The sequence below is a fragment of the Sus scrofa genome, chromosome 6, assembly GCF_000003025.6.
Source record: "Sus scrofa isolate TJ Tabasco breed Duroc chromosome 6, Sscrofa11.1, whole genome shotgun sequence".
Taxonomy (NCBI): Eukaryota; Metazoa; Chordata; class Mammalia; order Artiodactyla; family Suidae; genus Sus; species Sus scrofa.
In genome coordinates, this window is record NC_010448.4 from 139,267,651 (window position 1) to 139,339,739 (window position 72,089).

Genomic DNA, 72,089 nt, shown 5'->3' on the forward strand with positions numbered 1-72,089 from the left:
ACCCTTTCCTGTCCTTGTGAATGGCACCATCCTTCATCCAGTTTCCCAATCTATTTCTTCCCGCCATCATTCTTCTCACAGAGTGAACTATTGAACCAATTTTACTACTAAACATTCATGGTTTCAATTCATACACAGTCTTATAAAAGAGAGTTTATCAAAGATACTGTGTGCAATAGAAGTATATTATAGGGAAATCTAGTTTACATTCTAGTGTTTAAAGAGAATTTAACATGGGTAACTAATGAGTGATTTAACCAGTGACTAAGAGTTAACCAGATGTGGAGAGTGAGAATGGCAATGGGATAGAGAGGCCTTTAGGAGGAAGGGCTAGCAAATGAAAAGAACTTGGAGTCTAGTCACAGCTGAAAAATAGGATAAAGGAGAGAATGGAAAAGATGAAGCTGATATGGAAAGTCAAGGCTAATTAATAGGGGACTTTGTTTCTGTCAAGAACTTTGAACTTTAAGAGCAAAGGAATGTTGAGTTCTAAGCTGGAGGAATAACATGACTTGGTAATGTTTAATTTAATAACAATAGGGAGTGGTTGATTTTATAGTAGAGTTTTCATACACAAACGTGTGTGTGTGAACTTGCCTTTCCTTTCACTTTATTCTCATAGTCTCCCTATATGTTCCAGTAGGTTATCCTAAATAGCTTGCCTGCCTCCCCAAAGAGAAGGCCCTTAATGAAGGAATGTTTTTAATAGCCCAGTCAGTTCTTTCTGGGAAAAATAATTTTGATTTATGTAATAAGACACATTCTTAAATTTATTATCTACCTCTGTGTTTTTCACATAAATTTGGTAATTTCTTTCTATTAGACCTTTTTTTTTTTTTTTTTTTTTTTTTTTCCCTACAGTTCACATGATATGGTGCAAGTAGGTGGCTATTTTAAGGTCTGTTCACCTCTAATTAAAAAGTTGTAGATAAATACTGTTAGTGGTTTGGAGATTTTATTCTGATTTGACAAGTAATGAATCGTTTTCTTTGATAGCACTTTTTTAGATGCAGCTGGATGAAAATTCAACCACAAAGAGAGCTCGATTTTATCATTAATTTTGACATGTTTCCACAGATGTTTTCTGAGAATCTTTGTAACCTGCTTAATTTGTCTCTGTGTAATGGGAAGCAGATAGCCTCAATTAACGTACTGATTAGTAAGTTCTTTAATGAGTTTCAGTACTTTACTCATTATTGCTGATACAGTACACTGAGTCCTGGAAGCTGGGATCTGAGCATTATTAGAACATAAAACCTGAACCATTGCAGAATTGCTTTTCTATGGCATATTTGTTATTTATTGGTTACTTCTCTCTTGTGTGTATGTATAAGCAGGGAAGACACTGAAACCACAAAGAAATTAATCCAAAATCTTTTGAAGTTTGCAAATTTGTTGGTGAGTCCATGCAAGCCACATAGAATGGGGAACAGGTTGTGGCAACTCTTGGTGACTACCAAATTTTAACTCATTCTAAAGACATGGCTGAGGAGTTCCCTGGTGGCAACAGTAGGTTAAGGATCTGGCACTGTCATTACAACAGCTTGGGTTGCTGCTGTGGTGAGGGTTCAATCCCTGGCCCTAGAACTTTCACATAACATGGGTATGGCCAAAAAAAAAAAAAAAAAAAAGCAAACAAAAACAAGGCAGATACCAAAAACCAAAGCAGACTGTAGCCTCACTTCCTGATTTTGATGAACCATTTGGGTGCTCCTTTCTATAAGTAAGAAGTAAAATAGCTCATCCTTGAGAACTGGAGTAACTCACTCAAGAAGACAGTATAAGCACAGCAGCAGGGTTATGGAAAAACATTAGAAAGTTACTTCTGCCCTGAACAGGGAGTAGTAAACATCTACTGTTTATACATTACCAAGAAAATGGATGAACCTTCTTCTCTGGCTTAAATCCACTAAAGAAGAGGATTTAAGACCTGTGGGATCTTCTAAATAGCATAGGTACTTGGACAGTAATGACCTTTTTTTTTGTTGGGACAGGACTATTGAAATCATGGTCAAAATATCAGTCTTTCTCCTGTGAAAGTTTACAGCCAATTTTTCTTCTGTTTCTATTAGGGACATTTATTGTTATAGCTGTGATGTGCCAGATCAAGCAAGGACTGCAGTAGCCTGAAAATGCCTGTTAGAGAACTTCCCTTCCACAGAAAGGTGCTTCCTTGTTGCCACATTTTATGGCAACATAAAGTTCTGTGACATTTATGAAAGTGTGTGTCATGAAGCAGATGGCTTGTTAGCCTGTTTTAGTAATCTCATTCATATCCATACAATATTAAAACTTTTCCAAGTTCATGAATTATAAAAGAACGCTAGATGCTGTGTGTAGTCCAAAGATTCCTTTAATTATTAAAATTAGATATGCCAAAGGATTCTAACCTGAGTGGAAATTAAAGATGAGCTTTGAATCAAGATAAGGATGCTGAATTTGATTCGTGCGAAATTACTTCTCTTCAGGAGGTACTGAATTTCTACTAGTATTACAAGTACTAATTCAACTTTATCTCTTATTACTTCCTGACATAAAGCCTTTGTGAGAACTAAACTTGTATTACAAGGACTGCTCACTTCCCTAGGAGCATGAAACCTACTCTCTTAATTCAGTGATTTTGCTCATCCTGTCTTTATGTCAGAAAAACATTTCCATAGCTTTCGCTTATCCAACTTTGAAAAATGTACCTCAATGTCAAAGCTCATCTCAAAAAAAACTTTGTTTCCAGGGGAGTTCCCTGGTGGCTCAGTGGGGTTAAGGATCTAGGGTTGTCACCACTGTGGCTCTGGTTACTTCTGTGGCTTGGGTTTGAACTCTGGCCCAGGAATTTCTGCATGCCAAGGTTGTCGCCAAAAGAAAAAAAAGAATGACTTCATGGTCTCTGCAGTCATGATTCCTCCCTAATCTGAGTCACATCATATTTCTGTACGGTATATTACATCTTTTCCAATTTTATACTCATGTATGTGTTTGTTCTGTCATCCATTAGAGAAACCTTTTAAATCAGTTGACTCTTTACCTGTGTATGGCCCCACATCGCCTGATGGAATGTTGTAAAAATAGTAGGTGCTCAAATATATTTATTGAATTTTATTTCTAAAGATTCTTTAAGAATACTATAAAATATTCTTTTAATAGATGTTATTTTTCTCTCTTCAAATGTGAAGATCATATGATCTTTTAACTTTGACTCTCTGGAACTTCTGAGCTGGATTCTATTCACTTGCCACACCTCTCTTAGCCCCTGCTGATAGGATTTGTCTCTTCCCTCTCCTTTAGCACCTGGCCCTGTCTTTTTACTCTTCTTTCTGGAGTTATGGATTTTATTACAACCGCTAGCTACACCAGATTCTCAATCATTCACTTATGAGCCATTTATTGTCTTTTACGTAGTAGGCATTAGGCTAGATGCTAAAGATAGAAAGATTAATAAGACACAGCTGACACTCTTACAAAGCTCACAGCCTAATAAAAGTGTAGTTGAAGTACTGAAACAATTACAACAAAGTAAATAAAAATTAATAGCTTTCAGTTCTTTGCTCTTTCCCCAAAGGTGATAAGAGGAAAGCATTTTTGCCTCAGGACAAACTAGTGCTTTTTCTTGCTTTTTCTTAAAATTTCTGTGTAATCCTAGAAACTCCTTTCCCCTCTTTTTCAACCATCCCTTTTTGAAGTAAATGTTAGTAGTTATAGGCCTCTCTTTATCCAGAGAGAATGCCAAAGGAAAATCCCAGATCACTGAAGACCTATTACCCTCTTTAGTATTGCAAATGTTTTTCTTCTTTTGGTAGAAATGAGTAATTTATTTAAGCCTACTTCCAGGGCAATTGGATTGCCAGAGAATGCTGCTTGAGTGTCAGCCTCAAAGGACAACTGTTAGGTTTAACAATGAGCACCCTGATCTTGACTTTTTCTTCCTTGAAGCTTATCTACAGTAGATTCAGAGCATGACGTTTACAGGTATGTGATCCAAAGACGGCATTTTTCATCACATTTTACTACAAGCTCTTGCCTTTCTACAGGTTTAAGATGTGTTTCTGGAGTTCCCGTCGTGGCGCAGTGGTTAACGAATCCGACTAGGAACCATGAGGTTGCGGGTTCGATCCCTGCCCTTGCTCAGTGGGTTAACGATCTGGCGTTGCCGTGAGCTGTGGTGTAGGTTGCAGACGCGGCGCGGATCCCGCGTTGCTGTGGCTCTGGCCTAGGCCGGTGGCTACAGCTCCGATTCAACCCCTAGCCTGGGAACCTCCATATACCACGGGAGTGGCCCAAGAAATAGCAACAACAACAACAAAAAGACAAAAAAAAAAAAAAAAAAAAAGGAAAAAAAGAAAAGAGGGAAGAGAGAAACCCCATTGAAATAAAGATGATAAAACACCGGCAACTATTGGCTGGAGGTGGGGTTGGGTATGTTGGGGTTCATGACAGGATTCTCAAAAAAAAAAAAAAAAAGATGTGTTTCTGAAATAGTTTAACATACAGTTTTATATCTCTTATTAGTGTTCTAGAAAGAACATTAACAAATGGGACACCTGAGTTCAAATTCTGCATCCTAAATTCTTAGCTCCACCAAATCATTGATGGCATGGAACCTCTCTCAGCCTGGATTATTTTATGTACAAAATGAAAAGATTAGATTAGTATAGTCACTAAGCTCTTTTTTTAGCTGAAAAATTTTATATCGTTGTATGTTTGATTTAAGGGGTTTTGCAAATACAGTTAATTAACGATTATTTTATTTCTTTAGATCCTATAAGTTCTTTCTTTTATGCCAGTTAAAATGAGATCTTAATTTCATTAAGTTTGCTGAATTTAAAAGAAAGTATAGGTATAAATTTATAAGTGTTCTGTTCCTACAAACATTTGGACTCTTAAAAAAGAGTAAACTATGTTTGATCTCTGCATCTTGGGAGATAGTAATTGGACTGATCACTTTGCAAATTCACTGTTGGCCAATTAGTTATAGCTTGAAATATGCATTCTGGGTGACTAATCTTACGTAAAATTATGTACAAAGAGTCACATAATTATAATCAGATCCCCATTTGTTTGTAAAGAGATGATTTTTTCCCAATTAAAAGCAAGCAAAATGAAGTATAAGTTTTGTTTTTGTTATTGTTGTTTTTCCTAACTTAAGTCTTTACTAAAACCAGTTTCTGATGATATATCAGCAATGTAGGTAGTTTAAAAGCAAACTGACCACAAAAGCAGTGCTGTATATACCTGTATAGTACTTGTGGTTCATCCTGGGTTCTGCTCATTTTCATTATTACCAAACCTCCATCTCTGTCGAAATTGTAGCCAGTTCCTAGGTGGTCTTTCCTAATTAGAAGTCTTGCAGATTATCATGGTATATTTATGAAATTAAAAAACATCTCTCTGAAATGTGGGTGGGATAACCACATTGTTCTCTACTCTAAAATCAAAAGGTTGTGCAATCCCCTGCACATTTGACCTTTCTGTGTCAAACCAATTACCAGCCATTTCTCAATAATGAGCAATCATATAATCATAAGATTGGAAGAGACCTTGAGAAGGCATATAATTCACCCTTGCATTCCAGTTTGGGCTGCCCTGAAATCTTCTTGGAAAGTAATTCTCTACTCTTTTGACATTTAAAAGCAAAGGATCCACAGTCTCCGAGCTTGAGCTTCAGTTACCCACTGTAGTGACTTGTTTGATCACTCACCTTTTATTGGCTTTCTTTTCTTCCCTGTCTCATTCCCCACTCCCTTGTTGATGTTTCCAGGATTCAGCTCCTAAATAAATTACTTGTACTCAAATCCTCATCTCAGAGTCCACTTTAGGGGAGTTCAGTTAAGACACTCTGATCATAGCCCTTAATAAAGAAAGAAGTCAGAGTTCCCGTCGTGGCTAAGTGGTTAACAAATCCGACTAGGAACCATGACGATGTGGGTTCGATCCCTGGCCTTGCTCAGTGGGTTAAGGATCCAGTGTTGCCATGAGCTGTGGTGTAGGTTGCAGACGTGGCTTGGATCCCATACTGTGGCTGTGGCATAGGCCAGCAGCTACAGCTTCTATTTGACCCTTAGCCTGGGAACCTCCATATGCCACAGGTGCATCCCTAGAAAAACCAAAAAATAAAAAGTCATCACTTAAATAAAGAAAACATTAGATTGGATTACACAGATGTTAACCTAAATGGAATCTCCTGATCTGAATGTTACTAAAAACCAGGTGCCAAGGCATCCTTCACATAAGATAGATTTTATTTTGTATTATTAATTATGCTGTTTCTAAATTCTGATCTGTATAGTTTTAACTTTCATAAAGATAATAAAGATACCCAAATCAATAAGAATACATTTTGATCCACAATGCAGCCAGTTCACCCAAGAATAGCTAGAACCAAATTCTTATAATATTTGGGGATGCAGAAAAGCTTTTAAGGGAGTATTTCAGCATGTCTGTCAAAAAAGAGTTGAGAGCCTCATCCTATTTTTATATTTCATAGATATAAATAAATATGGATTGGAAAGAATCAGCTAGATCTGTTAGAACTATATTTAAATAAAGTAATATGTACAGAGGTCTAAAAAGTCAGGTTTAGCTTATTTGATTAGAATTAACATAGCTTGTGCTATTGATAGCTCAAAATGTCACTTAGAAATAGTTTGAATACATGGCATAGCTGGAAGCCACACATACTCTGCTTCTACCCACTCTTCACCCTGTATTCCAAGAGTTATACAGAAAATGTTAAAGGCTAACTGGAGACCAACCAGTAGGTCACCATAATAATATTCTGTCACCAACTTCCTGAGAACCAGGAAGTGATTCATAACTAGGTACTAGCTTAAAAAGTAGCCTTTAGTTCTGATAGTCCTGTTTTCACTGGAGTAAAGGCAAAGCAAACCCTCGAAGGCTACTCTCTCTAGTCCATTTCTAAGCAAGTCATCAGGAGGCTCATGATGTCCAGAGAATTGTATCTTCCATTCCCCTTCTTGACCTTGTTATCTTAAACCTTCCATATAATGCAGCCTTCCTTTTAAACCCCCACTGTGATTACCAGTCGGTTGGATCTAGTTTTCTGATCACGTTCTCCTCCAATAGGAAAGGATACCTGTTCTTTATTCAATCTTTCTCAGTATGGTAGATATTTTATCTGCCTTTTCTCCACCCATTGGTGAAGGGGGATTCTCATCTTGAGATTATGGAGATGGCCAAATACACAATATCTAATCCTGGAAATGAGATAGACAGAAGCTTATTATTGCATATGCAGCCTGAGGGAGGAGGACACTGAATGCAATGCGAGGACTATATAGGGCTTGCACTTGGGAATAAGGTAAACAAGCAGGGGCTATGGGAGAGAGGCTTTGTAGTGACAAGAGGGTGTGGTGACCCCTGGTTCCTGTGGAAAGATACTGTTGGCTTGCTTGAACAATCTTATAGACTGGCAGAGAAATGAGACTCTTTAGGTTGACTAGGAGGTATAGAGTTGGTCTGGCTGATGGGGAACTAGCTTTTTGGGAGACTTTCATTCTCAATGTGCGAAGGCATATCTGATGAGAGTGGAGGAACCCCCAATTAGGTCTTTAGGACCTCATGATGTTCAAAGATGTCAAGGCAGCACAGGAAACTTTTGTCCTTATAATACATTGTTTGCTTTTTACTTGGGGTTGGAGGACCAGTTAGGCATTATACCTATTATCTTGGTTACTGCCTGAGGCTCTGAATAGGTTTATCTTTGTTACCTAGAGAGCTTTCTATCTATTTAAAGTCCACCCGGTTTGGTTAGTTTATCCATCGTTATTGTTATCATTATTATTACCACCAGTTTGTACTGAACTTGGATTCTTCCTTTCTTTCTTGTATTTTTAGGGCTGCACCCTTGGCATATGGAAGTTCACATTCACAGCAATGTGGGATCAGATCCCCATCTGCCACCTACACCACAGCTCGCTGCAACACCAGATCCATAACCCACTGAGCAAGGCCAGGAATCAAACCCTCCATCTTCACAGATACTGGTTGGTTCATTACTGCTGAGCTATATGACAGGAACTCCCCAACGCATTTGTTATAACATTGTAGGTTTCATAATTCTTCTCCAGACAGGTTGAGGCTCCAAATCTAAAATTTCTCCAAATTTGTTCTTGCATGTTACTATCCTTCTGAAGCTCACCATACATTAGGACTATTCTGAAATCTCTTATGCCACATATATCATATCAGTGATCCCTAAGAATAATTTTAAAATCAGGCTCTTCACACCATCCCTCTTCAATTTCTAATAAAAAAGAAAATGACACTGGTGATGATAAAAGACACTATTATTTATTCATTATTTTGTGCCAGTTGCTTTGCTGAGTTTGTTGTACATATGTTCTCAATTAATTCTCACAATCCTGATTTTAGAAGTGATGAAAGTTAGGTTCAGTGCTCTTAGGCAACTTTTCCATGATCAGGCAGCTGGTTAATGGCAAAGTCAGAATTTAAATATGAGTCTATCTTGGACTCCAAGGCTTTGCTACATGACTTAAAAAACTCATAAAAATGTAAGTGATGTAATTAAGCATTTAAGAATTTCCAAATGAAGACAATGAGTTTCTGGAGACTTGGGAAACCTTGACACTTATTTAGAACCCCCTGGGCCTGACCAGGATAAGTGCCCAGCACACTGGTCCTGAGTGTCCTGCCAGCATTAGATCTATGTTGCCAAACATTACCTCATTGAATGATCCCTACAGGGGGAGGCAAAGGGCAGAGATCCTTGGGGAGACAGATATTAGTGTGGGAAGGAGGCTTTTAATGTAAGAATCCCATCTTTGTGTGACCAGGGCAGCAGACCTTAAAATAAAGCCTTTAGAGTTGCACATAGGAACAATGCCATGGGTTGGAGAGTAGAAGTAGCTGTGTTTGCAGTAGCAATGAAATGTTTTATGTCCTTTGGGAGATTTTACTAATGATGCATAGGATACAATGATAGTATCTCCCTCCTTCCCTGCTTTACTTTTGTGGGTAGGTCAGTTAAATAAAGATCAGTTCAATACTCCTAGTAAGTAAGTAGTATAATATTTATCCCGCCTACCCACTGCATTACAACCTCAAGGGAAGAAAAAGAAGACAGAATGGCATCCTGCAGGATCTAGAGCTTTGGCGTCACCATCTGGGAGGGACCCTGGTACCCCATAGGAACAGAGTAATGGAAATTTTCCATGCTCAGGGTTGATTTGAGTTTGCCTATCTGGTCAATGCCAACTTATTCCATGGGCAGCATGTGTGAATCCCAAGATATTTTAGTTTTGTTAATCTGATCAGTGCCAGTCCATTTCTGGCTTTCCTGTCCACCTGCTGACTCCCTGGTGTTGGCTTCCTGCTGCTCTGTCCATCTGTTAAGAATTTATTTACAAAATACACTAAAACGCAAACTGCACCAGAGTGGGATTTAACATCCCCCTGCTCAGGAAATAGCATCACGCCAGGGCACAATTTCCAATTGTTACTAAGCTTGAGTACAAGAAATTGGAAGATTCAAGGGACTCTTACTTCCAGTTGAAATCCCCCTGGCAAAATGGCAATGAAAATAATCTTTATTTCCATCCAGGGTAGGTAATGCTTATACTACATAGAGAAGTAGAGTCTTAATTCCAGAGTGGTTTGTAGAAATAGCATTGGCTTGGCAAACAGAAATCTGTGATTATAATCTTGTATCTCTCATTACTTGCTTATAGAACTTTAGTCAGAATTTCACTTCTGGAAAAAAACTGCACTAGATAATATCTGAAGTATACTCCAATAGAAAGCCAGGCTTTTTCTCATTTTCATGTGCATACACATGCATGCACATGAAACATATAGATGTAACATATATGAAAGTAGATATAAAACTAGAGGTTATTCTGGCTTGACTGATGACACATGCTGAAAGTAGAATGCTCTTGCAAGACACAGGTTACCTTAGAGGTCAGGGAGGGGCAAGCTCTGGACTGATGAGGTAGAAAGTCCTCCAAAGGGACAAAAATTAGCAGTTAAGTCCAAATAGTTCAAAAATTATTAAAAGAGCGAGAAAGATATCCATGGATGCAAAAAGAAAATAACAGAGAAAAATAATCTGCAGTTTTTCAATTTGTCTCTGTTTATAGCTATGTGTTTTTGAATGCAAGATTTGTGATATTATTCATACCTAAGCACAGAATATGTGATTTAAACAAAAGTGTGAAGTAAAGATTTAGAGGAATTTTTTTTGTTTGTTTTTTGTTTTAGGGACACACCTGAAGCATATGGAAGTTCCCAGACTTTGGGTAGAATCAGAGCTGTAGCTGCTGGCCACAGCCACAGCAATATCAGATCTGAGCCACATCTGCAACCTATACCACAGCTCATGGCAATGCCAGATCTTAACCCACTGAGCACAGAGCCCAGCAGGAAGCTGGATTAAGAAGGCTCCCCCTCTTTCTAGCCATCACAAAGAAGATGAACAAAATTGGGGCTCAGTGATTTATAAAATTTTCGCTTTCAATATGCTATATACTGACTTAATGATCATTACCTATATTCTTCTGCTAAATGTCTTTATTGATTACCTTGATGTAAGACTTAGCAAATGGTTTGGCAAGGTTTGTCTATATGCCAGGTATTTCCAAGAGGGCTCAGAAATCGTAAAATTGAACATCTCAATGAAGGTGATATTTTGCGATCTCTTATTTGGTATTTCCTGGATGAGATAAATGATAGTTGTTACATTTGGGATTTTTATTCATTTATTCAGAAGATATTTATTCAGCTACTATTATGCTCTGATCCTTATGGTGATTGTAGTATAGAATGGGAGAGAGGATAAATAATATAATTTAAATTAAAATTATAAAATTTAATGTGTATATTTAATGTAATTTTTAAATAGCTTTTAGTTTTTAGGTATAGTTTGAAGCTTACAGAGAAATTGTGCATAATGTTCTCATATATACCCTTCCTCCCCACCAGAGTTTCCACTATTATTATCTTGCATTAGTGTGGTGCATTTGTTACAATATGATATGTATTTGAAACAATAGAAACAATTCTGATATATTGTTATTAACTGAATTTCTTAGTTTTGAGTTCACTCATTTGTTGTACAGTTCTATGGGTTTTGGCAGATATATGTCATGTTTTCAATATTATAGTATCATATAGAATAATTTCATTGCCATAAAAATAGCTCATGCCTCACCTATTTATTGTTTCCTCCCTATCCTAAAACCTCTAACACCAATCTTATTTTCTCTGTAATTTTTTCTTTTCCAGAATGTCTTATAGTTGGAATTAAATAGCTATAGGTTATACAATATGTAGCCTATTCAGACTGGCTTCTTTCACTTAGCAATAGGTATTTAAGCTCCCTCAATGTAATTTTATGACTTGATAGCTCATTTTTTATCACTTAATATTCCATTGTATTGATATACTACTTTTATACCATTCACTTATTGAAGGACATCTTGGTTGCTTCTAATATTTGGAAATTATGAATAAAGCTAATGTAAATGTTCATGTCAAATTGGTGTGTGGTCATAAATTTTCAATTTATTTGGATATATACCTAGGAGCACTATTGCTAGATCATATGCTAAGCATATGTTTAGCTTTGTAAGAAACTTATAAACTCTCTTCCAATGTTGCTGTATTGTTTTGCATTCTCACCAGCAATGAATTAGAATTCCTGTTGCTCTACATTCTTGCCAGCATTTAATGTTGTCAGTTTTCTGAATTTTGGGTATGCTGTTAAGCATGTAGTGCTATCTCATTGTTCTTTTAATTTGCAATTCTCTAATGACATACGAGGTGGAACATCTTTTCATATCTTTGTCATTTATTATCTTTTTGGTGAGATATCTGTTCATATATTTTGCTCAATTTTTATTTCATTGTTTTCTGATTGTTGAATTTTCAGAATACTTGGAATAGTTTGGATACAAGTCTCTTTTTTAGATATGTGTTTCAAAGTGAATTTCTTATAGACAACATATACTTGGGTCATGCTTTTGAAATCTGCTTTGATAGTCTCTGCCTATAATTGGTATATTTCAATCATTCACATTTAAATTGATTATTAATACAGTTGATTATATTATTGGTAATAATTTTTATTTTGTTGTCTTTTTAAATGCTAATTTCATTTAATTTGCTTTTATTTTTTATCTTTTTTTAAAAAATTTCCCCAATACATTATTTTTTTTTGTACTTCACAGCATGGTAACCCAGTTACACATACATGTCTACATTCTTTTTTCTCACATTATCATGCTCCACCATAAGTGACTAGACATAGTTCCCAGTGCTGCACAGCAGGATCTCATTGCTAATCCATTCCAAAGCAACAGTCTGCATCTATTAACCCAAAGCTCCCAATCCATCCCACTTCCTCCCACTCCCCTTTGGCAACCACAAGTCTATTCTCCAAGTCCATGATTTTCTTGAGAAATGCAAATCAAAACTACCATGAGATACCACCTCACACCAGTTCAGAATGGCCATCATTTAACAAGTCCACAAATAACAAATGCTGGAGGGGTTGTGGAGAAAAGGGAACCCTCCTGCACTATTGGTGGGAATGTAAGCTGGAGCAACCATTATGGATAACAGTATGGAGGTACCTTAGAAAACTATTCATAGAACTACCACATGACCCAGCAACCCCACTCTTGGGCATATATCCAGACAAAACTTTCCTTGAAAAAACACACGCACCCGCATGTTCATTGCAGCTCTATTCACAATAGCCAAGACACGGAAACAACCCAAATGTCCATTGACAGATGATTGCCTTAGGAAGATGTGGTATAGATACACAATGGAATACTACTCAGCCATAAAAAAGAACAAAATAATGCCCTTTGCAGCAACATGGATGGAACTAGAGACTCATCCTGAGTGAAATAAGTCAGAAAGAGAAAGACAAATACCATATGATATCACTTATATCTGGAATCTAATATATAGCACAAATGAACCTTTCCACAGAAAAGAAAATCATGGACTTTTTTTTTTTTTTTTTTTGGTCTTCATTCTTTTTCTGCCTTCTTGGTTTGAATTGAGCAGCATTTTATGATTCTATTTTCTCTCCTCTAAGTATATCCATCATACTTCTTTTAAAAATACTTTTAATGGTTTCTCCAAAGTTTGGTATATATATTTACAAGTAATCTAAGTACTTTAAAATAACACTATACTAATTCTTGTGCAGTACAGGTACCTTATATTTATTTAATTATGACTTTGGTAAGTGTTAAGTTAGAACACCTACTTACACTCTAAAATTAGCATGACATAGAATCCCTCATACATTTTTATGTTATTAATTGTATCGATTTAAGCTTAATAGAAATATTAGGCAGAGTGTAGAATATGGAATTATTAGTCCCTATTTACTCTCCTGTAATGGTATTATTACACTGCATTTATTTGTGGGGATAGGTGTTGAGAGGAAATTCTCCATTGGTTGCTCATGTTTCTTCACAGCCTGGGCTTTCTCATCTGTTTGAATATCAAGGAGCCCTGGAAACTAGAGGTTACATCTTTCCAGAGCGAGATAGTGGGACCTATTTCCCCAGAGACATCTCAGGGTAGTAAAAATAAGGCCTAAATGCAGCAGGCATGAATGACTTAGAGTTAATAATTTTTTAAGACTATATATTAAAACATGGTGTTCCTGTTGTGGCCCAGTGGATTAAGAACATATTTCCATGAGGATGTGGGTTCAATCCCAGGCCTTGCTCAATGGGTTAGGGAATCCAGTTTTGCTGTGAGCTGTGGTGTAGGTCACAGACGTGTCTTGGATCTGGCGTTGCTGTGGCTATGGTATAGGCCAGCAGCTGCAACTCTGATTCAACCCCTAGCCTGGGAACTTCCATATGCTACAGGTGCAGCCCTAAAAAGACAATAAAAAGTTTAAAAAAGAATATATATTAAACCAAATGAATCTAGTTGGTGCAATTTTAGGCCATACAGAAATAAAAAAACATTCAGGCAAAGCAGGTTCAAGGCCTTTGCTGGCACACGAAATACCTCTGGACATCAAAAACACCCATTCCTCAAGACACTTTACTTCTATCTGTTGGAAAATTGTTGTGATATACTGATTTTGCTTGAACAAAACACTGCCATCTGCCAGTAAATTGTTGTCATAAATAAACAAATGAATAAGATCTGTCCTGTGAATGGGTCTTCAGGGCACAAACTGTACAACCATATGGGGCAGCCCTGAGTGGAAGAAAACTGTTCCCAGAAAATTCACCCTGTAGAAAGGGATCCTAACCTGGAAGTCTGCACTGAGCTTCCAATCTCTTAGGACTTTCTGGTTTTGTACAGACTGCTAAAATATCAAGTGATTTTCATGAAAGGGAAATGAGGCAAGGAAAGGAACTCACACTTATTGAATACCAACTTGCTACCTACTAGAGGTAGCACTAGACTCATTTAATCTTCCCACTAACATTTTCGATTAGACTAAATTATGTGTGTTACAAGACCAGGAGACTAAGTCTTGAGAGTACAAATTAGGTTCCCAGCTAGTAAGTAGTAGACCCAGGGGATATAAGCATAAGGCTGTCTATCCTAAAGCTAGAGATTTCAGAGAAAAAATTCTGCCACCACAATAGAATTCTTATTATGATATTGGTGCTGGAAGGCTGAGAGGGAATTGTTCTATACAAGTATGAATCATATGCCCATGTTTCACTACCTAGCAAGCAGTACAGAGTAACATTTTTTAGTATTGCCAAATCTTTCATTGACTAATAGGCCAACATTTTCCTCCCCTTATTCACAATCCACTATCACCCCAAGGGACCTCCTGGAAGGTAGTGTCCTTAGCCAGGACTCACAAAGCGATGGCTTATATTCCAGTTACATAGGCCAGCGATTTGGGGGATGTAGGAAACTTGTCTGGAATTGTGATAGAAATCAAAACTGCCGTTTCTTTCAGAATGTTGGACACGTGGCCCTAATATCGTTTCCTATTTTCTTGTTTGTTGAGTGTTTAAGAAGTAGAAATGTGTATGCTGCCTTCCAGAAGTAAAGATACTTAATGTTAAATCATCATTCAGTTGTGGGATCTTCAGAAAGATGTTTTCAGATTTTCTCAAGTATAAATGAAGGCTCTAAACATGGCACGAGTATAGGAAGATTAAATATATATATCAAGGAATGTTAGGTTCCTTGTCTTTATTGTACTAAAAGCAGTGGCAGCAGAATCTATATCTTTAAAAAATTTTTTATTGAAGTATATTGATTTATGATGGTGTGTTAATTTCTGCTAAATAGCAAAATGACTCAGTTATACATATATATTTGTTCATATTTTTATCCATTATAGTTTATCACAGGATATTGAATATTTTTCCCTGTGCTATACAGTAGGACCTTGTTGTTTACCCATCGTATGTATAATAGTTTCCCTCTGCTAATCCCAAACTCCCAGTCTTTCTCTCCCCTACTTCCCTTCCCCTTGGCAACCACAAGCCTGTTTTCTATATCTATGTATATATTTTTATTTCATAGATATGTTGATTTGTGTCATATTTTAATTCCACATGTAAGTGATATCATATGGTATTTGTATTTTTCTTTCTGACTTACTTCACTTAATATGACAGTCTCTAGTTTTATCCATGTTGCTGCAAATGGCATTATTTCATTCTTTTTAGTGGTTGAATAGTATTCCATTTGTATATATACCACATCTCCTTTCTACATTCATCTGTTGATGGACATTTAGGTTGTTCCCATGTCTTGGCTATTGTAAATAGTGCTGCTATGAACATGAGTGCATGTATCTTTTTGAATTATGCTTTTCTCTGGATAGATGCCCAGGAGTGGGGTTGTTGAATCATTTAGTAGCTCTATTTTTAGTTTCTTGAGGAACCTCCATACTGTTTTCCACAGTGGCTGCACTTACTAATTTACATTTCCTCCAACACTGTAAGAGGTTCCCTTTTCTCCAAACCCTTTTCAGCATTTATTATTTAGAACCTAGGTCTTGAATATGCGATCTTAAACTTAATTGATTAATTAGAATTTATTTCTAAACCTTATGTGATTTTTCACTTGTTCATCAGTCTCAGCCTTTTTCCAGCCATTCTCTGCTGGTGCCACTCAAGCTTTCTACCTGCACCTCAAGCTTCCCTCAGTTACTAACCAACACTGATCTTGGTAGGACACCTGTTAAAAATCACTGGAACCTCAACCTCGGGACATGTAACGAACTTCATTGACTTTGATCTGATTTTATCTCAGGCACCTCTGGGCTCTTCAGATTTCAGCCTGCCCATTTACCCTCTCTGCACTGGGAAAAGTCCACTTTGCCAAAGTCCTTTAACCTTACACCTGTTGGCTTACTGGTCAGTTGCTTAATGAGCACTTTACTTAAAATTTAACCCACTCTGCCAGTTCTCTCTTTTGCCTTTTCCTGTCTTTCACCTCTTCTTTGTTGAAACAGCATCATTGGGCTTCCAAGTTGGTTCTAGAATGTGGTTCCTAAGCTTTCCACTGGTACTGAAGTCCCTTCTCACCCTCAGTTCACTTTCTGGGGTTGGATATCCTCCATAGCTTTTCCTAGCTGGATCCTATCTACTGTGATCTCTCCAGCTCTTTCCTGGTGTTCTTCTCTGAGTGGACTAAGAACTTGAAATCTGTCCAGCACTGCACATTTGTGTTAATATTAACCATTCATATTATCCACTACTTGGACTTTCCCAGACCCAGCTCACTTACTGTCATTAACCTACTGAATTAGACTTTCCCAAACTAAGGCTGCATTCACACCCTCTGTTATGACTGCACCATATATCTTAGGCATCTGTTACCCTCCAGAGACAGGCCTATTGGCAGATGCCTTCTTCAGAATGTGCCCCTTCTTCCTAAGATGCTCAAGTTTTATCATAACTCTTGTTTAAACTCACATCCAGTGCTGATACTATGGGTTTAGTCCCTGAAAATCCAGTTTAAAAAAAACAAAACAGTTTTCCTATGTTTGCACACACCTTATATCATTCTCATCACTATTTTGGTCTCTCCTAACAACAAAGCAGGTTGAATAGAGACTCTTTAAAATCAGGTTTGCGTAGGGAGGCAAGAGTCTGTGACTTACAGAAGCCAGCTTTCCCCACCGAGCACAGACTGTTAAATAGTGCTGGGCAGCCATGCATTTCTGCCAGAGTTCAACAAAACAATTTTTCAGAAATCCCTGTCAGTAAAGAGGTGTGCAAGCACACAAATAGAAATGGACTTAAGGCAAGGCAGTGCAATTGTAAAGAGGAAAATGGGAAATCTAACTGTGGGCCTTTTCACTCCTCAATATGTGCAGCTGTATCTAAACAAAAAGCCTCTAAGCATCTTCCACTGAAGTAGTATTAAACATTGTATTTGGAATTAGATCTGATTGAATCACACTTTAAGGGTTTGTTCAGTGTGATCTGTGGAGACACATTATTAAAGTGCTCTGTTCCAGAATAAAAAGTCAGATCCTCATTAGCTGGGACAAAGAATGTTAGCATCCAAGCTCAAGAACAGAAGGAAAATCCCTATTTCTGAGTGACAGATGTGGGTGTTAGTAGCATTGTTGCATAACCCTGGGAATTCATTAAAAGTGTCAGGCTGTGTCACAGGGGCACTTTGCAGTGACAGCCCTAGTGAAAAAAACTGTGATAATTGCTTTCATTCCTTGCTTACCTTTCACCTCAGCAAGAAATACGATTGTAAATAAATAACCTGAGGCTGGCACATCACAAGCTTTGTGCAGAAAACTGCTCTGTGAAATTTAAATCTCAGGACTGCAGGACACTTTTCATAAGAAAATTAATAGAATTTATCCTGCTAGTTTTACTTATATGACCACTGAATTCCCCCATCCTTAACTAAAACCAAGTTATTTAGTAACTCTTGACTTCTTCAGATAAAAGACAAAGTAGTCAGTGGTAAAGAGAAAAAATAGTTAAAATAGGAGGAAAAAAGGGAAGAAAGCAGTTGGTAAAAAAGGAAGAAGTAAGGGAGAGAGAAAGGCAAAGAAATAAGAAAAAAGAAAAGGAAGGCAGATTGAAAGAACAAATGAATGGATCATGTATTAGAGGCAGGTATGCATGGACTGAAAATCTCCTACTAATACTCTCACTGGTAGAAAGGAGTAATTATACTATTTATTATTAAAACGTTTATTGTTACCTGGCAAAGCACACACGAGAAATCCAGAAGAGTGTACACAATAGTCCTTTCTCTGGTTTGGGGCGCATCTTTCTATAAGGAGTCCTCAGGGAACTTCCTGTCATTTCTCTTCCATTAAACTTTTCATCTCAGCTCCTGAGTCCTTCAATCTCCAGACAGATCATAACTCCTGTTGCATCCATAGCAGCTCAATGCACTTGACCTTCTCTGTCTTTAATTCCTCTGCTCTGCTATTCTAGAGTACCACTGCTATTTGCCTCAACCTCTAGCTTCAGTTCCTTTCCAGCTACATCCAGTCTTTTTGGGTCCTAAATTGAAAATATAGATGAGACTATTTAGAACACTTTTAGCTTTTGTAGCTCGTTCATTTGCAGGATAATTTGACTTTGACTCTTTCAGCCTTTTGCCTGTGTACTATTCTAAAAAGTCTTTGATAATTATTACAGTGACAGTGATTTGATCTCTTCTACCATGAGTCTTGGTGCCTAGTGCCCCTTTGTTAGTCTTAGCTTTGTTTTCAACAGATCTTAGTAAGAGGGAATGTGTTCCTATTAGGTTTTGAAAAGGGTGGGAAGAGAAAAGAGTCCTTCGCTCTTTCAATTTTATAAAAAGTACATATTCATGCCTATTTTTACAAATGAAGATAAAGTAGAAAATGCTCCAAAAATGTTTGGAATTTAGTACACATTTAATAAATGGCAGCTACTCATGAAACCATACACCTTAGTTTAAGACTCGAACCCATGTGCTGGGACTCTAACCCAGCCAAGACTCAGACTGGGACTTGAACCCACTGGTTTTTAATTAAAATCACACACCTGGTCCTAGGACTTAACTGAAGTTCAAGTTCTTTATGTCTCCACGTGGAAGGAATTCAGAGAGAGGCAAAGTCATAGGTAAGAAGTAGAATTATTGAGAGATGGGCAAAGTGTGGGTCATCTCAAAAAGCAAGAGAGCTGCTCTGGGCGAAACACACTCCATGGTGTAGGCCATCTCAGATGGTGAGAGGCCCCAAAGTATGAGGTGGATTTTTTTGAGCTGAGCACTTTTATAGGCTAATGAGTGGGAGAATTATTGCAACCATTTCAGGGAAGTGGAAGGGATTTCCAGGAATTCAGCCACCACCTATTTTTTGGCCTTTTATGGTTGGAATTGTCATGGCACCTGTGGGCATGTCATTCAGCCAATGTATTATAAGGAGTGTATAATGAAGCTCAAGGTCCACTGGAGGTCAAATCATCCACTATCTTGGACCTAGTTGGTTCTAATCTGTTTTTATTATATCCTCAAGGACTAGGTCATTTTTTAAGCATTATGCCCTGCCCCCTTTCTTCCTGTTTCATAAATATTAAGGACTAACTGCTGAAGAAGATCTGATAACTAGTCTGGTACATTGGACAAATGGACACTTCTTTGCCATTATTATATTTGAAGAAGAAGACATATTCATGGTAGTATTACACAGAAAGTTCTAGAACAAAAAAACAAACAAAAAACCCCACCAAAAAACCTCCCAACCTGTTGCTGTGGCTCTGGCGTAGACTGGTGGCTACAGCTCCGTTTAGATTAGACCCCTACCCTGGGATCCTCCCTACACCGTGGGAGGGGCTGAAGAAAATGCAAAAAGACAAAAAAACAAAAAAAAAAACAAAAAACCATTTGAGGTGGCATTTTTTATATCTGATACCTCAGAATCATGTTAACAGCAAAAAGAACTGGATGTTGACTTTGGCCTTTTCACCAAACGTCATACACAATGTACTGAACAATTAAGGTGATGATTTAATTCAGGCTGTCACTATAGGTACAGTATTCATCAACAAGGAACATCTCAGAGAAAAGGAAAGGAGCCTTAATTATAGAGGCAAATAAGCAAACGAATTTTGAGGGAAGGAGGAGTCAGGTCTTATCTGAGCTACTGAGGAGGAATGGAGGTGGACCTTATCTGGAAATGTTCCAGAGCAAGGCAATCCTTGCAGTTAGCTGGTTAGCTGATGAGCCTATTAACATCTGGAATAGAAAAAAGGTGTGTGTAGGGGGAGATGGGGAGAATTCTCAACAATATGGTTTTTTAGACTACCGAGTTCCTATAAAATTCAAGTTAGTCTCCTCTTCTACTCAAGGCAAATATCATTTGTTACTAATCAATTTAGAGATGATCAGAAACCTCCTGAGTGGGTCAAAACAGGGTCTGAAAAGTTGTGTCTGGAAGACTCTTGTAAAACCAATTGAGAGGTGGTAGTAAAAATCAGCTGTTTTAAGGAGTTCAGGCATCTTAGAATAGAGGGATACCTAAAATGAAAAAGAGATACATTAAGTACTATGTTAAAGTAAAGATCTAGGAATTGAATCATGGGGATAACTAGCCCATTGAATTCCAAGATGGTACAGGAAAATCTTTTGGTTATGCAGCTTGGATTACTGAGTTTCTTTAACATCTCAAGCCAGGATGTTAATGCATTTGTTGAAGTTGTCCACAGTCTTTTTTACCTCTTATATAAGGACATTCATGATCTGAGAATTTCATCAAACTTTGTTAGTATCCCAGGTAGCAATTTTTCCAGGGGAAACTCCCATCCACGTAAAGTCTGCTCCAGTGGTAAGGGCTGCAAAATCATCAGGCTTCAGCTCACAAGGCTTCTTGATATCCTGAGAAAAAGAGCCAGCTGGAAGGCAATGCGAGGTCCTAGTGGAATTTTTAGAAACTTTGGTATATCACTTATATTGCATTAAAATATTTAAATCACAATGTTCTGTCACTATATAATATTAGTTGGATGCGTGGATTAAATTTTTAGGGACATCATCATAAGCACCAAAAATTGTTAAAGTCATGTATTTGCCTAATTTTCTCATTAAATGTTATAGAAATGAAGCTTTTAAGAAGAGAAAATGATAGCATGCAGAGTTCAATCTTACTTTGCCATGAATCCATACATATATATTAATCTATATTAAGATCCATATACATACACGTTTACAGATATAAACACATATGGAATATATTTATATAATATTAACAGTGGTTTTTGAGGGGTGTTAGTATTATCAATAATTTATATTTTTTCTATATTTGTACTATTACATTAGTACAAATATAGAAATACATTAGGAAAGAAAAAAATTTAAATGAGGTATAATTAAATACCTACAGCAAAATAGATCTCATTATTACTGGCAGTTAACTAAACCTGAAGAGTCACAGGAAGACTATAATAACAAAGAGAAATAGATCAAATCTTAAGAAGTAGGATACAGCTGCATGTTAAGTCCTTTGGACTGATACTTAGTTAATGATGGTTGAGAATTTCATTCATGTCTAGAGTAAGAGAGCTGTGATAAATTTCCTAAAAAAGAAATATTTAACTACATAGTATTATTTTCAATTCTTATACATTAAAAATGGATGCATATCATTTTTAGAGCTTTTTACCTTTAAAAAATTTCATGCTAATCTAATGGCAAATTGTCACACACTTTGATACTGACTTCTGATTTGCTGAAATCAGTTTTTCACTCTTTCAATTAAATCCAGGTCTCTATGTTGTTTTAGGAATGACATGTGAAAAATAAGTTATTTGAAATTGCTTTTATTATATCAGTAAATTTCATGTTCTTATAATAAAACCAAATTTACCAGGGGAAAATAAATCCTCTTTTAATAAAAGGAGACTAATGGAAATTCTGTAGAATTTAAAATAAACTATTCCCAGAAAACACCATAGTAACTAGTAGACTATAGTTTTAATATTGAAATGTCAGGGTGAAGCAAAATTAGATTGTGTGTAATGAGAATTACCTTAAAAATCATCAGGAACATTTAACAGCACTGCCAGTATGGCATATGACACAAAATATTTGGCTTAACAATGGAAAACATATTCAAACATATTCATATTATTTGGCATTGGGAATGGCTTTTGAGTGAAGATTCAAAATACAGTTCTGTCTTTGAATTAGGATCCAAAAGGTAAATCCAACTCAACGTATGAATTATTATGGTACCTTGAAAATCACAGTAGTAAAAATTTAATATGATTAGAGGGGTGAGAAGTATTGCAAGAATACCAGTGAGGTCTCACCCAAGGTCCTGGGGGCTTTCTCTGTCTCATCTTGCCTTGCCAGTTCTTTTTTCCCACCCTTCATTTTGGGGTGCTTAGGGATGTTTTGGACCATGCGGGAAGTATTTTCATGGGGCTCAGTTCATCACTTTGGGCATAGAAAGCTCAGACATTGTCAATGTCATCTCTTCTGGATGACTCATGGACAACACTAGATGTTGATGGTTGCACTTCCCTGCAAAAGCAAGGACAGCCCTTTGACAAAGTATAAGAGTGGTGGTGAAGGTAGAAACTTGGGAAGTTTGGGCATAAAATTTAGTTTGATTCCCAACCTAATTTATTGCTTTACTATGGTGTAAACTCCATTCTTGACTTCCCACTGGCCCACTCACCCTTATTTTTTCCCTTGAGCCTCATTTGGAAGCCTATTAAAAAAAAAAAAAAAAAAAGGTGAATATTGACCTACTGACTCACTGGTGCTTTTTTTTTTTTTTTTTCTTCCTTCTGCAGTCCTTCTGTGACAATCCTAATCTCCCTTAAATGCATTCCTGACTAGAAAAAAGGGTCAAGGCTAATAAAGGCAAAAAACAAACAAAAACTCATGTTTTAAGGGACTATTAAGGACTGGTCCTACCATAGGGTCTTAACCAATAGATACACTTCTACCTTCAACCTGATTCTACGCTCTCATATCTTTTATTCAGGTTAGTAAAGATCGCCAACCCACAAATTTATCCGTGCTGTTCTTTTTGGTACAAGTCAATTTTTCAGAATCATCTAAAAAATGTATGTAAGGTCAAATAATAAGGAACTACACTATTTATTATTAGGTATCTATCTATCTATCCATATAATTTTCACTTTCCTTTTCTACAGAAAATGTGATGTCTTTGACAGCCTCAAAATAACAAGATACTTTCAGGGCTTCCTCCAATGACAGAGAACAAACCTACTCTCATACCCATTATAAGAGTTTACATCTTATACAAGTTGATGTAGAACTGTGAATTAAAGAAGAAAGTAAATTTTAAATATTTTAGTTGGGTTCTACTTTGCAGATAGCATGTGGAAAATCATGCAGTGTATAATGGTGCTATCAAAAGCTGGGTTTCTTTAAAATATTTCAATACATGTCATTTATTTGTGAGGTCATCCAGGAAAAACTATTGGGGAGTATGGCACTAAGATTGGAAAGGGAAGAAATTCAAATAAGTATGTTATTGAGCAGGTTGACAATAGATGCTCAATTCTGCTGGAGAACTCAGACACTATAGAATACCCTTCAGTGGCATCACATTCAGTGGGTAGAGGAAGTTTGTCCCCATCTTAGTCCTGTTCCCAGGGACTTTAGCTCTTCCACACTCCCAGCCTACCCTGTTCATAGGAAAGAGAAACAATTGCTTGTAATAGGATACTGTTGATGTGTATCCATATCATTTACTACTGCCAATGATTAATGAAAGTAAATTGATTTCATCTGTAGAAACACATTTGATGGTGGATTTTCAAAAGTGAAACACATAAAAATCATCATTAATAATAAGTTAAATATCAAGGCTATGATATTTTGAAATTTATCTGAATCACATGCAAAGAAAAAAGTACGGCTTGGTCTTCCACATTCTTATTTATTTATTTATTTATTTATTTATTTATATCACTCTTGCCAGTGTGTTGAATACTCCACGGAACTGAAATCTGCATGATTCACTGAGCTTGAGTATTGTTTATTTTTTCTCAAAATAAATAATTTACTAGTTGGCATTACTCTTAAAGAGTAAAACCTGAAGATATCTAAAAGAGAAATATAAAAACACAAATTATGCATCATGTATTGTTATTTTATAAATGTACAGAAATTATGGAAAACTGCATAGGTGACATCCTTTGAAATGCAGTATGACATCTTTTTGTTAATGAGTTTACCACTTTAAGTGATTATATCAGATGAAAAGTTGCCACTTCAGTTTGAATGATAATGAAGTAATGAAAACACAGCCTCAGTTTTATAACCTTCTTCCTACTTGAATTATACTATTTTCTCATAATTATGTACATTTTTAACTCTATGCATAGAGTTAAAATTTTTTGATCATTTCTGTAAAATAGTAATAGAATTATCTTATAAATAAGGTTCATAGATTGTTTTTACATGAATATTTATACTATATGATGGAGAATGATCTTCTCTACTGCAGTTGCAGAAATGTTGGTCATTTTAGTTTCTGTAAAGGTTGGATACTTTTCTTACACTTCCGTGTTGTTTTCCTATTTCCTCTTTCAAAATGAAGTTGAAAATTAATGGTCTTGTAGTTTATCTTGAGCACAGTGATAGTGATATAATACTAGGTTCTTAAAATAACTTGATTCCCATTATCATGCTCCATCATAAGGGACAAGACATAGTTCTCAGTGCTACACAGCAGGATCTCATTGCTAATCCATTCCAAAAGCAATAGTTTGCATCTATTAACTGCAAGCTCCCAATCCATAATGGGAAAAAAGGAATGTATACATGTATGTGTAACTGGGTCACCATGCTGTACCGTAGAAAAAAAATTGTATTGGGAAAATAACAATTAAAAAAAATTAAAAAAAAGAGAATAGGGCAGACACTAAGGAACAATAAAATCTCTTTACCAAAAAAAAAAAAAAAACTTGATTGATAGATTCATTAGTATTTTAATAGGATATTAAAATTAATATATTTTTGGGTTTTTTTTGTCTGAAACCTTAAAAAGTTGAGGATAAGAAAATAATGACAAGTATTTTTATATTCTTTGGGGAGGTGCAAGTCTATTTTTTCAGACTTGCATTAGGAGGTCAAACTCCAAAGGTTCCAGAGATTGTGTTTGAATAGAAGTAGGGTTAAGAATATGCCTTTTCTGATGACATCTTACTAGTCTCACTCAGTCTGCCTTGCAATTACAGTGTGAAATCTCTTCTCTTAGTTGCATGTTATTACTTTCATTTCATAGACATGAAAACTAAGGGTTTAAAAGGTTAAATAACTTGTGATTTTTTAAAATACTGATCATAAATATGATAGCAATAAGGTTCCTCTGTGTATATTACAATTTAGACATGACATTTTTATAATCTTATTTTTTTTCTTATAATGAATTTATTAAAAAAAAGATAAGTGTTTAAAAGTGTTTAGTAACTGAATGATGCTACTCTAACCTAAGAGCTAAGGCTAAATGGATTATTTTGTGGTATATTCACTGAACCTGAAACTAAGTGCCCTCAGACATAGACAAAAAGAAGTTTAAGTTTCATATAATAGATAACATACATAGGATGCATATAACTGCTTATAATAAATTTGTAGAATTTATTACAGGGACACCCCAGCCTGTTAGGACCTACTAAATATAAATTTAAAGTAATGCTAATTCAAGGTGGGGTGGGGGAAGTATATATCATCTGTCGACAATTTGGACAATTTGATAGCCTGTGATATGTGTAACCAATTGTTCTTATTTACATTCATTTGCATTGTGAAAAGCAATTTTACAGTTTCAGTCAGACTTAATAGGCAATTTGCAGCTGAGTTCCTAATGGCATAGTTACTTAAGTCTGCCCCAGGGGGGCTTTCTAGAACTGATATGAGACTAAACCTTTTAAATGTTCAAATGAACATCTTAAAAAGTCAAAAAGTCTTTAGCTATTAGACCCAGTTTGCATTTGCTTTGTCTTATTGAACGCTCTGAAGACTACCTTGTTGCATTCAAACACTATTTCTCCCTGTAGGCAAGAGATTAGATTCTATAAAATATTGTAGCATAAACCAGATGAGATTTTCTTTAAGACAATAATTGAAACAATATAGACACCAGGTAGGTCACAAATATAATAAACGTCTTTGATTCACAAGACTTGAGACATTTTGAGACTTGAGACTAATATATATCTTAAATAGGTATATATTAGTATGCCTAAAATTATATTTTCCTTTCAGCTTTATGAAAATAAAATTTTTGCCTAGGAGTTCCCGTCGTGGCGCAGTGGTTAAGGAATCCAACTAGGAACCATGAGGTTGCGGATTCGGTCCCTGCCCTTGCTCAGTGGGTTAACAATCCGGCGTTGCCATGAGCTATGGTGTAGGTTGCAGAGGTGGCTCAGATCCCTCACTGCTACGTGAGCTGTGGTGTAGGTTGCAGACGAGGCTTGTATCCCGCGTTGCTATGGTTCTGGCTTAGGCCGGAGGCTACAGCTCCGATTCGACCCCTAGCCTGGGAACCTCCATAAGCCGCGGGAGCGGCCCTAGAAATGGCAAAAAGACAAAAAAAAAAAAAAAAAAAAAAAAAAAAAAAAATTTTGCCTAAATAACTTGTTTTCAGATTTTTGTCTTTTACAAAATATTTTCATTACTCTATTTCATCGGGTCATGTTTATGTCTTCTTTTATGGTGTTATTGCTTCCTTTGTTCTTATTGAGCCAATCAAATTTACTGACACATAGTAGGAATTCAATAAATATTTTTTTGGAATTTTTTAATTACTGAGAGAGCAGATGGTATGCCAAGGTAACGTCTTGAAGAGTAGAAAATTCAGTTAAATATTGACTGTGTTTGCATACCATAATACTAAATCAACTTAATTAGTGATTTATACTCACTGGGGAAGGTCATTTTCATTTAAAGAAAGTACATCCCACCCCCCTTGCAGCTGACTGTTCCAAGATAATGCACACAATCAAGGTCTCTGGGCTCATGTGTAGATATCTTTCTGTGTTCAGCTTTTCTGTGGAGACAAAAGGAAGAGAACTTGATTGATAAAGCTAGTATCTCATTTTCGAAAGCTATAATAATGCTCTCTCCAGAAATCTACATACTTATAGAGAATCTCAAAGTGGACTAGAAATGTGTAATGGTTTGCTCTATTTTACACTGTTTAATACATAACACTCATATGAGAGAGAAAAGAATCACAGGCTTGAGTAGGAGTCACTAGAAAAAAATACTATGTTCCAAAGAGTAGATACTGCCTTAGCTGAAATGTGTTCCCATATGTTTCATGAATGGAGAGAATACAAAGCTCTGGCACACAAGTCCAAAAAAAGTGACCTGCTTCAGACAGTTAGTAATACATGCTGTTTGGAGTTCTCAGACACTTCTCAGACCTGTGCACCTCCAGGAGTAACACTGAAAATGTTTTTGCAAAAGGTGACATGGATGCAGTGATTTTCCTAGATCAGGAAACTGAGTGTGGGAAATAGAAAGAAAGTGAACAAAGGTTTAAGAGTAAAGGTTTAAGATCTGCTTTAGAAGATCTAGGTAAGAGCACACATCCTGCCACTATGGAGATAGTCACTTTCCTGGAGAAGCTGTACCTCATCTGCCAAATGAGGTTATCAGTATCCTTCCCATGAGGACATTTGAGATTTAAAGGAGATTTATGCCATGCCCTTGGTGAACAATAAAAATCAAGACACATACCTTTTTCTGGCACCTAGCACATTGGCTGGTATAAAATCAGGGCTTTTATTTTGTGTTTGATAAATGAGTAAATGAAAGGACAGAAAAAGGAGTTTTCTCATTCTGTGCTTATAAATACACACAGATCACTGCAGCCTCAGAAGGTCAGTGAGATGTTAATTTTGGGAATAAATCTGATAGCAATAAGCATGGAATGAGAACTAGATAAGTGTTGCTTCTAGAATAGTGTGGAAATTGTTCTGGAGTTACAGGTAGGATGGCAGTTTTGCTACTAAAACAGACTTGTATTTTTTTTTTAAGTTTTATTGAAGTGTAGTTAATTTATAAGTTTGTGATTATTTCTGCTGTGCAGCAAAGTGACTCAGTCATACATATACACACATCCATTCTTTGTCAGATTCTTTCTTCACACAGATTATCACAGAATACTGGGTAGATTTCTCTGTGCTGTATAGCAGGTCCCTGTTGGCCAATTATTCCATATACCCACTGTGCATATGCCAATCCCAAACCCCCAGTCCATCCCTCCCACCTCCCTACCTGTTCTCTTTGGTAACCAAAACTTTTTCAAAGTGTGTATACATATATATGTATGTGTGTGTGTGTGTGTGTAAATTTAAATTGGTATCTGTTAATTCATCAAGAGAACTATGAATAAAGAGCTCCACTTTTTTCCAAATAATACTTAGAGAAATAAGTTGTGATGGCACATAGAAGAAGTGGTATTGTGGTCACTTAAAATGGGTCAAAGTTAAACATGTAAGTACACTAGAAACTTGGCCTCAAATCAGCTCCTAAAATGAATATCTAGTGCCCATAGGAGTCCAGATCTGCATCTTTAATTACCAGCATTATTGATGGAGAGGGCATTTCTTCTAAGTCATATATATCCCTAGCTCACTAGAGTATTTCAACTTCCCTGTGTTTCTTGATGTATTTTTTAAATGCTTTGTTTCTGAATAAGATGATTATTCTAGTTCTTCAGAACATAGCAATAACACAACTGGAATTTGGATGAAAACAGCTTTGTTGAAGTTCCCTGGTGCATTCTTTTGGGCAGAGGTCCTAAGAGATATATATCACTGTTAGAAGGCTTGGGTTTGACACAGCTTGTCATGTGACTGCAGTGATATCAGTTTTATCATTCCCAGGATATACCAGAAGTCAACACATAGAGCACATGTTTGGTACACATTAGTTTTATTCTTTTTTGAGGGCAAAGATATGTTAGAGAGAAAGAAATAGTTTTAAACTAAGTTCAATTAAATATAACCTAAAAACACAACAAATGATAAGGTGAATTTCAGTATAAGTATCTGAAGTTCTTTCATTTATTTACATAAGTTACCTTTCAATTAGTCAAATGAAGTCAAAGAATTTTTGTGATTCTCTCCCTAACTCTTCAAATGTAGTCCCTAGATCAGTAATATCAGCATCACTCACCCCAAAAGACTGTTTGAAATTCAGAATATTGGATCCCATCCCAGATCTTTTGAATTAGGTACTGCATTTTAATAAGATCACTAGGAAAATTAAATGCACATTAAAGTTTGCTGACCTCGACAGCAGACAAACCTCTCTGACTTTATGGATAAGGACACAGAGAAGTAAAACCACAGTCTGAAGGTCATTGCCAGTTAGTGTTAGAAGCAGAATGAGCTAGGGCCCAGATATTCTTTCCTTTACAGCTGTTCACAATCCAGTTGGATGTGTCGGTTCCACCTGCTATGTTTCATGGGCCTGTGTCAAAAGTCATTCTATAGGACAGTGACTGGGATAACAATACAGAGACAACTTAATTCTTTGAAACAGGACAGAGGATTTTGCTATTCCAATCAACCAAGACACTTGCTCCAGAGGGAATAAGCAGCAAGTGCAAAGAGTATGCAACAGAAAGATTTAAGGCAGGAAGGCTTGTAGCCAGGTAAAACCACCATGGACGTGGAGTTCAATACAGCACTCCCTTCACTGCATGAAGAACAAGCAAATCTTTCAAAGAGACTTGCAGTGGTTGGCAATGCTTGGCCTGACCAATATTTCTCTTTGCAGTGCCATTCATTGAGAGAAACAAGGGATTTCAGTCTGTGCCTGCATAGCTAAGCCCTCTTCTCTGCTGAGTGATTAGAGAGCAGTGTGGGACTGCTTACTTTAAATGCCTTAATAGAATGAAATCAGGGATGTCATTCCTCTTTTTAAAATGCTGATTTCCATAGAGAGATGTAAATCTAATATTTTGACATATTGAAATTAACAGCTACAATGGTTATTCACTGGTTATTTGCATATTACTATTTCATGTCCTGGGACCTTTTTAAAAGCTTAAAGTATTTCCTGATGAAAATTAGAAACCTGAGGAAATGGAATTTGGGAGCTAGATGGAGTTTGCCCCTGTATTTTTGTGCTTTTTACTACAGAATGGAGAATTTACTTACAAAAAATTTATTTTGGATTTCATTCATTCATTCATTTATTCATTTTCATTTCACATTTTTTTCTCCAAAGATTTTTAAAGTGGTTTTTAGAGACAAATTCATTAGTAGATAACAAATGAAACAAAGAACTAGGATCTAAAGAAAAATGAAGCTGAAAGTTCCCTTGTGGCACAGTGAGTTAAGGATCTGGCTTGCCACAGCTCATGGTGTAAGTCACAACTCTGGTGCCCATTATACCCCTGGCCCTGGGAAACTTCCACATGCCACTCGTGTGGTGAAAGGGAGGAAGGAAGGAAGGAAAATGAAGCTGGTAATAAAAAGCAGGCACAGAGAAATCCACAAAAATACTTATTATCAAGCATTGTACCTTAAATAAAATTGAGATCTAAATGCATTGTTTAACTCCTTATAATCATGAAAAAAATTGTATATGCTCAGTAGAAGTTTTATGGTGTCTGTAGCAAACAAGATGCACTAAACTCAAAAGAGCCTTTCCTGGTCCTCTGGCAGAATGTTCTGCGATTTGTTTTCTGTAAAGGAAGCACTTTGAGATCAAATGTTCTGTCCCATATCATACAGCTCTCTGAATAGGCAGGTGTCATATAATTAATCTGCACTTTAAAATTTGCCGTAAAATAAAATTTAGACATGAAATTGATGTGCAGAATGAATACTAGTAATTTCTGAAGTGCTAGGAATTTTGATTGGTGTTGGTAGGACTTTCACCACTAAACATAGAAAATATATGTTAATTTACAAATTAGCTATGAGGGGCTACTGTTATGTGGTTAGCAGACTACATAAAAGGAAAAGATATACTAAAGACACATGGCAATGAAAAAAACAAGTATAAACTAATACATCAGACCTAACTACCTAAGCAATGTGAACATATATTCTTCAGGCACTTAGGTGACTTGCAGCCATTAATTGGCTAGTTGGCTTTCACATGCTGTCAAGTAATCTTTAAAACCATTAAGGTCTGGCATGGCACTGGAGGAAAGCAATCACAGTAAACTTTCAAACTGGGAAACAAAGATTATTCTACTAATTAATATCTTCTCTTTGCTGAAAGCAATTGCAATCTATGTTGGTATAAGCATGCAACTTTTCTCAATTCCCCAAGGGGAATTATTTTTTCCTTTTCCTTCTTACATTTTCCTCTTCTTTGATCTTTTCTTAAACATATTTTGTTTTGTTCCTGGTGCAACTCGTGGTACCCTTTGTCAGCTGATGAGGAACTGAATGATTACTAGAGATTCTTATTGAAAAGTATATAGATACTAGAAATTCTGTTACATTTGCCACAATTTTATGTAAAATTCTTTAGTGTATGTACATGTACTACTTCATTCTGTAAATATTAATTACATGACTATTATATGCAAAGCATGACAGTAAATATAGGCATGCGGCCACTGCCTTTGGCTTAGTTCCTATCTAAGGAGGTTACCATGAACCAAGTGATCATTTAACTACAAGATACTCCATAAAATGAAGGTGAAGGCCAGTGCTATGGGAAAACATAGCTAAGGGCAAGGAGGGAAATGTTTCCCTAGGAAGTGCTTTTTGAACTGGGATCTGATGGTTGAGTAGGGGTTAACTTTGTGAAGGGCTGTGAGGAGCAGGTGGAAGAGTTTGGGGCCACCTCACTCAGATGAAGCAGTATTGCTGAAGGCTCTGAGAAGGAGAATTTCATAGTCAAGGGTCTGCAGGAAGGCCTAGCAGGCTGTAGGTAGTCTCAAGAAAAGGAGAAGAAAGAAATCATCCCACTGACCCTAGCCTCATTCACTTCAGATTTTTGTTAAAGAAAGCAAAATCTGCTAATCATTGCTTTCCTTGACCTCATGTAGCTACATACTGTAGCCGAAACTGGCCTCTGTACACTGACACCAGTTAAGTCCTGGAGTCAAAGTTTGGGGTGAAGCAAAAAGAACAGCATTATTGCTTTGCCAGGGAAAGGAGGCCACAGCAGGCTAATGCCTCAAAACTATATCCTACCTTGAGAGGGGATAGCAAGGATTTTTATACGTTTAGCTTGGAAGACAGAGTTATTGATTAAGGTGTCTATATTATTCTCCCTCCATAGATCATTTCAGAATCATTGAGTCTGGCATCAGTCCAGCAATGGTTTCTGGTTGTGTTTAGAGTTCTCATTCCTTGACGTTTTCTCTGGAAAGAAGACTGCTTACAGGGGAGGGGTGTTAGGGAGTGTTTCAATTACAGAAGAAAAGCTAGGTGCAATATAACTCCAAAAAGTAAACATTAGTTAAAAAAAGCAATTAAGCAAGGAAGAAATCATTTGGGAAAAGCCAGTTAGAGTAAGTTAGTGGGCCAAGGCAGAACATAATATCATGGAGACTGCTTTAACTAGTTTCTAGCTGTAAAAATATTTCATAATCATTAACTCTTGAGTCAGCCTTTTGAGACTGAGGGGAGGCTTGGGAGACTAAAAGAAGAGGCTTTTCCTTCAAAACACAAGGATTTAGGGGCTGGTACATGATTTCAATACTGCTGACAAGACAATAGCACAGAATTTTCAACTCCTTGGCTGTATGTCCTTGCCCTATTCCATACAATCTACCCAGAACCAATCCTTGAATTTCCCCAAACTTCTTTATTCCCCACTCCACACTCTATACAAAACAACATCAGTGTAAAATTATCATTAGAGAAATAGTCCCTGTCCTCAAGATTGTGAAACACACTTGGCCCAATAAGAATATGAGAACAGGGACATTTACTTACTGCAGCATGTTATTTCTGTAAATATACTAATTTGGAGGGAAGGAAAGGAGAGGAAGAGCTAAGGCTGGTTCTGCTTTATAGAATAATGGCCGGTAGGATAGCCTGTAAAATCTCAGTTAACAAGAGAAGGCAGAGAGAAATGCTAATCAATTTTCTTAAAAGGCCTGGTGGGACCTGTTTTGTATCCAAGATTAGCAAGATTAGCTCTCCAATCACAGCAAGCTCTCCAGTAGTAGAGGCTGGGATCCTGTGTATTTAGACCACTATGTCACACTGCCCACTGGCACCTGGGATAATCTGGAACAGGGCCTGCCCTGGCAGGAGGTTGAGGCAGCTTTTTAATGCCTGTCATTTCAGAAACAGCAGCTCATAGTTGTATACTCCTAAATACCAGTGCCCACAACCTATTAGGCTTTCATAGAGTGGGGCTCCACTAGAAAAAAAAAAAAGACCTCATTATTTAAGCTTGAAACCATATTTCAGGAAGTAGAGATTGTAAAGTAACTGTTTTTCCCACTAACAAAAGACAACCTAATATGAAAATCATTGAATTGCTTAAAAATTTGTTTTGCCTCTTTTTATTGTTTTTGTCATTGTAATGAGAAGGAGACACAGCCTTCTTTCCACCTGAGCTTTTTGTGTGAATATTTTTATGAAGAGTAAGGCCATCAGTCACGCCCACATAATTGTTGAGCGACTAAAGTAATGTTTGGTTAAAAGACCCTATCCAAGAACGTGCTTCACATTGAAATACTGAAGTTACTAAAGGTAACTTAATGGTGATTTTAGGAGTAACAAAGCAATGATCTTAATGATGATTTTAGGGGTAATAAGAAATTATGAAAGTAAAATGAAATCACGCACTGGAATATTATACAACAGTTCGAAATGAATGAATTCCAGTGGCATGCAACTATATGGATGGACATTAGTAGTATAGCAGTAAGTGAAAAAAGTTGTGAAAATTAAATACTGTATGCTAAAGCTAAAAAATTAAAAACAAAGATTAATTTTATATATGAAATAAAAATATGTAAAAATAGATGCCAGGTAAAGATGAACGTGTGATTCGGGATGATGGTTACTTTGGGTTAGAGAAAAGAATGATGATGGGGAAACCATACTGTTAGACACAAACTGTTGCCAAATACTAGTTGTTCTTTGGGGCGGTGGATTCTCAGGTATTTATTCAAAGAATTCCCACTGCAGCTCAGAGATAACAAACCCGACTAGTATCCATGAGGATGAGGGTTTGACCCCTGGCCTAGCTCAATGGTTAAAGATCCAGTCTTACTATGAACTGTGGTATAGGTCACAGACACAGCTCAGATACCGTGTTGCTGTGGCTGTGGCTGGCAGCTGCAGCTCTGATTTGGCTCCTAGCCTGGGAACTTCCATGTGCTGCACCTACCCTAAAAAGAAAAAAAAAAAATCAAATAACTATAATAGATTACTTTCCAAAATGTCCCCCCCCCGCCCCCCGCTTTTTATCCTCTGTCTCTCTATTCCTGACTCTTGCAATGTGAAGTTGAAGTTGTATTCTGCAGAAGCCAAGGGTAAAGATCCCAGAGAAGTAACAGAGGGACATTCCTGACTTGTCCCTGTAATTGTGCCTTTTGAGGGAGAAGAGATAAAAAAAAAAAGTGTGGCCTGTCTGACATGCTGAACTGCAAGGGCAACATATATCATGTGGGGAGGGCTTATAGGGCTTCAGAATACCCATTAACTTCCAGTTGAGAAAAGCCTCTGTGGGAATGAGTAAAGCACAGACATTCTAAATTATGATGTTTTCTCAGGTGATTTGTTTTAACTTTCAAAGCAGTGCTGATGTTTTATGTTTTATTATAAATCAACTATAGTTTAATAAGAAAATAATTTTTAAAAATCAGGATTTATTGGGTGAAACTGATGTATAACCACAATAGAGGGAATGAACCAGAATGGCATGGTGTTGGGAGATGCTTTTTAACAAAGGCTTTTTAAGATTATTTTTTCCTATTATAGTTGATTGACAATGTTCTGTCAATTTCTGCTGTAGAGCAAAGTGACTCAGTCATACATATATACTTTTTCTTACATTATCCTGCATCATTTTCCATCACAAGGAACTAGATATTTCCTGTGTTTTACAGCAGGATTTCATTGCTCATCCACTCCAAATGCAATAGTTTGAATCTACTAACCCCAAACTCCCAGTCCATCCCTCCCCTCCCCTTGGCAACCACAAGTCTCTTCTCCAAGTCTATGAATTTGTTTCTTTTCTGTAGACAGGTTCATTTGTGCTATATATTAGTTTCCAGATATAAATGGTATTGCATGCTATTTGTCTATCTTTCTGGCTTCGCTTAGTATGAGGGTCTCTAGTTCCATCCACATTGCTGCAAATGGCATTATTTTTGTCATTTTTATGGCTGAGTAGTATTCCATTGTATATATATACCACATCTTCTTAATACATTTATCCATCAATGGACATGTAAATTGTTTTCATATCTTGGCAATTGCAAATAGTGCTGCAATGAACATACAGGCGCATGTATATTTTTCAATGAAAGGTTTGTCCAGATATATGCCCAGGAATGGGATTTCTGTGTTATATGGTAGTTCTATATTTAATTTTCTGAGGTATCTCCATATGGTTCTCCATAGTGGTTGTACCAGTTTACATTCCCACCAACAGTGCAGGAGGGTTCCGTTTCACCACACCCTCTCCAGCGTTTGTGATTTGTGGACTTGTTAATGATGACCATTCTGATGGGTCTGAGGTGGTTCTTCATAGTAGTTTTGATTTGCATTTTTCTAATAGTGATGTTGAGCATTTTTTCATGTCCCTGTTGGCCATCTATATGTCTTCTTTGGGGAAATGTCTATTCAGGTCTTCTTCCGTTTTTCAATTGGGTTGTTGAGTTTTTTTGCTGTTGTTAAGTGTTGTTTGTATATTTTGGAGATTAAACCTTGTCAGTTGCATCATTTGAAACTATTTTCTTCCATTCGGTAGGTTTTTTTTTTTTTTTTTTTTTTTATGGTTTCCTTTGCTCTGCAAAATCTTGTCAGTTTGATTAGGCCCCATTGGTTTATTTTTGTTTTTTTATCTGTTGTCTTGGGAGACTGACCTAAGACAACATTTGTACTGTTGATGTCAGAGAATGTTTTGCCTATGTTCTCTTCCAGGAGTTTTATGGTATCTTGTCTTATGTTTAAGTTTTTAAGGCATTTTGAGATTATTTTTGTGCATGGTATGAGGGTGCGTTCTAGTTTCATTGATTTACATGCAGCTGTCCAGGATTCCCAGCACTGCTTGCTGAAGAGTCTTTTTCCCATTTTGTATTCTTGCGTCCTTGGTTGAAGATTAATTGACCATAGGTGTCCAGGTTTATTTCTGGGTTCTGTATTCTGTTCCATTGGTTTGTATGTCTGTTTTGGTACCTGTACCACACTGTCTTGATTACTGTGGCTTTGTAATATTGCCGAAGTCTGGGAGAGTTATGCCTCCTGCCCCCGCCCCCCATTAGGATTGCTTTGGCAATTCTGGGTCTTTATAGTTCCACGTAAATTTTTGGATTGTTTGTTCTAGTTTTATCAAAAATGTCATGGGTAATCCATATCAATTTTTGGATTGTTTGTTCTACTTCTGTGAAAAATGGGTAGTTTGGTGTCACTGAATCTATAGATTGCTTTGGGTAGTATGGCAATTTAACAATATTAATTCTTCCAATCTGAGAGCATGGAAAATTTTCCATTTCTATGAATCCTCTTTAATATCCTGATTAATGTTTTATAGTTTCAGCATAGAAGTCTTTTACCTCCTTAGGCTTATTTATAGGTATTTAATTTTGGGGGGTGTTTTTTTAAAAGGTACCCTATTTTATATTTCTTTTCTAATATTTCATTGTTAGTAAATAGAAATGCAACTGATTTCTGAATGTTAATCTTGTGTCTTGCTACTTTGCTAAATTCATTGATTAGTTTGAGTAGTTTTTGTGTGGATCCTTAGGGTTCTCTATATATAGTATCATGTCATCTGCATATAGTGACAATTTTACCTCTTCTCTTCCAATTTGGATACCTTTTATTTCTTTTGCTTGTCATTGCTGTGGCAAGGACTTCAAATACTTTAACAAATAGTGATAATGAATAAAAGTGGTGAGAGTGGGCATCCTTGTTCCAGATTTTAGTGGGAAGGCTTTCAGCTTTTCTCTGTTGAGTATTATATTGGCTGTGAGTTTGCCATAAATGGATTTTATATATTAAGACATATTCATTCTTCATTCTATACCCATGTTGGTAAGAGTTTTTATGATGAATTGATGTTGGACTTTGTCAAATGCTTTTTCTGCATCTATTGAGATGATCATGTGGTTTTTGACTTTTCTTGTGTTAATGTGGTGTATGACATTGATTAAATTGCATATGTTGAACCATCCTTGTGAATCTGAAATGAATCCCACCTGGTTGTGGTATACAATCCTTTTTGTATGTTGTTGGATTTGGTTGGCTAAAATTTTGTTGAGAATTTTTGCGTCTATATTCATCAAGGATATTGGCCTATAATTTTCTTTTTTGGTAGTATCTTTGTGTGCTAGGGTGATGATGGCTTCATAGAATGTCTTTGGGAGTGTTTCTTCTTCTTCAGCCTTTTGAAAAGTTTTAAGGAGGAAAAGTATAAGTTCTTCCTTATATGTTTGGTTGAATTCACCTGTGAAGCGATCTGGTCCTGAACTTTGTTTGTAGGGAGTGTTTTTATTACATATTCAATTTCATTTCTAGCGATCTGTCTGTTCAGTTGATCTATTTCGTCTTGATTCAGTTTTGGTGGGTTTTAAGCCCCTAGAAATTTGCCCATTTTTTTCTAGGTTGTTCACTTTGTTGCCTGTATCTGTTGAGATTTCCTCTTTTCATTTTTTATTTTGTTTATTTGAGTTCTTTCTCTCCTCTTCTTGGTAAGTCTGACTGGATGTTTGTCAATTTGGTTTACCCTTTAAAAGAACCAGATCTTGGTTTTATTGGTTTTTTTTTTCTATTGTTTATTGAATCTCTATTTTACTAATTTCCTCTCTGATCTTTATGATTTCCTTCCTTCTGATAAGTTTAGGTTTTGTTTGTTTTTCTTTTTCTAATTCATTTAGGTGGTGGATTGTCAATTTGAGATTTTTCTTCTTTGTTGAGGGAGGCCTGTACTGCTATGGTCTTCCCTCTAAGAACCACTTTTGTATTGAGGTATTTTTTAATTTCCCTATTGACCCATTGGTTTTTCATTAGCATGTTTTCAGTCTCCATGTAGTCAGTTTTTTTCTCATTTCTTTTCCTGTCATTGATTTTTAGTTTCCTACCACTGTGATCAGAGAAGATACTTCAAATAATTTCTATACTCTTAAATTCATTGAAGTTTGTTTTCTGTGCTGGTATGTGGTCAATCCTTGAGAATGTTCCATGTACACTTGAGAAGAATGTATATTCTGATTTTTTTGGGGATGTAATGTCCTTAAAATGTCATTGACGTTTAACTTTTCTATCGTGTCATTTAGGATCTCTGTTGCCTTGTTGATTTTCTGTCTAGAGGGTCTGTCCATTGATGTGAGCACGGTGTTAAAGTCTCCTACTATGATTGTATTCCCATCAATTTATCCTCTTAGGTCTGTTAGTATTTACTGCATGTAATTGGGTGCTCCTATATAGGGGCATATATAATGATGATTATAATATCCCCTTCTTGAATGGATCCTTTTATCTTTAAATAGTGTCCTTCTTTGCCTTTCCTTATGGCCTTCATTTTGAAGTCTATTTTGTCTGATATGAGTATTGCAACTCCTGCTTTCCTGTCTTTTCCATTGGCATGAAATATCTTTTTCCATCCCCTTTCAATTTATATATGTCCTTTGCCCTAATGTGAGTCTCTTGTAGACAGAATATTGTAGGTTCTCTCTTTTTTTTAAATTCAATCTGCCACTCTGTATCTTTTGATTGGAGCATTCAATCCATTGACATTTAAGGTAATTATAGATAAATATGCATTTATTGCCATTTTAAACCTTATTTTACAGTTGATTTTATGTTGTTTCTTTGTTCCTTTCTTTTTTTTTGCCTGCATGATTTCCTTCATTTTATGCTTGTGTCCTCTTCCTTTTAGTTTTTGTGGATGTAATGTTTGGTTTTGATTTGTGGTTGCCCTGTTTTTCAAGTATGTTAACTGCTTCCTATATCTGCTTGCTTTAGCCTGATAGTTCTATAAGCTCAAACACATTAACAAAAAAGGGTCCAGATTTTCTTACTTTCCTTCCCCACATCCATGATTTTGAAGTCCTTTTTTGATATTTTCATGTTTGTCCTTTTGTTGTTCCTTGCATTTATTGTTGCTTTCATGATAGGTTTTTTTTTTTTTTTTTTTTTTTTTTTTTTCCTTTTGGATGTGTATACTGGCTTATTTAAGTGATTGCCTTCCAACTGTGATTTCCTCCATCCTATTTCTTACTTTTTTATTTAGAGGAGTGCTTTCAGTATTCCTTTTAGATTGGGTTTAATGTTGCTGGAATCTTTTAATTTTTGTTTGTTGGAAAAATTCTTTATTTCTTTTGTTTTAAATGATCACTTTTGCTGGGTAGAGTATTATTATGGGCTGCAAATTTTTCTCTTTTAGAACTTTGAGTATAAATGACACTATCTTCTGGTCTGTAGTGTTTATGGAGAGAAATCACCTGATAGCCTAATAAAGGTTCCTTTTGTAATTAACTATTTGTTTTTATCTTGCTACCTTTAGAATTCTTTCTTTAACTTTTGCCATTTTTATTATATGTCTTGGTGTGGGCCTGTTTGGGTTCAACTTGTTTGGGGCCTTCTATGCTTCTTGTATCTTAATATATGTTTCCTTTATTTATTATTATTACTATTTTTGATATCTGTTTCCTTTAGATTTGGAAAGTTTTCAGCCATAACTTTTTCAAATATATTTTCGATCCCCTTTTTCTTTTTCTTCTCCTTCTGGAATTGCTATTATATATAGATTGGCCTGCTTTATATTATCCCATAGATCTCGTATATTGCTTTCATGTTTTTTCATTTGGTTTTCTGTCTGCTGTCCTGATTGGGTGATTTCCATTATTCTATCTTCCAAGTCACTAATTCATTCCTCTGCATTATCCGTTCTTATCATCAGTGCCAACTGCATGGTTTTAATGTGCATGTTTGAATTATATCTCAGTTCTTCAGTTGACCCTGTTCTTCTGGTTCATAATGTGTCCTTTTCTTCACATTAACAACAGAGGAACTTTTGTGGGGAGGAAATATCATGCCCATATTGAAAATCTACCTAGTTAGAATACAAAGTGTGGTGTTGCTTGGTTATTTGTAATTTTGGAACTCTCTGTTCCCCATATATTTCTAATTACAGTGAGTTCAACATCCTTCTTCCATTGTACCAGGCATTGCTTTTACCATCAGTGCCTTCTTTCTTCATCAGTGATCATATAATTTTGATGCTTGGGGATCCCTGCCTTAAAGTATTATGCTTTCCAGGGATATATACATGTTACTAAGAAATCTTTGAACAGAAACCCTGGCCAACATATCTTTTGCTAATGAAATGTTGATATATTGGTATCTATATGCAGTTTGTGTCTGAAGTCAGCCTATAAACAGACCTGGGTTGTAATGTTCTAGCTGGAGAGCTTAAAAGTCATGTTGTCACTATTTGTTCTAAAAGAGTGTTAGAGGTGTCGCTTCTGAAATGAAATGTGGAATTTTTATTTCATTATCCAAACTGGCCTCAGAGCCACACTGTTCAATAGGAAGACAGGGAATCAGCACATTGCTCTGGCAAGTATACAGAAAGATAATAACTCATTCTGTTAGATCCCTACTGCTGGTTCAACCAAACATGAAGTCAGCTCAATTATCTATGCTGATGGAGGGGAAAAGAGACTTAAGTGTTCAAAAACCAGGGGGAAAATGAGAGGGGGTTGCCTTGATAATACAGAGACCATCCTTTTGAAACAAAAGTTAAAAATTATGCTACTTAGGTGGGGGAAAAATGTAATTATAATGTATACATGTAAGGATAACCTGACCCCCTTGCTATACAGTGGGAAAATAAAAAAAATTATTAAAAAAATTATGCTACTTAGTTCTTTCAGAATTCAACACTTTTTTTTCTTTCCCTTTGAGCCAGTTGGATGGGGAGCTAAGCATCACTTTTTGTAAGGCAAAAATAGTAATATTATCGGCAAAAACACTAAAAATAATATCTATTGAACACTTAATTTTGTCATATGTATAGCTATAAGAATATCTGATTATTTCTACTTCATTTCCTCAGTGTGTGTGTATGTGGATTTCTTACTGAGCTAAGAGCTAACAAAATGTACCCATACTAGATGGTTAAACAAATTTGTTTTATTGAACTACTACATTTTCTGTAGTAAATGAACTTATCTATTTACTGTTATACCACATATTTTTTTAAGAAATCAAATAATATTATAATATATATTATAATAAGATTATAATAAGGGTGATTTAAAAATTATAAAAAATCATAATCATCTGCCTTTCTCCTTCCACAAATCTAGAGTCCTACTCTACAGATAAAACTCCTTTGTAATCTTTTAGGAATTTAGTTGTGTGTTTAATACTAACTAAAGAATTTTAAAAATTAAACTTCTTTTTGACTTTCTCTTTTGGAAGATTTAGATTTGCATTGTTACATTATATGTTAGTTATCTATTACTTTATAACAAACTATCCCAAAATTTAGTAGCTGAAAATAACAAATGTATTGTTTCACAGTTGCTAAGGGTCAGGAATCCTGGAGTCCATGTAGCTGGTTGGTTTTGGCTCAGGGTCCTTTATGAAGATGCAGTTGAGATGTTGACTGGGCTGCATCATTTGAAGCTTAGAACAGGGATGGACAATATGATTCTAAGTCTCATTCATGGTGCTGTTGGAGAGAAGCTTCAGTTCTTTGCCACATGAGCCACCTCCCAGGGCATTCAAAGCATGGCAGCCAGTTACCCCCAGAGCATGCACATGGGGCACAGGTGTTCTTAGTTAGGAAGATATTGTAACTTATTACTACTTAATCTTGGGCATGACAGACTGTAATTTCTGCCACATTCTATTGGTCACACAGACAAACATTAGTGCAATGCAATATGGAGTGACTGAGAGAGTCAACACTAGGAGGCCAAGCCATTGTGCTCTTCAAAGGGGCTGCATATCATAGTATGCAGTGCCGTATCCCTCTGTGCCTCCTGCTGCACCCAATTTCTCTTACTTACTCAGACTATCCAATATGATTATATTACAATTTTATTTATATCAGTGCTCAATTTATATCATATGGCTATGGGAGGTAATATTTTGAGACTTCGCATTTCTGAGAATATATATCCTAACTCAATTTGTCAGGGCATAAAATTTCTAGGATGAAAATAGTTTTTTCCACATAATTTCAAGCACATGGCTCAATTTTTGTTTATCTCTTACGGTTGCTTTTGGAAAGTCAGACACCATTCCTATTCCCAATTCTTATATATTTCTTTCTGGATGATTTTAAGGTCTTCTCTTCCATTTTTGGTATTTTGAAAATTTTCAGTGGTGTACCTCACCAGGTTTCAGATAAAATTCAGAACACCCAGTTAAATTTGAATTTTGGATAAAACAACAAATGCTTTTTTTCCATAAAGGTATGTCCCAAATATTGCATGTAATATTGTACTTAAGAAAATCATTGTTTATTTACAATTAAATTTTTATTGGACATCTTGCATTTTTATTTTCTGGATCTGCCAAACCTAGTACCTAAGAGTGATCCATTCTTCCTTCTTTCCTTCCTTTTCTCCCTCCCTCCCATCCTGTCTCCCTCCTTATATGTCCCCCCCTTCCCATACATCTGTCTCTCATTCAACTATGTGGGAAATCCTGTTATTCAACTTGGGGAGATTAAATACAGATCATTTCTAAAATATCTTGTCTTCATTCGTAGTTCAGTACCTCACACACACGTTCTCTTCTGGGGAGAAGGAGGGGCATTCTTCTGGTTGCAAGTAGTGGAGATAGAACTTGGCTCTACAAAGTTCTCTTATTTAGATTTTTGACCAATGGTCTTGCTTCAGTCACATCCCAAATACTATCTTTTCTGATATTTCATGGCAACTTGTGCACATTTCAGTGGTTGTCACCTTGTCATTCTTAGGTTGGCTTTTAGATTTTAGAACTTAGTTTGATTTTGCTGGGTGAGTTAAGACTGTATTCCTCTTTTCCTGATGTTTTCTGTTCTTTCTTGCTGCTTATATTAGTTTGAGGGCATCTAAGCAACAGACACCAAGGTGGTTTAGACATATGAGAAATATAGGACTCCTCCCAGGAAATACTTATGAGGAAAAATGAAGAGGAAGCTGGAGGAGGCTGAGAGATCTGTCAGACCATTTTGCAGGTCTGATGCTTTTGAAGGAAAGAGGATAGGAAGGAAAATCGAACAGTCTTAGGTAGTAATGCAATTCTGAGAGAATTCAGTAAAGTTTATGTGATTGATTAAGCCAAAGTCACCTCTCAGAGAAGTCCACATCTCCCAGGAGTTAGTATTGCTGTGTAGTATTCATAAAAAGCTCACTCCTTGGCTAGGAGCAACTTATGGGAGATGTGGCCTCAGGTAAATGCAGTGGTAGATTTTGGAGTGCAGCAACTGAGCTGTTGGTTGTCGATGTTCCCCACAGTAGAAGATCTGAGAGGTGCACTTTCATGGCTACTATATTCTGACTCTTCCATTCATTCTGTCCTCATGGTTTATGTATATAACTCCTTCACCCATACACATATATGTATTAGTACAGGACACACCACAAACACATGTACATACCAGTATATGTGTATATTTATATATGCATGCACACATGTATGCTAATACACAGGAAAATAATTATATATGTCTTAAATGACACACGTCTTCTATACATAAGCCTTCCCAAGTTACAAAGTTTTCTCAGATTATTTGTTTTACCTTCCAAAGCTGTGTGGCACTTTAAAAATTAGAATTTATTAGGTGGAAGTGATTTATGACTATGATAGAAGTGAACTATTGTAATAATTTTAGTTATTATTATTCCCACTTTATTGACAAGGAAATTAGATGCATAGAAGTGAAGCCAGTTTCTCCAGGTCACACAGCCAATTAGTGATGGAGCTAGAATTTGATCTCGGTGGTCTGACCAAATAGCCCATCTATTTCCCACTGTAATATGTTATCCCCATTCCCACAGTATAGTTTTGTTATACAATAAGCTTTGTTTATTCAGGTTCAAAGGTATGTTTGGTTAATGTATCTAGATATATTATAAGAGCATCTGAACACCTAATATTTTCATGACCAGATTTGTGGGAAATCATACTTAATGAGAAATTTGATTTTCCTTCTATACTTTTATATAACAAATCACTCCCCAAGTCTTAGTGGTTTAAAATAACAATAATCACTTATTATTTCATTGGTTTTTGTAAATCAAAAATTCAAATAGAGGTAACTTCTCTCTCATCTATGAAATTTAGAGTATCAGCTAGAAGAATCAAAGGCTAGGGGCTGGAATAATCTGAAGGGACGTGCTTCTATCAGTCTGATTATTGATGTTTGTTGTTGGCTGGAAGCTTGGGTGAAAATATTGATTAGCATACCCACATGGGCTTCACCATGTGGCTGCTTTTTTTGGTTTGTTTTTGTTTTTTAATAGTAGGAGGATACTCTCTAGGGCAAACATCCTGAGAAAGTGAGAAGCAGGACATATTGCCATTTTAATCTACCCTTCAAGTTTGTATACTGTTAATTTCTGCCACACTCTACTGGTAGAGGAAGTTACAAATTTCCACCCATGTTTAAGGTTTAAGAGGAGAAAAATAGACTTTACCTCTTGATGGAGATATGTCAACATCACATGGTTGGAAGAGCAAGTTGGATGGGATAGCCCTCTCTCTCTATCTCTCTATCATCTATCTAGTTATCTCCTTTTGCATGGGTGCATTGGGAAAATAGATTCTGCCACATATTCTCAAAATTTATTTTTTCACTTTTTAAGCCACATCTGTGCTCAAATTTTAAAAAATTGAAAAACTGGATAAGATCTAATTTGTATTTGCTAGACTGCAATGTAAATTTCTTAATAATACTCACCAATTTTAGAAACACTTTTATAAATACAGTAAACATACTGCTGCTTTAATATAGAAAAGACATCAAGAAAAACTAATTACTAATATTGGATCCCTTAGTAGGTATCTACTAAAGATAGTTTCTCTTGATTTAAAGTGGCTTTGTTTTGTCTCATAAGATGCTATCTCTATAGTGAGCTGTAATGATCAAAGAGCATATGTTTTGGAGTCATACACACTGTTTAAAGCTTAATAGTCACATTTACTGGTTTTTTACCTTGGGCAAGTTATCTAACTTCTGTAAGCCTCAGTTCCCTTCTCTATGAAATGGATAATTATAATAATGTTTATAGAAAAATGTATGGTTAAATGAAATACATACATACAAAATACATGGCATGGAATAAGTCATTGTTATATTTCCCTCCATTTAGAAGCAGGTCTTAGGAAGAACACCCCCCCCCACCCCCGCTGTACAGCATGGGGATCAAGTTATCCTTACATATATACATTTTTCCCCCACCCTTTGTTCTGTTGCAATATGAGTATCGACATAGTTCTCAATGCTACTCAGCAGGATCTCCTTGTAAATCTATTCTAAGTTGTTATCTGATAACCCCAAGCTCCTGATCCCTTCCACTCCCTCCCTCTCCCATCGGGCAGCCACAAGTCTATTCTCCAAGTCCATAATTTTCTTTTCTGTGGAGATGTTCATTTGTGCTGGATATTAGGTTCCAGTTATAAGTGATATCATATGGTATTTGTCTTTGTCTTTCTGACTCATTTCACTCAGTATGAGAGTCTCTAGTTCCATCCATGTTGCTGCAAATGGCATTACGTCATTCTTTTTCATGGCTGAGTAGTATTCCATTGTGTATATTACCATAAGGAAGAACACTTTTTGAACAGTTCTTAAAAAAATTTTTCAAGCTATTATTTTCTTGTCATGTACATTCCAAATAGGTTATGATAAAATTTTTCACTTGAAAAAAGCCCATAAAAATATATTGGCTTGTATTTTATTTATATAACTTGAGGTATGAAAATTTTAGAACAGCCTAGAAATAATGCCCAGAATTCTGGATTGTGGCACATCACTTACTAATTCATTAAAAAAAAAAATCTTTATTGAGTACCCATTATATGCCAGAATCAGGCTAAGGGCAAAAACAGTGAACAGGGTAGGCATGCCCTAATAAACAAAACACAACAAAACCATGTGTTTATTGTATATATTCGTTGTATTAGATATTATTCTTCTGCCCCTTTCCCAACACTGATAATACTTTATCTTCCATATTTCTTCCTTTAATAGCTTTATTGTTTCACATGTCCATTCCAGGTGACAATTGCTGAGGTCTTCCTTTTCCTTTACTTTAGAACTTTTGAAGAAGTCAGAGAACATCTGTCTTACTGGAAGCCACAGATACTTTGACTCCTCATAGATTGAATAATAAATAATAGCTGCCTGTCTAGTCTCCATTACATTTAAAACACATTGAGTTTTGAGGGATATATGGAGTAAGTTTGAAGCATAAAGACTCAACTCTTAACTTTTTAAGCAAGCTTCCTGCTTTTTTGTATCAAGAGGTGTACAATTACCCCAGGTAAAAACTCAGAAAACAATTTCATCTCTGGTGAGCCAAGCTGTGCCTGAAGGATGCTTAGTCCTGTGTTCTTAATTCCCAGTGCTTGGTGTCGTGAAGGAGAATGTTTGTATCCGATATTTTTTGAGCTCTAACTGTGCATCATTTGCTCTAAACTAATGCATTTTCCCTAGGTGTTAACGTTTTACATGCCTTTTTCTCTGTACCTATTCTTTGCACTTTCTTTATCTCAAATTTGCCTTTATCAATATTCTGTAATCATCAAATGAGCATATAATGCTCTTCCATGCAGTAAATATTTCTGAAGGAGCTGCAGAGAAGAGTTTCTAGAAATCATGCCACTTAAGAAAAAGGACTAAGTGCTTTTCTTTTTCTGTTACTGTCACTGTGCATGTATTGTACTATTTAGGTGTTTTGAGGAAAGGGGGATAAAAGTGCGTTTTACATTCTCAAGTATAACATTGCTCTAAGTGTACTTTCTAATGGCTTTTTTTTTGTGCTGGTAAATCAGATTATGTTCAGTATTATTTCCTCTTTGTTCTTTACTTCGGTAAAATTTATTTGATTGGGATAACAAAAGAAGAGATATTCATGGGCTAACATTAGATAAATCAATAGTCACTTCAGCAAAAATATTTGCTTTCCACATCCATATATTTCCCAGTTGTAAGTGTATTGTGTCAAATGCAGTAGACTTGAAAATGATGGTTCCACTTAATTAAAATAAAACAGATTTTAAGTGAAGAATTACCAACAATGTTCACTAATTTCTATCTTTTAGAGTGATTCCTAAATGATCTGATAATTTTCTCTACTTCATATTGGTTCAAGTATCCACATCAACATTTTTCAAAGCAGGCCTTATGTTGAAGAAGGAGAAAGAGAAGCAGGAAACAAAACAAAGAAACAAACGAACAACCCAGAGCACATGAGCTTCGAATCAGATAGACCTGGTTGTCATTTACTACCTTATATACTTACTAGCTATGTGATTTGAGGCAGGTTACTTCACCTCTCTTTTACGTATTTTATCCATGAAACAAATTATTCAGAGTAAAATGTAAAATAATATGGCTGGCATATAGTAGATGCTGTAGTAAGCTTACTTCTCTATTATTATCCCACATTTCTCCTCATTTTGGTAGCTATACATGGATAGAATCCAACCTATATTAGGAGATCAAATGATAGTATATAAAATTAATTTATTTTGCTATAACTAGTTTTCACCAAGTTGACTGATAGATTTGATGAACATGTCCAAAAAGTCACTCTAAAGAGAAAATCCAACTTAGTTATTTAAATAAAACACAAAGAAATAAGGCCAAATAGGGAGAAACCACAGGGAAACAAATTGCCATGATGCAAGTCAGCATAAATTAAGTGGTACCAGAAAGATGTACAGTGCTACATGGAGTTGAGTGAAGGGAGAGAATATGTTAAATCAGGAGATGAAATTACAAGTTGCATTTTATTCAGGCATTAGGGATTTAAATTGTCTAGGAATAGAATGGTATTAAAGGCGTAAGAGGACACCATGAACAGTGCTCAGAAAGAGCATTATGTGGGGAGATTTAGGCAGAAGTTGATAGTTTTATCCATGAGACTGGTGTAATGTAAGTTTGCAAACAATTGTTCCCTCTAGTTTGCTTACCTTTCATTCCAAGCAAACTGTAGGCTGTGAAGATTTCTGAGCAGAGAAGACTGGGAACCTCTTAGATCTTTTCATCTTTGAATCAGTAGTACTGTGAACAGTGATAGAGCTTCAGTGGATGTTGCTGAATGAATTTTCAAAATATTTCATTAATTCACTTAAGACTATAAGTGAGCATTGTGCTCTATTGTTCTTTGTATTATCAAAATAGCTAATACTTTTAGGTATGTGCCAAAACACCATTCTAAGCAATTTGTAGGTACGACCCTGTGAGATAGGAACTGTTATGTCTTGAACTTACAATGCCTGAGGTCTGGTGTTTCAAATATTTGGCGCGTATTAATAGAAAGAGTAAAGTTTTTGTTGTTGATACTGAGGTTGTTGTTTCTGTTTCATGACGAGAGAAAGAGTGAAAGTACCTGCCATACATAACATGTAATTCTCTAATTCCTCCTTGCAATTAGTATCTACTGCCTCCCAATCATTGTTCTACTTGCAAAATGACTAAACCTAGTGGCAATGCTGGAATGTGACATGTGAATACATATTAAGATCATGATATGGTAATTGCCCCGGGCTTAGTAGGTGCTTTTTAAGAGTTTGTTAAATGAATGAATAATAAAAGGTTATAGTAATGTAGGAAGAGAGGGAGAAGGCCTTCATTGTTATTACCATGATTGTAGTGCTGGAAATATAGGCTGTGAGAGACATTCAGAATCATATTGTATGTTATTTAAATATATAAATATATATAAAGAGTTCTGGCTTTTCCAGACAAGAAGTTTACAAAAGTAATTCAGATATGGATCTACCAACAACTAGATTAATTGGGCCCAGGTGAGAAATGGAAATGCTAATGGATTAAGAACACAATTGTGCTCGAGTGTTAGATAGTGGGTATATTTTGTTTCAGAGATGTGTATTGTGAGACGACTCCTTTTAAAGGGCATAATGGTTTAGCGATGCTAGAAGAGAGACCTACTTGTCTTTTACTGCATATCTGCACCAATACAACCAATCCAAACCCCAAACTTATTAGAGGAGGAATCTCAAATTGCATTGGATAATAAAGCTATGTTGATTGCAAACACAAAATTGTGTCCTTTGTGAATTGTCATACTTAATCTTTGGAAGATTTAACATTCAATTTTAAGAAGATGATTAAATATATCAAATCCATAGCATTCATAGTTTTATGTTATATTTGGAAATAATTTGTGTATATCTGGTATTTTTCAGTACTCATAACTTTTAAGAGAATTTGGCATTTTAAAAGCATAATTTGCCAATTTAAAGTTCCTAACAGATTAGACTTGTGATTCCAATTAAAATTTTGTCACTGTGTAATTGTGAATTTTTTATAACAAGATAGCATAATTTTCCTAAATTGTAAAAATAGTGGTATTTAATGAGAAATTGAGAGAATATTTTATGTTTAAATTTTTATGTTTATTATAACTCCACAAGTACTTAGGAATGTTTGTCTATTAGGCAATCAATTGACAGAATTAAAATAAACATACTAAACTTATAAATGCAATATAAATTGTTTAAGGACATTTGACATTTAAATAAAATCTTTTTCTTTTTTAGTCTAATTAGAAGTTTGTCAATTTTATTGACCTTTTTTAAGCCCTAACATTTCCATTTATTTTCACTATCACTTTCATAATCTTTTCCCTCATTTCTATTATCCTATTATTTCCTTCCTTCTGCTTGCTGTAAGTTTTGTCTGCCCCCTCACCCCCACCAGTGTTTTAAGGTATAAGTCTAGGTTGTTGATTTGACATATTTTTTCTTTATTTAATGTAGGGATTTATAATTTTCCCTTCTGCCACATTCCATAATTTTTGGAATGTTGTATCTTCATTTTCATTCCTTTCAAAGTATTTTATAATTTCTTTTGTGATTCCTTTTCTCACCCTTTGGCTATTTAGAAATGTGTTGCTTAATTTCCACATTTGTATATTCTATAAGTTCTTATTACTGATTCATAATTTAATTCCATTGTAGAGACTGTATTTTGCATGGTTTTAATTCTTTTAAATGTATTGAAATTTCTTTCATGACCAGCATATGATCTCTACTGGAGGATATTCTATGCACACCTGAGAATAATTGTATTCTATTGGTTTTGGTTTGGAGTGTTTTATAAGCATTGGTCAAGTCTACATGGTTTATAATGATGTCCAAGTCATTTATTACTCTTTTGATCTTTCAACCTCTGTCTTTAAATCTAAAATGTGTCTCCTGTGGAAAGCATATCAATGGATTGCGTTTTTTATCAAATCACAGTTAATACTATTATAGATATACCTGAATTTATCTGCCATTTTACTTTTGCCTTCAATAAATCCCATTTCTTTTCCCCCTTTGGCCATACTTGTGGCATGTGGAAGTTCCCAGGTCAGGGACTGAATCTGAGCCACAGCAGTGACAATCCTGAATTCCTAAATGCTAGACCACCAAGGAAATCTTCTCATATCTTTTTTTCTAGTTTTCCTTTGTATTAAGTAATATTTTCTAGTGTATAACATTTTTATTTCTTATATGTGGATTTTTTCTAGACTTTTTGAGTTATTTCTTAGTGATAGTGCTAGGACTTACTATGTGCAGCTTCCTATCAAATTATTCTTTTGATTTATACTGGTTATTGTGAGATAGAAAATTACTTCGATATAGCTCTATTCCTTTGTCCCATCTTTGTGTTGTCATTGTACATTTTACTTCTGTGCATGCTTCAAAATCAATAATCTGTTCTATAATTTGTATAACAATGCTTTTAAAGAAGTTGAGAGAAAAAGGAGATCTAGTATTTATTTGTTTGTTATATTAACCTTTTTTATTTACCATTCCATGTTCTTTTTATCTGTTCCTTTGGGTTCAAATTATTGCCTAATGTCATTTTCTTATGCCAACACAATTTTTACCTCCTTTGGATTATTATTATCAAATATATTATATTTATACCCTACTATAGCTCAATAATATAGCCATATTCATATTTTTTACAAGATTATTTTTTAAATTACTTAAGAAAGGTGATGAAGTATGTATTTATATTGTATTGAATAATTCCATAATTACCTTTACCTATCCCTCTGTGTAAGTTTGTATATGTATTCCAAATACTGAGTCACATTCATTCAGTCTTAAAAACTTCCTTTAGTATTTATTGTAGATATATCTACTAGAAATGCTTTTACTCAGCCTTTGTTTATTTCGGAAAGCCTTTATTTTGCCTTCATTTTGAAACTTATCTATGGTGGATATGATTCTTGGTGTTGTTGTTTTTTCCCAGCACTTTTAATATGCTATCCCACTGTATACTGGTCTTTATTGCTTCTTATGAAAAATTAGCTGTTAATCTTACTGTAATTCCCTTGTGCATGTCTTTTTTCTCTTGCTTTCAAGATTTTCTGCTTGTCATTGGCTTTCTGTGTTTTCAATAGATGGTTTAGTTGTAGATCACTTTGTATTTACCTTGCTGGAGTTAATTTGCCTTCTTAAGTGTGTAGCTTAAAGATGTGTAACATGTTTGGGAAGTTTTACTCATCATTTTTTTGAATATTTTCTGTTCTTTTATCACCTTTCTTAGGTACACTGGGATTTAATGTTGTCCCACATTTCTCTATGGGTCTGTTTATTTTTCTTCATTCTTTTCTCTCTCTGTTCTGTGGACTGTAAAATCTCTGTTGATTAAACTTTTCTACTTTATTTTTTCTCTCAGATTAAATTTACTGTTGAGCACCTCTACGGAAATTTTAATTTTGTTATTGTACTTTTTATTTCAAAATTTCCTTTTGTTTCTTTTTAAATAATTTTACAATTTAATTTCTATTAATTTTATAATATCTATTAATATTCTTTTTTGTCAGACATTGTCATCATGTCCGTGTTTATCTTGTTAAACCCATGCTTAACATATTTTAATGGTTGATTTAATGCCTTTGTTATGTCTAGGATCTGGGCCATTTTACAGGCAATTTCTATTGCCTGCTTTTTTTCTCCTCTATATGGATCACATTTTCCTGTATCTTTCCATAGTTCAAATTTTTATATGAATATTTTATAGTAAGAAATTGTATGGATTCTCTCTTCCTCTCCAGCACTTGTTATTGTTAGCTTGTTTATTTATTTAAAGATTTTGCTTGACTGTTTTTACAAAGTTTATTTTCCCCCCAGTGTGAAGCCTCTGACATAACTTCTCAGAGGGGAAAAACTCACCTATGCCCAGTACACACTGGGTTGATGATTCTTTAGCAGGGTTCTCTTTGACTGCCCTTGCCTTGATTACTCTATTAAACCAGCTGCCTCTTTGTATCATACTCAGGTTTAGGCTCTACTAATTGATGTTTGGTTGCAGTATTATTTTTACAGGGCCCTGCAGCATAAATTGTTCCACGGTCTGATCCAATTAAATTCAAGTTCTTTTACTGATTTAGTTTTTAAGGCCAATCTCTGAGATTGCTATCATTCTAGAAAGACTTCTTAGCTATATCTTTATCTGATTCTCTCTGGTAAACTAGCTGGTCTATGTTTAGCAAGGGCTACCAGCCTCTTCTTAATTGCTTTCCACTAAAATTGTCATTGTTTTTGAGAGCACATCTAGGTTTTAACTTTCCAAACTCTATTCCAAATAAAGTCAGTTTGGGAAGACATTTAGAGATCTCTGGGTTTTTTTTGTTTTTTTTTGTTTTTGTTTTTTTTTTTCTGTGTTTTGCCTTTTAGGGCTGCATCCGAAACACATGGAAACTCCAAGGCTAGGGGTCAAGTCAGAGCTACAGCTGCTGGCCTATGCCACAGCCACAGCAACATAGGATCCGAGCCACATCTGCAACCTATACCACAGCTCATGGCAATGCCAGATCCTTACCCACTGAGCGAGACCAGGGATTGAACCTGCATCCTCATGGATACTAGTTGGATTTTCTTCTGCAGTGCCATAGCGGGAACTCCTGAGACCTCTGTTCTTATTGCCTGCTTCTCTTCTGAGAAATATCAATGAGTCACTACTCCAGAGCTAGTCGTGGGGTAGTGCCCTACTTTTCTCAAAGTTGAATTTCTCCTTTACAAGTAGCACACTGGGAGGAGGTGATAACCTCAGGTGTTCTTGGCTTGCCACTTCTAGAACTTTATTCTACTAGCAAGATAGAGTGAGGGTAATTTGGGCCCCTGCATTCTCTGTCATACATGAAATTTTTTTGCTCTGTAAGTAGGAACTGAACAGAAAAAGTGAGCCTTAAATCTCTTGCTGCACCTGTGTGGAATTTAGCCTCAGTATTATGGAACTTGGGATTATAAGAAATGCTGGGAGTTCCAGTTGTGGCTCAGGAGTAACGAACCTGATTAGTATCCATGAGGGCTCAGGTTTAATCCCTGACTTTGCTCAGTGGTTTAAGGATCTAGCACTGTTGTGAGCTGCAGTATAGGTCACAGATAGGGCTTGGATCCCACATTGATGAGGCTGTGGTATAGGCCAGCAGCTCAGCTCTGATTTGACCCCTAGCCTGGGAACTTCCATATGCCATGGGTGTGGCCCTAAAAAGACCAAAAGAAAAAAAAAATGTTGGTGGCATGCCCATCCCATGAAGATAATGTAGCCTTTCTCTGAGCTGAGGAGATAGGGAGCACCATATTCTTGGTTATACCTGCCAAGATTGGAGCTTTCATCATATTGCCTGAGGGCAGAGATGGAGGGAGCAGGTAATAGCTCAAGTGCAAAAAATTTTTACTTTTCTCACTTAGATTTAGTATATTTCTTGAATACATTTTTTCCTAATTTTCTGTGTTAAGTTGGAATAATTTTTTGGAGACCTTAATTTTTTTCAAATATAATTTTCACAATTATATTATTTAAGTAGTGAGCTAGTCCATGGAGCACCTCATAATACTAATCTGTAATTGATATTTTACATTTTCCTGATGAATTTATGCTCAACTAGAGTTATAGAGAATAGAAAAGTCAAAATGTTCTTATAGAGCAGACAATATACAATAATTGGTGAGCTTGAAGATAGAAATAGAGAAATGATCAAATAAAAGAGACTAAAGATCTAAAGAAATTCTACAAGAACTTTTTGACTTTGTTAGGAAGAGCAATGTAAGGAAAATTAGGATCCTAGGAGAAGGGTAGGAGAATATGTAGAGAACTTTAAAGAAATAATAGCTGAAAACTTCCCAAATTTGGGGAAAAAACTGGATGTACATGTTTCATAAAGCTAAAACTACACATAATACTCAATCCAAAATTATCTACTTCATGACACATTATATTAAAACTATCAAAAGTCAATAACAAAAATATAATTTTAAAGGCAGCCTAAGCTGGGGGAGTGGTCATTACAATGGGACCCCATTAGCCTATCAGTTGACTTTTCAAGAGAAACTCCTACAGGCCCAGAGATATTGCAATGACATACACAAAATATTAAAAAATTCAAAACTCTCAGCCAAGGATACTCTATCCTTCAGTTATGATGACATTATCCTTCAGTATGAGAAGAAATAAAGCCTTTACCAAGTAAACAAAGGCTGAGAGAGTTCATCACTACTATACCTGCTTTACAAGGAATATTTAAAGGATCTCTCCTACCTAAAACAAAACTTTGTGTAAGGTAATAAAAGTGAACAAAACTGTAAGTAAATTGGTAAACTGACAGCCAGAGTCAGAAAACTGAAACTCTATATCAGAATGAAGTTGTAAAGTTTAAAAAGAAAAAAAAACAGTAAAAACAACCATGGCTACTTTAACAAACTTATGACATGAAAATGGATGATTTAAGAATAAGAAAAACTAAAAATAGAAAGAGTAAAATGATAGAATGGATACAGGCAAAAAACACCAAAAAAACAAAAAACAAAAAAAAACACAAAAAAAGATGCTTTCAGCAAAAAAAGCACTCTTCCATCTATGAGATGTTTTATATGAACCTCAAAGTAACCATAAAACATAAATCTTAGAGCATTGACATGAAACAAAAAAAGAAGCTGAGTAAAACATGACAGAAAACCCCATTCAAAAGATACAGAGGGGTTGTATGGATTAAAAATAAGACCCAACTGTATGCTATCTTCAGGGATCTCATCTTACCTCTAAAGACAAACAGATTCAAAGTAAAGGGATGGAAGATAATAGTGCAAGCAAATGACAGCCAAAAGAAAGTATAGTCATACTCGTTATCAGACAAAATAAATTGAAGTCAAAATGGTAAAAAGAAATAAAGATGGACATTTTATAATGCTAAAAAAGACATCATAAAGAAGACATGATAGATATTACAATATATGCACCTAATGTAGGGGTATCAAACATATAAAGTAATTATTAGCAGATCTGAAGGGAGAAACTCACACTAACACAAAAATAGTAGGGAAATGTAACACCCTATTTACATCAATGGATAAATTATCCAGACAGAAATTCAACAAGGAAATACAAGCCTTAAATGAGACATTATACCAGATGGACTTAATAGAATTAAACAGAGTATTCTATCCCAGTGCCACAGAATACACCTTCTTATTAAGTAGATATGTAAATATTCCCAAAGATAGGCCATACCTTGGGACACAAAACAAGTCTCAATAAATTTAAGATTTAAGTTACTTCAGGCATTTTCTGACCACAATAGTCTGAAACTAGAGATCAAGAAGAAGCTGAAAAAATCACAAGTATGTAGACTAAACAATATGGTACCAAATAACTCTTGAGAAAATGAAGAACTCAAAGGGGAAATAAAAAAGCTGAAAACAAATGAAAATAAAAATATGATATACCAAAAGCTATGGGATGCGGCAAAAACAGTACTAAGAGGGAAGTTTATAGCTGAAAAGGCCTACCTCAAGAAAAAAGAAAAATCTCAATCTAACCTAACATCTAAAGGAACTAAAAAAGCAGCAATAAATCCCAAGAGACTAAAAAGACAACAGGAAAAAAAATCAATGAAACTAAGAGCTTGTCCTTTGAAAATATAAACAAAATTGACAAATCTTTAAGAAAAAAAGAGAAGGCTCAGATAAATAAAATTAGAAATCAATAGACAAAATTATAATGGATACCACGGAAATACAAAGGATTATAATAAAATATGAACAACCATTACCAACAAATTGGACAATGAAGAAAGGGTGAATAAATTCTCAGAATCATGCAATCTTCCAAAACTGAATCATGAACAAATAGTTTGAAGAGACCAATTACCAGTAATGAAATTGACCACTGATCAAATACTTTCCAGCAAACAAAAGACCAGACCATAGAGCTTCAGTGGTGAATTTTACCCAAAATTCAAAGATTTAACATTAAAACATTAACTTTTTTTGGTCTTATTTTTTCATCTTTTTAGGACTGTACTCATAGCTTATGGAAGTTCCCAGGCTAGGGGTTGAATCAGAGCTGCAGCTATTGGCCATGGCCATAGCCATAGCAACTTGGGATCTAGCCTTGTCTGTGACCTACACCATAGCTCACAGCCATGCCAGATCCTCAATTCACTGATCAAGGCCAGGGATTGAACCCACATCCTCACGGATATTAGTTCAGTTCATTACCTCTGAGACAGAACAGGAACTCCAGAACATTAATGTTTAAAAACATCAAATGGATAGGAATGCTTCATAACTCATTTTACAAGGCCAACATTACCTTAACACCAAAACCAGACAAAAAGCATATGCCAAAGGAAAATTATAGGACAATATCTCTAATGAACACAGAAATCAAAATCCTCAACAAAATATTGACAAACTGAATACAGCAATATATTAAAAGGATCATACACCATGGTCAAGTAGGATTTATTCCAGGGATGCAAGGATGGTCCACATTCACAAATCAATCAATTGACATGATATACCACATGAACAAAATGAAAGATAAAGATCATATAAACATCTCAATAGGGTTCAGAAAAAGCATTTGAAAAAAATACCCAATACTGACTTATGATAAAGACTCCCAATAAAATGGGCATGGAAATGTGCCTCAACATGATAAAACCCATATATTACAAATCCACAGCTAACATACTCCATGGTGTAAAACTGTAAAGAACAAAACAAGGATGCCCACTCTTACCACTCTTATTCAACATAGTATTGGAAGTCCTGGCCAGAGCAATTGGCCAAGAAAGAGAAATACAAAACATCCAAATTGTAAAGGAAGAAGTAAAACCATCACCTTGGAAAACTCTAAAGATTCCACAAAAATCTATTATAAATAATAAATATAGTAAGATTGCAGGATATAAAATCAGTGTGCAGAAATCTTTTGTGTTTCTATATACTAACTTGCAGAAAAAATAATCAAGAAAACATTCCATTTACAATTGCAACAGACAGAGTAAAATAACCAAGGATAAATTTTTCACCAAGGAGGTGAAGAGTTATACACTCAAAACTAAAAGATATTGTTGGAGTTCCTGCTGTGATGCAATGAGATTGATAGCATCCTGGGGGCACTGGCCCTGGCCTGGCACATTGGGTTAACAATCTGGCATTGCTTATTGCTACTATGGCTCAGATCTGATGCCTGGTCAGGGAGCTCCATGTGCCAGGGGGTGGCCAAAAATGAGGAAAAAAAAAAAAACTGTTAAGATTTTGTTGAAAAAAACTGAAGATACAAAGAAATGGAAAGATATTCTGTGATCATGGATTGGAAAAATTACTATTGTTAATATGTCCATATTATCTAAAGCAATCTACAGATTCAACACAATCCCTATTAAAATTCCAATATTTTTCAAAGAAATGGAACCACCCCAAAATCCTAAAATTTATGTAGGTCACAAAAGAGCTCAAATAGCCAAGGCATTTCTGAGAAAAAAGAATAAAACTGGAGGCTATCATACTCCCTGGTTTCATATTATACTTCAAAGCTATAGTAATCAAAACAGCATGGTATTTGCAGAAAAACAGACACATAGATCAGTGAAACAGAACAGGGAGCACAGAAATAAGATTTTACTTATGAAAGATTAATTTTCAACAAATGAGCCAAGAACATACAGTGAGAAAAGGACAGTCCCTCTATAAATGTAGCTAGGAAAACTTGACAGCCACATGTAAAAGAATGAAATTAGACCACTATTTTATACCACACACAAAAATCAACACAAAATAGATTAAATAAATGAATATAAGACCTGAAACCATAAAACTCCTTAAAGAAAACATAGGCAATGCTCTCTTTGCAGTCTTAGTAATATCTTTTTGGATATGTTTCCTCAGGAAAGAGAAACAAAAGTCAAAATAAACAAATAGGACTATGTCAGAATAAAAGGCTTCTACACACTGAAGGAAACCACCAGAAAGATGAAAAGACATCCTACAAAATGGGGTAAGATATTTGCAAATCATATACTTGATAAGGGGTTAATATTCAAAATACATAAAGAACACATAAAACTCAACAACAAAAAACAACATCCTAATTTTTAAAATGGGCCAAGATCTGAATAGACATTTTCCCAAAGAGATACAGATGGCCAAGAGACACATGAAAAGATGTTCAGCACTGTTAATTATTAGGGAAATACAAATCCAACTCCACAATATGATAGTACCTTGCCGAGACCAGCTCAGCTGGATGGGGCTGAAGAATGGGTGCTGTGGAACTTAAGGAAAAAAAGTTAACATAAAACAAGACACAGGGACATTTATCTTAAGTAAAGGTGGGAACCGTGGGACTCAAGGTCTCAGGGACCAAGAGCCCTGCCTCAAGAAACCACACTGCTTTTATTGTGCTCTTGAGGATTATGTCAACTGAAAAGGCGGTTGTAGGTGCAGGATATAGGGTTTTTTTTTATTATTTTGTAAGTTCTTTTATTATTTTAAAAGTCACTTAGCTGGTAGATGTTAAACTTTTACTCTAAACTTTAGGCATTTAAGAATCATTAGCATTTGAGTTAGCTATTTATGCATAGCATTTCAGAGAACCCTCACTGTGCTTCTGCAAATAGCATGCCTATTTGTGGCAACCCTGTGTGCCTAGGTTTGCACTTTGGTTCTCTTTTCTAATGCATATTTCTGCTAACGACCACTCATAAACTACTTGGCCATGAGGTTCCTCTTTCTCTTATTCTTTAGAGGACATATCATGCTTGTGCAAATGGCGAGCCTAGACCAATGTATTATGTCCTCATTCAGCTGACCCCGAATAACCCATGCCTTTAGGTCTTTGTTCTTAAGCTTAAGTCATTTACCATCACCTTGACTGTTTCTCAAGCAGGAAGACGGGACATAGTAAGGAAGGACAAGATGGAGTTTTCAGCAAAGAGGCTAAGACAATATTATAAAAACATGTCTCACAACAGTACCTCATGTCAGTTACAATGACTATTATCAAAAAGGCAAAAAATAACAAGTGTTGGGGAGGATGTGGAGAAAGGGTAAGAAATTCTCTTATGCTACTGGTGGGCATGTAAATTTGTGCAGCCACTGTGGGGAACAGTATGGAGGTTCTTTTTTAAAAATGAGACTAGAATTACCATGTGATCTAGCTATTTGACTTCTGGGTATTTATCCAAAGAATATGAAACACTAATTGGAAAAGATGTATGCACCCCTGTGTTCATTGCGTCATTATTTACAATAGCCACGATATGGAAACAACCTAAGTGCCCATTTATTGATTAAGGGTTAAAGAAATGTGTTATATATACAGTGGAGTACTAGTCAGCCATAAGAAAATGAAATCTCATCATTTGCGACAACCTTTGATGGACCTTGAGGGTTTTATATTAAGTGAAATAAATCAGATGGAGAAAGGCAAATTTTGTATTATTTAATTCATAAATGGAATAAAAGATGAACAAAGTAAACAAAACTAAAATGAACACACAGATACAGAGAAGGGAATAGCGGTTGCCAGAGGGGAAATTGTGTTGGGGAATGACAAAATGAGTAAAGGAGGTCAACCGTATGGTGGTGGATGGATATGAAACTTTTGGTGGTGAGCACAAATGTAATACATATAGAAGTTGAAATATAATGTTGTAGACATGAATTTATATAAAATTATAATCCAGTTAGTGTGGTAAAGTGTTACAAATTCTTTTTAAATAGTCCTTTCTTTAGTACATGTGTTTCTATAATTTTAGCCTGTATCAAGTTGCCTGTCTCCTTGGGCAGGCATGAGTTACCATGCTAGAGTGGTTTGCCTCAATCAACAATTGACGACAAGTTTACTGCACTATTTCAAGTACAAGAAAAAATTACTTATCAATTAAATTGCCTAAGAGAGCATAAGACTGATGGAACTCAAGACATATCTAAACATTCATTTAGAATGGAGCCATTTATTCATTCTACAACCTACATTGAATATTGATGGGTGAGTAGAAAGTATTCATAGAAAGTCTGGGATTGTCTTGGAATGATGTAGAATTACTAGTGACTATCTCTGCTTAGAGAAAGCAGGAGTAATAGCATGTTCAAGAGAGCATATAGATTTGAGGAACTGTAGGAAGCTTAGTGCGACAGGAGCATACGTTGGGAGATAAAATGTGGCAAGATATTTGACTGTAGATTTAAGAAGGGCTAGATCATGAAGGCAATTTATGTTAGGCTTAGCAGTTTCCATTGCACTGAAAAGTGACACTGTCCTTCAGTTATGAAAAGAGTTGGATTGCAATACATTTAAGTAAACTTTCTTCTATGGATCACTCTTTGGTTTTATTTGAATTGAGCTTTCTCTATTCATGAAATATTCTTAGTCAGGCCTTGTATGAAGTGGAATGTAATATTTCTAAGAGTGATAAAAAGTATCTAAAGAAGAGATGGAGGGCATAAATGGATCCCAAGGCATCTTTTATTGCCCTGGCATCATAAAAACAGGTGAATTATTACTAAACCATGGAGAACAGAGCATCTAAATCAGAGATGGAACTGCATAACTGGAACCTATCAGAGAAATGACATGTCAAAACAGTTACAGCTCTATTACGCTGTCCACTTGAGCCAGGTCACGCACACAATTAGATTAGTAACAGCTCTAGGCTAGCTGAGTTAAATTTGGCTAGAACCAAAACAGATTCATAGGTTTAGGGTCTTTTGGGTTTGACAGCAAACTACCCTGAGGGCAAAGATGATATCCACAATTTCTATTCCACTGGGCTGTTCATCGTCAGGCTAAAGGGGATTTGGAAAATTGTTTATTCATGTTTAATTTTGTGAATTGTTCCCTGGGCCCTTAATCTCACAGTTGTATTTACATAATTATAATTACAACATAGTTATTTCTGATAATTTTAAGCAAGTGAAAGACGTTTTCCCCCTGTGCCCATGTCAGGCAAGTAATTGGAGCTCCATAGATATATCTTGACTTATTTGGAACTAAAGGAATCACAGTCTTTCTCATTGTACCTCTTAAGCAGTGTCTGACACAGTTTCTGTCACATTAAAATACAAATTACTATATTTTAATTATATTGAAACTAGTTGACATTTTTGTCCCCATTTTGCATTGATGTGTTTCTTGAAAAAGTAGCCCTCTGATGCCTAAAGAATTTCCCAGCCCTTTCTTCCACCTCTTTTCTCCTTAGAGTTGGTAGGGCACCCATGGAGAAAAATAAAGGTGACATCCTTAACCCCACACTGCCCATGAGATAAATTTATGTTTCTTAATAAATGGAAAGGTGAATTGATTCTTTTATAAAGTTTTGGAAAGCATAGAAAATCTGGAATTCCTTTCCACAGAGAGTAATATCTAAGAAATAATATGGGTAAACCTATATTGGAGAAGATTGGATAAAAGTTTACCTCTTTACAGAAAAAAAAAGCAACTTCTAAGGGGGTTCTTTTAGACTTAGAAAGACTTTAGAACTTTTAAAATGTACCTTTTATTGCAAAAATAGTTTTAGATTATTTAGAAAATATGGAAGATTCAAAGAAAAAATTATATATATTTTATTTCTTTTTTTTTTCTTTTTAGGGCTGCACCCATGGCATATAGAAGTTCCTAGGATAGGGGTCGAATTGAGCTGCAGCTTCCAGCCTACATCATAGTCATAGAATTGCCAGATCTGAGCCATGTCCGCAACCTACACCACCGCCCACAGCAACGCTGGATCCTTAACCCATTGGGCAAGGCCAGGGATTGAAACCACATCCTCATGGAGAGTAGTTGGGTTCAATACCATTGAGCCATTATGTGAAATCCTATATTTTCATTTTTTAATGATAACTTCTACTAACTTGAGGTACAGCTTAATCCTTCTATTATACAACAGAAAAAATTGATCATACTTTTCAACATTATTATTTGCACATTTCCACATTATTAACTAATCTTAAAATATTTTTAAAAATTTTGGTCTCAGTTTATTAGATATTTAGATTGTTTCTATTTTTCTCTGCACTGAATAATGGCATAATAATCTTTACGTATCCATGTTTATTTGTCCTTTTATTATCTCCTACGCCATTATTAGAAAAAAAAATCACTCAATCACAAGACATGAAGTAAACAAAATACATTAAATAGCCAGTCATCTATATTAATTTATACAATAAATTGATATTTTTTCCCGACTGAACCTGGCCAAAACCTCAAAATACTTAAATTTTTCTAATAGATCTATATATTTGTATTCAAGACAGACCTACAGTTTGAAATTTTTTTTTATCTGAAAACTTACCAAATCAATTTTTGCTTTTCAAATCCTTGCCTGCAGCAATTACTAGACAGTCTAATTTATTAACATGGTTTTTGTAGTAGATTTTCCCTCAATCATATCTACTCCAGATTTTCTCCATTCCATGGATGCCTTGCTCTACTTCCAGACTAGCCTTCTTTTTCACATCAACCCTATCTTGTTCATATACCTCTTTGCTAGGGGAATTAAATACCAGCTCTTAATTTCAAAATTTGAGATACATATAGAGAAAGTAGTTTTATTTTCTAATTATAATGTTTGTAGAAAAGTTGGACAAAAAGTTAAGTACATATATTTGGCTTTATGGCTTAGCTTTCTTTCCCTACCACAAAGTAAATAATGCTTTACACTTAAAAAATGTAAATATCTTTGGCTGGCTGAAGAAAGGAAAAACCTAACAGCAAGAAATCTAATGACATGTCAGAGGATTGGATTTCAGAGCAGGATAGAACTGTGTGTTTACTCTCAATGGTCTGCATTAAAATCAGTACTCTGGTTTCAGTGTTTAATTTCCTGAACAGTATTGGCCAGTGTCCCAACTTCAATTTGGGTATGCAGTGCTTTATCGTCTACATTTAATAGCATCTTTTAAAGGAAATCACTGGTTAGTTACAAAGCTCTTATTTTGCTTCATATCTAGCACTCACATTTGATGGTACTGCACATATTTACTACCTACATTTTTGTGCATAGCATTGTTAACTAAAACCAGACTTTTCTTTTCATTTTATGGCCACACCTGTGGCATATAGAAATCCTTAGGGTATGGGTCAAATCGGACCTATAGCTGCAGGCCTGCACCACAGCCATGGCAACACCAGATCTGAGCCACATCTACAATCTACACCACAACTTGCAGCAACACTGGATCCTTAACCCACTGAGCAAGACCAGGGATTGAACCCACATCCTCGCAGACACTATGTTGAGTTCTTAACCTGTTGAGCCACAACAGGAACTCCCTAAAACTACTTTTAATGATAGTACTTTCAGTGGAATTGGAAAATGTTAGTATAATTAGGTTCACCAGAGTATATGATAGGAGTAGAGACTTTTCTGTAGTAATCAAAGGTTCGGTGTCAGGAATTAAGCAAATTGGTGTTTTGACGGAAAAATGGAAGAAGATCCCTTGAGTTTATGGTACATTATTATACAAAGCTTGAAGGCAAAGTTCCAGTATGTTAGACCTTTATCTGCATATCAAAATGCAGTTGTTGTCATTTTCAGTGCTTTATGGGCTTCAAACTGTACTACAAAAATCAGTACATCCTTTTAATGTCATCATTATTAGCTCATGTAGTCTTGGAATCTTCTGTTTAAAGTTCTTCAGTAATCTTAGCTGTTCAGTTAGTCGAAGCCATACTTTAATGTTCACATGATGCTCTATATATGCAGGATAATTAGATCAGCTTTCTGAGGTTATTTTTAGTCTTTTCAAAGGAGTTGGGAATGCAATAAATTTGCTCCATGCTGTTATTTATGGGGAAATGACTTGTATTTGATGATAGTTTATGCTGATGGTATTTGGAGAAAATTGGCAAAGTTTTAATTTTTTTTTTTTAATCAATGGGCTTCTTTTTCTGGCACTTTGCTTTTAAAAAAGCTCCATGCCTGCTGCTGTACATAATAAATTCATCACACCATGATCCAGCGCCAAGTCAACTTAGGGAAAAAATAGCCTGGGCTCCGTGTCTGAGCTATGCATTCTGGAAATGACGGACTTCTGAATCTTAAACCTGAAGTCTCATTATAGGAATGGTGAGAGCCATATGGCCTAAAAAGCCCAAGGAAAATGAATAGAAAAGTACATCTGGCCCTTTTGGCACATACCACTACTTTCTGGATCTAACACTGTGGAAATGTGAATAGATCCTCGAGTAAGGGGGTGATTTGGTCTTTCAAGCAATGTTAATAGGCTGTCATTTTAATTTTGCATTATGTTTGCTATCAGGAAGTGAAATTGTGTCTGTTTAATTTAGCCACCAAATAGTGGATGCCTATTAGGTATCAGAAACTGTATGTAGGTGCTGTGGAATACAATTCCTTGCTCTGTAGTATAATGGGCAAAACAGTTATATAAATGAATAAATGCAGAAGCATGTGGTAAATGCTATCTATGATATAGATAGAGAATGTGAGCTAGATGAAGTGTGCTTTGAAAATCAAAGTAGCACTTAGGTTGGATACTGTGCTTCTTCTATGCCAGAAATGAGATTTAGGCATTTGTGCTGTTAACCTGAACACTAGCTCCTCTGTGGGGTTGCAGTGCCTTTTAAGCTCATCCTGGGTACCCAAGGTCTCTTACCAAAGTTTACCAAAGACTGTGGTAGTGCCTACTACAGAAATTATCCTATCTCTGCCCTACTCACCCAAAACAAAATGTGTAATTTCAAAGTAGTTAGTTATGTGCCAAGTACATAACTGATTTTACATTGGCATCATGGTGGTTGAACAATTAATCTTGAGAATGAATCTCTAAGATTAATGCATAGAAAAATATATGTCTAATATGCAAGACCCATTGTGTATTATGTCACATTTGTTTTGTGCTCTGTCAAACTCTTATTTAAACTTCAAATGATACCTGCTCAGGTGTCACCCTTTTTTAGAAGCTTTCCTCGCCCTTTCTTTAAATAAGAGATAAACATGCCCAACTCTATTGCTACTATCTTGACATCGATCACATTATATTCAGGCTTTATAACCTATTAACTGTGTGATTATGGGAAAGTAATTTAACTTCTCTTCCCTCAGTTTCCTTATTTGTAAAAGAGAGAAATGACCCCTAACTTATAACTCTGTTCTGAGGGTTAATTGAGCTTTGCATGTAAAGTGTCTGGCACAGTATCTGACATAGAGTGATTTATGATCATTGTTATATTTGGTTCTTCTATAAGACTATGCACTTACTGGTGTCAGGAATAGAACCTTGCATAAGGCAATATCTTGAAAAAATCTTGACTTAATTATGTCTCTGTCCTTCTAGATCTCAATATCTCTCAGGTAACAATGGTGGTAAAATGTTTCATTGCTAAATTATGTAGCCTATACAAGGATAGAAAGAGAGCACAGAAAACAATATGCATTACAGGGCATATTAAATGTGAAAAAAAAATCAATTTTGAATGAGGAGGCAGTTTAATTTCCATCTCTACTGCCCAGCTGATCTGGGCAAGTCATTTACTTTAAGGTTCAAGGTTACCATCAGTAAAATAAGGTTAATACTTTCTACTCTAGGAATTAGCATGGAAATTAAACATATTATATATGAAAGTACATTATACAATGCTTTCTTGAAGTTGGAGATTTTCATGACTGCTAGGAGATTTTCCCAAAGGCAGTGGTTCTCAACACTGGCTGCGTATTAGAATCTCCTTGGGAGATTTAAAAGTCCTGATATCCTTCTGCATCATTGACTGGCATTTGATGTTTGGGTAGTTCTAAAATTCTGGTAGTAACTAATGTATGTTCCCAAAGCAGACTATCTGCTGTGTCCTTTGCCTCTGCCTCTGGCATGGTCACTCCTCTGTAAGTTCCCCAACCAGATATTCTATAAATCTTCATGTCTGACTTTGGGGATATGCATAAGAGTTTATGTTCTGCTTATTCCACAAAGGACTAGAACTGAGTTTAAACCTTTGATCTGCCCAACTATGATGCACTGCTCTCTTTATTCAGATATACTCATCTTCAGGTTTGGCTAGAGGCACTGTCTTAGACTTTCCAGTGCAAAACACAACCTAAGTCCTCCTTCACCACGTCCCCTCAAAACCTCTCAAACAATAGATTGAGACAATGGCCTGACCATATGTTTCTCTCTTTTTTTTTTTTTTTTTTTTTTTTTTTGGTCGTCTTTATCTCTCTCCAATTCTGTAGTTCCATTTGGATGATGCAATCACCTCACATAAAATTTCATCATCAATTGGATGTGCAGCTTGACATACTAAAGGGGGTAGTGAAGTGCTTTAAACATTTATGTCCCCTCCCCAATTCATAGGTTGAAACATTTTCCCCTAATGTGATGGTATTTGGAGATGTGACATTTGGAAGGTCATTAGGTCATGAGGATAGAACCATCACGAAGGGGATTTGTGCTCTTATGAAGAGACTCCCTTACCTCTTCCAACATGTGAGGGTACAGTGAAAAGGCAGTGGTCTCTCAAGTAGGAAAGAGGTTCTCATTAGACACCAAATCTGCTAGCACCTTGATCTTGGACTTCCAGTCTCCAGAACTGTGAGAAATAAATTTCTGCTGTTTATAAGCCATCCAGTCTATGGCATTTAGTTATAATAGAATAACTATGAATAGACTAAGACATAAAGTAATTTAGAAAATCTCTTCTTTTTTCAACAAAGATTGGTTTTCAAGCCTATTGTTAAATCTTATTTTGGACTCAGATGATAAGCCTCAACTCTCTCTCTTATATTTTTGCTTTGCCAGCTGGCCATGGCTCAATGTGTTTTAAAATACTGTTGCTGAGCCAGGCCGTAAAGCTTTCACTTCCATTTGGGTGCTCTCACATCTCAGGTAAGAGAGGACACTCTCATTTTCAATTTTTTCCCCCTTTGGCCACAATGTTTGGGAAAAACAATATTCAAAACTTGTAGTAGCAAAATATCCACCTATCCTGGCCCCAATTAAGAAACCCTTCCTAGTATTACTGTTCTTAAATCTTTGTTTTATAACCTTGTTTTAAGCCAGCTGTGATCAAAATAATGTATTAAATGATACCTTCTAGAAATTTTATTCGTAGTCCTTTATTCCTAGTATAGTGCCTGGATATTATACCAGAATTCGTATTGTATAGTGCTTGTGTATATCACTGTGAATGGCTATCATAATGCCGGTACCTAAGGATGAGAATATTTAAGCTCTGTCTTTATCATGAGAGTAGTACTTTGCTTTTTTAAATTTATTTTTATTTTTTTGCTTTTTAGGGCCACACCAATGGTATGTGGAAGTTCACAGCTAGGGGTCGAATCAGAGCTGTAGCTGCCAGCCTATATAGCCACAGCAATGTGGAATCCAAGCCATGTCTGTGACCTACACCACAGCTCATGTCAACACCAGATCCTTAACCCACTGAGCAGGGCCAGGGATCAAACCTGTATCCTCATGAATGCTAGTCAGATTTGTGTCCACTGAGCCATGATGGGAACTCGAGAGAGTAGTACTTTATAAATCACTGTGTATGCAGAGAGTCTGTGATTTTGTAGCCTAATCATTTGTCATTAAAGAAATCCTTGATGGAAAAGTCTTACTATTACATTTCAATGTTACTTATAATTTGGCTTCTTAATCACAAACACTAAAAAATACTTTGTGGTAGAGATCATCACACTGTGAGACATTTTCTCTAATTTCCATCCTAGTTACCATACAGAAGGACTTAAAAATCCAGAGGAAATTCTGCCTCTCCTGACAGCCCCTATGTAAGTGCCTTTGGGTCATATTCCAGGGTCATTGTGGTGGAGCCTCTCAGCGCTGTCTCTCTCATAGCTGTGTTCTCCTTTCCACAGACTTGTAACTGGATTGTATTTTTCCAGCTTCTTATAGTGGATGTGACCATATAACTGAGGCATGGCCAATTAATTCTGAAACACTTCCAGCCACAGCTCATAGTGCATCCCTCCTATTTTTTTCCTATGCTAATTAAATGGAGAGGACTCTGAAGACCTGGGGCAGGGTGGGGGGGAGCCAAACACAGAGCAGGAGCTTTTTGGAGAAATAATTCATTTGCTTCCATTTTTCTAGCTGAAAGAGTTAAGAGTAGGGGGAGTAAAGTATTGTGAGAACATTTGTCCTGGATACAGGCAATTTGCAAAGTTTTTAGTATATTGACTGTACTATTACATGCGGGGCAAGTAAATATTGACTTTTTCTCATGTATGTTCTTTCTCAAGTTTCTTATAATGCATCTCTATATACTGATTATCTAATTACATTTCCAATTAAATTTTTTTAAATTTTTTAATGGCATAGAAGAGAGAGTAGTTGATTTGGTAAATGTCTTAAGAGTTTCCACATTACAAATTATCTAGTCATTTTTTTATTCCTATTTTAATTTTGGACAAAGTTTATGCCTTTTCAAATGTTCCAAATTGCATTCTTTCTCCCTTCCATTTCATTATTAAGCTCATTTAAAAATTATATGTGAAATATCCCATGTATTTTTAAAGTCTACTTAAACGATATAAAACATTATATATTAAAAGTGTTAGAGTAGAAATTATAAAAATATACTTAAAAAATATAGCCAGCCTCTAGCTCCTTCCACCCTTATTCTTCCAGAGTAGCTACTGATAATAACTGGGCATGTATTCCTCCAACTGTTTTCTATTCACATACACATAGGTGACAAATGTTAATAGAAATGCTTTAAATTCCCACCACAAAAAAAAAAAAAAATGCAATTTTAAAAACCTACAATATTAGCCAAATGTTATTTTATTTTTTGTTTTTTGTCTTTTTGCCTTTTCTAGGGCCACTCCTGCGGCACATGGAGGAGGTTCCCAGGCTGGGGTTCTAATTGGAGCTGTAGCCTCCTGCCTACGCCAGATCCACAGCAACGCGGGGATCCAAGCCGCATCTGCGACCTATACCACAGCTCAGGGCAATGCCGGATCCTTAACCCACTGAGCAAGGCCAGGGATCGAACCTATAACTTCATGGTTCTAGTCGGATTCATTAACCCTGAGCCATGACCGGGAGCTCTAGCCAAACGTTATTTTAAATAAGCCCTAATTTTTCTTAATGGACCTTGAAATTAAAATATTAATTTCAGGAGTTCCTGTCGTGGCGCAGTGGTTAACGAATCCGACTAGGAACCATGAGGTTGAGGGTTTGGTCCCTGCCCTTGCTCAGTGGGTGAACGATCCGGCGTTGCCTTGAGCTGTGGTGTAGGTTGCAGACACGGCTCGGATCCCGCGTTGCTGTGGCTCTGGTGTAGGCTAGTGGCTACAGCTCTGATTCAACCCCTAGCCTGGGAACCTCCATATGCCGCGGGAGTGGCCCAAAGAAATAGCAAAAAGACAAAAAAAAAAAATAAATAATAAAAAAAAATATTAATTTCAGATTTGGAAAAAAAAAAGTTAATTTTTTGAGCTGAGTAAAAAAATACATGCCTCTATGTTTAATGTCTGATGGCCCAAGGTGATTCAGAGGAATTGGTGGAACCATGATTAGATTCATATATTCAACCTTGTCACGACACTGAAAAAGAAAATGATGTCTAACTGCATGGTTAAGTTGATACTATTTCAATTAGTAAAACATCTTTGTACCTTTAATGTGGTATTTTCTGGCTTTGTTCTTTTTCTCAAATATTATTAAATCAACAGTCTTAAAATTCTTGGCCTCAGGATATTGAGAAATTCTGTGCACATAAAATTTAAAGTTATTTTTAGTTGCATTACATTGTAACAGGATATATTCTCAGTTGCTTTCTTAAACTCAAATATATAATGGACATTATTTTATGTAGTATATGTCTTTCTTAACAAATTTTTAATTGATATACACATTTCCTTTCCTACCCTACCTCCCATCCCGACTACTACTACTGATGTTCTTGGGAGTATTCTTGTAGAGATTTTCTGTGACTATGTGTGTTACATCTGCTGGATACATTTTAAGGGTAGAATTGTTAGCTAAAATTGGCCTCCAAAACCATTGTGCAATCTTATACCCTACTGCCTTGTGTGATCTCATTGACTACTCTGGTAATTATTTTGTGGGCTGTTTTTCACTGAATTCTATTTTGAAGGCAGATAAGGTTTAGCAATACTGAAATCTTGGAAGTAACAACAATTCAGCAATGGACTGAATGTTTGCGTTTCTCCCAAACTCATATTTTGAGGCCTTACCCCAAATGTGGTGGTATTTGGAGATGGCCTTTGGGAGGAAATTAGGATTAGATGGATTAGCTAGGTAGAACCTCCAATTTCTGATGAGTTCCCTTAAAAGAAGAGGAAAAACCAAAGACCTCTCTCTGCCATGTAGTGGTATGGCCATAAATAGCCATCTACAAACTAAAAAGATAGTTCTCATCAGCCATCAAACTTGCTAGAAAAAATGTTTGTGGCTAAAGCCATCCAGTCCAGGGTATTTTGTTACAGCAGCCTGAACAGACCAAATCACATTCCATTGTTCTTTAGTTATTTTTTTTTTTCTGTGGAACCAAATACGTCCCTTTCCCTCCTTCAGTTCCATTTGCCTGTAATTTGGGGTTATTTCAACATCTTCCTAGGAAATTTAATTTTTGGTACAATGTCACCAGTGTAATATCAATGGTTTATACTCTCTGTGGGATTTCTCACAAGTTTACGTGTAAAAATCACCCCTCCCCCAACTGGAGGCTTAAAACAACCATTTATTTTAAAAGTAGAATCAGGAAGGTATATCTCTCATGATCAACAGCAGGCTTGGCTGGCATTGCCTGGGATTACTCAAGTGCCTGGAGCCAGCTGCTTCATCAGCTGGGGTCTAGCTGGTGTAAGGTAGCTAAAAAATGAGACTATACCGGTGCTCATGTCCTCTCTCATTCCTCAGCAGACTAGTCCAGAAGATAGGGCCCTAAGAGCAATAGCAGAAGTGCATAGGAGGCCCAGGATACCTATCACATTGTTTCCTCTTCATTTAGTGCACCAGAGCAAGTTATAAGGCTAGCTCAAATAGTACAGAAATAGATGTCAACTCTTGATAAGAGGAGCTTAAAAAATGGAAGCAAGTTTGCAGTCTATTCTAGAGTTTATCAAAATTATACCTTCTGGAGACATTTCATTGATCCAGTCTGCTCCCCAGTTAGTTTATGAAGCAGTGTGTGTGGTGTGTGTGTGTGCTTTTGATAAACCCAAATTTGTTGATTTGAATGGAGAAGATATTCATTCATAGCATGTTATAGCTATTTGTAATTTTTATTTTTCAATTAAAGAATTGCAAACCTCTTAAGTGTAAAATAACGTTTACTAAATCTAATCATTCTTTATAAAGCTTAAAATAAAACTTAAAAACTACTTTTTTACCATAACTTTCTAATTCTTTCCACACTTCCCTAACACATATCTCATTTTTTGTTAAAAACATAACATTTTCATTACAATTATGCATATGTTGTTCACTACTAAGTCTAGATATAAGTTCTAATTATATTTTGCCTTAGCAAAAAATTTTATTTTTCATTCACTTTCTAAG